The sequence below is a fragment of the Ascaphus truei genome, chromosome 9 (assembly GCF_040206685.1).
Source record: "Ascaphus truei isolate aAscTru1 chromosome 9, aAscTru1.hap1, whole genome shotgun sequence".
Taxonomy (NCBI): Eukaryota; Metazoa; Chordata; class Amphibia; order Anura; family Ascaphidae; genus Ascaphus; species Ascaphus truei.
The window spans coordinates 11,413,748-11,485,836 of NC_134491.1; the positions used below are offsets into that span (position 1 = coordinate 11,413,748).

The window sequence follows — 72,089 nt, forward strand, 5'->3', positions numbered from 1 at the left end:
TGCACTGTTGTGTTGTATGTGTGTGTAGCAGCAGCAGACTGGATGTAGCTACAGAGTGTGAGTAGCAGCAGTTTGTGTGTTGTGTGTAGAACTGCAGTGTTTTGATCTTGTGTGTGTACACAGAGGGGGTGGCAGTGTGTGGATATAGATAGCTGCAGTGTAAGTGTATGTAGTGGTGCTTTAATATATTTACCATTTTATTTTAATAAAAAAGTCTATATAACTATACAAAGTGTCTATCATTTATGAAAAAAAGCCTACATTTACCCTATAATAGTAATAATCCCCTGGGCCTTCAAGTCTTCCAGCCAGGGCATTATTGGCCAGTAATGCCCTGTTCTTCAGGGATTATTACTTAAGTAACCAGTGATCATGACATCTAGTGTCGGCCAACAATATTTTTTCTAACTTGTTCCTCTGGGGTATACAGTATATATCAACGCAGAGAAAGGGTTTTTTGCTGCACATACAGATGCAGCGGCCATAATTCTAACATTTACCTGGTATATTCCGTGTTACGCCGTGTGGTGGACCCGATATGGTCAGTTGCAGACATAATGGCCCGCCGGAGTAACACAGCAGGGAGTTCCTGCTGTGTGAGTCCTACCGGGGTCTGCCTTTCTGTAATAGACACGCAGTAAGAGGCTGAATCAGTCACTCTAATTGCACGCCTCTCACAGGCGATCACGGGGTTTATTTAAAATTCTAACTTTACAGTAATGTTGTATGTCGTCTTCCAGGTAAGGGGAGCGCCGTAAAATTAAAGGGTGTAGAGCATCTATTTTTTTATACTTCACTTTATAACACTTTTTTTCACTTATTGTGGTGATGGTTTATTTATGCACTGAATGATTTGAGGTACTATTGTTATATATAGCACACTGCTTTTTGGGTGATATGTCACGGGAGCTTGTGCAGGGTTATAATATACTGTACACCAAAATAACTGGGTTGAATTGAATGCGACCGTAATATGATAAAGAAAGTTTATTCCTTCAGGGAAGGTGAACACACAATATGGTACAAATAACACACAGGATATATACACTTACTTAGGGAATGGGCAATGACGTAATCTGGATCTGGATTAGCAATTCATCAAGGCATCAGGTATCAGTTAGAAGTAGTCACGAACAACATGAACAACATTGGGCATAGAGCTGACACTCAGTTATAAAGGATCTGGGCTCTATCCCCAACATTGGGTCTCAGATATGGGTTGACAATTATCTGCACCCAATTACTCTTTGCCAGCTAACGTGGGAAGCACTTTGGTACCTTCCTCCCAGGTAGCTGGCACATGCGCACATCCCTATGGCCAGAGACCCATTTTCAGCACCCCACACTAATCAGATGGCGACTTAAAGTCTACCTTCTGGGGGTCTGGGCCGGGAAACACTGTCCAGAGGTGTGAAGTATGGCACTTAGTACAAGTACCCATGTCCTGCTCTTCTCCGCCCTTGCATACTTAATCAGGGTGGGGGAGCCTTTGATCAGGGGACTTGGTGTAGACATACGGTCGCCCCTTGATCATTAACATACTGCAGGGGCTTGTATCTTTCACTGGCTTTTTGCTAGGCACCAAATACAGTACATTTTCATAATCATATATATATTAAAATAATCCGTTCTGTGTGTCTGAGCGGGCTGAAATTTGCTAGGCCCTCATGCCGCAGGACACTAACCTTAGTGGCCAAATTTCAGACTTCCACGAACCCCAGAACCGGAGATAACAAAACCAAGTTAAAATCACCTATTAACTTTAATGGAGGATTCTCCGCCACAGGCTAAAAGAAATCACTGGCTTTCACACTTTCCATTGGATTCAATGTGCTCCGTCGCCATAGGCTTTTAATGGAGCAACTCCGCCATTAGAATCAATGGAGACTCCGCCGCTAAAGGCTATGAGAATTCTCAGTGGCTCACTCCTCCTTTGGAATCAATAGGGCCGGCGCCGCCATAGGAAATGCATTGGCCGGCGGTGCCATAGGATTCAATGGAACCTCCGCTACCATTGGAGTCAATGGGCAAACCCCACTCTTCACAGTTAACCCTACTCAGTTCCATTGAGGGGAGAGGGCTGGAAATTGCCATGCAATCATGCCAGAGCAGTGACTACCTGGTGGCCAAATCCCAGCCCTCTGGTCCCTACGGAACCGGAGTTATGGGTTTTCAGTTTACACAGTTTTACACTTAGTATTTAAAAGCCACGCGGCTTTTCTCCGCCATTGCGGTCAATGGTGGGACCCTCATGGCTGGAGCGACCCTTTCCCGCTGCCATTGACTGTCGGACTCTGTTGGGGTCGAGTACGGGGTTCCCCCTGAGCTATGGGCAAAAGGAATTTTATTGCTGGCGGCCCTAGAACAAAAGTTACACACGTTAATTGGTGGTGAACTTGGCCATAGCCTAGTTCCCACGCTAATTGAGAGATCAAGCTCTTGTCAGTGAAACGGTAGCCATTTTCGGATGCTGCGGTTTGGCAGGCTTCCAACTCATTCTTGGAAAGCGGTCTTCGAGGAATCCCCATTGAAAGACATTACACCATTCACTTTCAATGGAGAAGCTCCGCTCCTCTTCTCGGGCGCCACCTGCTGGTCTTCTCAGGTATCGGGCCCAAATCAGTGAAATCTCTATAGGGTTGCATGGAGCTCCAATGGCGGCCTATGGACAGGCTGCAAATGGAGACTGAAAAGGCGGGAAGGGGAACAAAGGGCCATAAACCTGTAAATACAATTAATCCTTTCCCTCCCGACCTGATTCCAGTGTATGTGGTGTGTGCATACACTGTATGGGTACAAACACCAATAATTGGAACAATACATTTAACCAGCAAAGAGAACACATTTTGCCCTGAGGCAGGGGAATAAAAATACATGTAATCACTCTACTTGTGGGAACATTATAACCAAAAGGACATACATTTTGGTTGTGAAGCAGGGGACCATGTGTATTACTAGTACATTTCTGGTTAACCCCTCACTTCCCAGACGGTTGAAGGGGGTGCCTAATGGGGGGGACCAATTATTACTCGCTTGGCACCCCTCTGCCGTCACATGATATACATTTGTTGTATTGGATTCACCGCACATATCTAATTCCACCTATACAGAAGCGCCCGGTCCAATCTCTCTTCTCTTTTACAGTAATGTATCACGGGGTCTCCGGAGCTGAACCGCATTGTTTTCAGGTCCAGGGACCCCCTACTTTCCGAGATACAGGGCCCGTTATGGGGTATCCCCATGTTAAAATCCTGTGGGGCACGTGCAGGTTTAGCAGATGAGGCAAAATTAGAGAACTACAGTACTTTAGTATTTACTATAAGTGCAGAAATTGTCTTGATACTTGGACTGCTCTATTGGGATTATGGGGAATGAAGAAAAAGTTAAATTAGAAATAGTAAAAAAAACTTAGTCCAGATGGAAAGGGTGGAGGTTAGTAGAGTGCATAGACCTAGCACTGCTAGTTGGAGCAAAGGCTCAAATTCTCTTTCATCTTCTCTCTACTAGTGTGCCCCCACTTGACTCTTGAAAGGATTTATGGGAATATTTATAACTCTGCACAGGGAGACACCATCCTTACCAACCGTTCACCGGAACAGGCTGTAAAGTGTCCTTCAGCACGGGAAGGTATCCTATGGCGTAGCACAGCTTAGTGAATATGGTCCTTAAACTCTTGGGATTAGTTTAGATGCCAAGGACGCCAAGCCAAAGACAGTGTACATGATTAGACCTGGTGCTGTCTGAGCCCTTTTTAGTATAGGCATTAAGGCACTTTATTCAGTCATGCAAATTGACCTGAGAAGAAATGGACAAAGTAAGGTGTGGTCCCAACCATAGGAGGCATCTATAAACTATTCCTTTCAATAGTCCCAAATCTGAAAGTATACTGTGTATTGTGTGTGAGGGTACCCATATGCTATGTGTGTGTACTGTCACTGTGGTAGTACCAGTGTGCAGATGTGTGTGTGTGTATGTGTACTCTCATTGTAGAGGTATAAGTGTTCTAATGTACATAATGTGTGTGTGCTGTCACTATGGGGGAGTCAGTGTGCTAATATGTGTGTGTGTACTGTCACTATAGAGATACCTGTCTGCTAATGTTTGTGTGTATTTCCACTGTGGGGATACCGGTGTGCTAAAGCAGGGGTGCGCAAACAGGGGGCCGTGTCCCGCAGGGGGAGCACAAGATTTTCCTGGGGGGGTGCGGCGGTTGCAGAGGCCCTGCGCTCTTCCACAAGGCATTTAAATTAAATGCCGGGGGATCATGTGAGGCCATGGCAACATCATGTCATGTGACCCTGCGGCATCATTCGACGCCAAAAACAAGGTAAGGATGGTGGCGCGAGCAGGGGGGAAGAGTAGGCAGGGGGAAAATTGTGCGCACCCCTGTGCTAATGTATATATGTGTACATTCACGGTGGGTGTTTTAGTGTGCTAATATATGCATGTGTGTATACTGTCACTATGGGGATACCAGTGTGCTAATGTACAGTGTGTGTGTAACTGTGGGGTCCATTGTGCTAATTTGTGTGGGTGTGTGTACTGTCGCTATGGTGATACCAGTGTTCTAATGTGTGTGTACTGTCACTATGGGGTTACAGGTGTGCAGATGTGGGTGTGTACTGTCACTGTGGGAGGAACCAATTTGGTTGTGTATGTGCACCCACGTGTTTGTTTGTATGCGTATGTCTGTGTATTGTGATTGTAGCGAACCAGTGTGCTATTGTGTGTATATCTATCCTTACTGTGGGGGGTACCAGTGTGCTAATTTTTGTGTTTATGTGTGTATTGTTACTATGCAGATGTCAATGATCTAATTCTGTGCATATTTTTCCTTTGGGGGATTTAAGGGGCGAATGTGTACAGTATGTTTGTGTACTGGTGCTCTGGAGATACCAGTGTGCTAATGTGTGTATGTGTGCTGTCACTGTTTGTTACCAGTGTGCTAGTTGTGTACTATTACTTTAAAGGTACCTATGTGCTAATTTGTGTGTGTACCATCATTGTAGGGGTTACTACTATAGTGTCAAAGCCACGGGTACCACCAGTTTATTGTATATACAAACAGAACTATTATATTTTTTCTCTCTCAAGTTCAGTTAAAAAAAAATATGAATTTATTTAAAAAGTTATTTCCCCATTTAGATAAAAGCTCTAAAATACTGTAAAATCTAAATATTCTTGACACCTTGTTTAACAGATGAATAATTTCTCTAAACTAGACACGGTACAGTACTTTGCAAGATAATTAAATCACTGAAAACCCTTTTCTTGATCAAACCTTGTTATGACTGACATATAGCCTCTGTTCATATACCTTACATAACCACGTGTTGTCAACATAACGCTGTGCCCAGGACATAGTTGAAAATGAGAGGTACAGTAACTCCATGTATTATTTCCTGGTAAAATATTTTTATACAAAAAATACTGTATGATTTCTAGATAGGTTTAACACCTATACCAACACACAAACCTCAAATAATGATGGCAGTTTATTGGCAAAATGGCAATATGAACAGATGATGGCTATTGATTTTTGTTTGAATAATATAGCATACAAAAAAAAGACATGTATATTTCATGTCTCAGATTACATTTTTTGAACACGACCTCTCGAGGGCCATGTTATTTCCACCATTAATGGCCCTGCCAGATTTACAACAGAAATATTTTTTCCAGATGTACAAAAATGTAGATCGGAATTTTTCGATGCGGAAAGCGTAGACGATGGGGTTCATTGCAGAATTTCCGTGCGTCAAAAAAATGGCAATATACACAATGATCATTGGTGTTTCGCAGGTCTGACAGAACAAGCTGATGCAGTTCAATGTGTGAAGAGGTAGCCAACTTAGAGCAAACAATAATAAGATTAAAGCTAAGGATTTGGCGATTTTAAGTTCTTTTCCATAGTATTTCTGCGGGTCTTTAGAAGTGGAAGACACTTTTTTGTTGAGCTGTTTTTGAATAAGGTTGAAAACTTCCAAATAAATAATTAACATTAAGAAGAGCGGAGGAAGGACCCAAACAAAGAAATTAAAATAGACCATATATTCCATGACAATGACTGTCTCGAATTGACATGTTATGATGAGCTCACTATAACTGGAGTTAAGTTCTTTTCTTATGTTGCTTATGTTGTTCCATCCAAACATAGGGACCAATCCAACGATGAAAGAAAGGACCCAGCAACCTGTAATTGCGATCACTGCTCTTTTCGATGTTACAACGCTCTTGTAACTAGAAAGCAGAGAAGTTAGATTTCAATGCAGTGAAATATGGCTTTGCATGGACACCATCTTGTGGTGACAAAGATAACTGCGGGCACAGACAAAAGGTTGATTATTAATGCTTCTTTCACCCCATGGTCATGTCATAGTGGTTACATTGCAGAGAAGGACTCTGGCTTGTGACATGCAAATGAGCACACTGGGCGTATCACTCTGAGCTTCCAATATACTTTTTTTATGTGGACTCTTCTTTGCATACAGTACTTCCCCAAACACAGCACATGGACAAAAAGGAGCGCACCTGAGATACCTGATACCTGGGGTATATGCTCATTTGGATATGCAAAGTTGATTTAAATACATTAAATTAGCATATATCCCAGGTATGTCAGCTGTGCTCCTTTTTGTGCACAGGTGTCTCTCTGCATGTTGGTGTAAAGCAGGGGTGGCAACCTCAATCTTCAAGGGCCACCAACAGGCCAATCTTCAAGGGCCACCAACAGGCCAGGTATTAGGGATATCCCTGCTTCAGCACAGGTGGCTCAATCAGTGGCTCAGTCACTGAGTTGCTGATTATGCCACCTGTGCTGAAGCAGGGATTTCCTTAAAATCTGGCCTGCTGGTGGCCCTTGAGGACTGGAGTTAGCCACCCCTGGTGTAAAAAGGTATGTTTGAAGTGGAATATAAGCAACTTCCCACCCCCTCAAAACCTATACTTCAGGGCCTGGTTGGCAGAAACATCACCTGTAAGTACTCTTGTTTTGTTAACCCCTGCATTAACAAAAACAGAGTTCAGTGATAGGGGTTGTCACCTTTTGCATATCATTAGCACTAATGGCCATTATAGTTACAGCAAGGTCCTTTCCGGCTGAGAACAGTATTTAACACTGCTAACACATTATGAAAACATACAGAACACCTACAAGCTCATATTGAACCCCCAAAATAACCACAACATATATATATATAAGCATATAAGTGTCACAGAGGAGTGCTACTGAGCATGGCAATATATATTTAAATCCAGAGACAGACCATGAAACACAGACAGAGCTCAGTGCACATCCAGTGAAACTTATACACGGTACAGTGCCTAAATATATATGTATAGATATCTATTAAATAAAATGGTCTTTTAGTTTAACATTTTGGCCAAAGTGTTGTAAGCCCTTGAGCCACTACACGGCAGACACATCTCAAGGGTCCCTAACACTAATATAAATTCTTAATAACCTGTGCATTACCAGGAAGAATGATTTATAATAAATCTGTCAAAATTAGTTGCATAGTTCTAAGTCTGATTGAAGCTTTTATTAACCTGTACATTACCAGTAAAAGCACTCTGTATTAGATTTGTCACAATCATACTGCAAGCAAGCAAGTTCCCCTGAGTGTGGGAGATGCTATGGAGTGAGCTTTTAACCATTTAAATGTGGGAGGGGATGAGCTTCAATTAGGTAGGAGGTTGACACCCTTCAATCAGCAGATTGAAGCTCATCCCCTCCCACATTTAAATGGTTAAAAGCTCACTCCATAGCATCTCCCACACTCAGGGGAACTTGCTTGCTTGCAGTATGATTGTGATAAATCTAATACAGAGTGCTTTTCCTGGTAATGTACAGGTTAATAAAAGCTTCAATCAGACTTAGAACTATGCAACTAATTTTGACAGATTTATTATAAATCATTCTTCCTGGTAATGCACAGGTTTTTAAGAATTTATATTAGTGTTATTGGTGTTAGGGACCCTTGAGATGTGGTCTGCCGTGTAGTGGCTCAGGGGCTTACAACACTTTGGCCAAAATGTTAAACTAAAAGACCATTTTATTTAATAGATATCTATACATATATATTTAGGCACTGTACCGTGTATAAGTTTCACTGGATGTGCACTGAGCTCTGTCTGTGTTTCATGTTCTGTGTCTGGTTTTTAACACATTATGAAGCATTAACATAGGTTAACGCCTCGTTAAATCAATAACGGACCTCTGTTTTTCTAGGCCAATGTGAGCCATGTATCAAAGTTACCCACTCAAATAATTGATCATATTCTTTTTTCCTATTCCGTTGACAGTGTATACAGCACTGTACATAAAATTTCACGGGCATGAGTCCCCGGCCCAAAGAAATGATAAAATCCAATGTTGGTGCCTGGTCACAGGGAGATAATGCACATGCCCAAAGGCAAAACGAGAGCTGATGTCATTCTAAAGTGATTTACTCACTTCAAAGGGCAATCAATCATAGAAACAAAGTGAACTTTACTGACATGGGGTCTCACTTGATGATGCTTTTTTTATACAATTTTTACATCCTTTAAAAAATCCCATTCTTATATTCTCTAATCATTGTTATTAATATTTTTGGCTCCAAAATACATAACAACAATGCTAACAATCTTACAGGAGATGTTACAGAGCATTAGAATCTAGTGTGGGGCCAGGGTACATAAAATGCAGGATTGAAGGCATGTGTACACACATACAGTATATACATACATTACATACAAAGATAGAAGCCAGCACTCTGGGTCATGTGAAGCAAATGGTGGTTTATTTAGAAACTGGTGCTTTTGGCCCTCACTGGGACCTGTACCCATGCACCTGCTGTGACCCTTACTCAGTGGGCTGTACTGCCCAGATTTTATATATATATAAAAATATCTATATCTATATATATCTGACATGAGGAAGGAGTGTGGAGAATACACAGCCGAGCTGGGGATTGATTGAGTATTGCACTCACAAATTCGATTGATTATCCGACGTTTTGGTTTTAGTATGTCCTAGTGTTTCTTTACTACTATTATAGTTTTTCCAGTTTTCTTTGTTTTATTAATTGTCATTTATATATAGTCTGTTTTATATATGGTGTGTGTGTGTGTGTATATATATATATATATATATATATATATATATATATATATATATATAAAAATAAAGAGAAGAAAAAGACTGCGCCTAAATGCAAGGATATAACCAGAAATGTTAAATTGAAAATTATTTTATAATAAATCAATGTGAATACCACTAATGTAGCTAATAAGGTAATAATGAACAAAAATCATGTGCCCTTACAATGATCAATAATGTAATTACAATGCTGACTTAATGCAAATATAATTGAACAAAAATAATATATAATTAAAAAAATATAAAGATTAAAAATACAAAAATAGAAAAAAGAAAAATCATGAGTGAAAAAAATATTTATATATGTGAAAAATATATATGTGTATATTATTGTCCAAATATATGTATGTATACTATGTGAGTGAATCTAATAAAAAAAATGTATAGGACCTGTGTTGATCTCAAATAAAACCCTATCCTTATACCCTATCCCCTAGTATTCGTGTCATTATTGTCCCCCACCCCCTATTATTCACGCTTTGGCAATACTGAAATGTTCTTTCGTCATGCCAATAAAGCTGATTTGATTTGATTTGATTTAAAACAAAGATGCTGGCAGCTTTCTTCTTGGGTGCAACAAACTCCCTTGACGAACCTAAGAAAAAAGAGAAGAAAAAAGCGCCCGATCTTCGTGTGATAACGTATAAAAAATTTAATAAAACATGTGTGAAGACAAAATCACAAGAGTACGACATAAAACAGCATTGTATAAGTTTATACTCATATACAGGCGTAGCCTCGAGGTGCCGCCGCGTCTCCGCTCTTCCGCTGGGAATTGATGTCGTCACTAAATTAGTGGTATTCACATTGATTTATTATAACATCATTTTCAATTTAACATTTCTGGTTATATCCTTGCATTTAGGCGCAGTCTTTTTTTCTCCATATATATATATAAAATATATATAATATATATATAATAAAATGAATAGACCATACCGTTCTGTGGCTAACGAAATGCTTTTATTTGTGCGAGCTTTCGAGATACGCTGACCTCTTCTTCCGGCCGTGTTACAATGTATAAACCAATAAAGGTTTAATTTAAAAACAGTGTATCTTGGGATGTTATCTGTGACTGAAACCTATCCCTTCCCCATGTGCAGTATGCGATTTATGACTTGAGGTGTTAAATAGTCCCTGAATGTTAGTGATGTAAGAGTGTGTGTATGTGTGTTTGTATGTATGTATGTAAATATAAATGTATAAAGCGCCCAGAGTATATACAGCACTTTACAAAAGGTGTGTGTGGAGTGGGAGTGTATACCAATGGTGTGGGTAGGTGTGGAAATGTAAGAGGGTGTAGAATTACTAAAAGTGTGTGTAGATACTATGTGGTCCCTATTGGTATATAGGGATGGAATTATATAGAGTATTAGTATGTGTAAGAGGCCGCTGTGTGTGCAATCATATAGCGCAGTATGTACAGACATGGCCTTTAGCACTCATGGGAACAGAGTTCTCTTGTCAGTAGTGACTCATGAAACTGCGGTCTTGGTTTAGGCCACCGCTAAGTGTCCCGAACAGTTGTATACATTTGTATTCATGCAACCGTCTATCGTTCGGTGTTCTAAGATAACCTTTGAGTATGGCCACCTTCAGATTGTTCACCTTATGGCCAGAGTCAGAGAAATGTTCGCCGACAGGACTGTCTATTGTTCCGCGTGTGATGCTGTGGCGATGCAGATTCATTCTCTTGTTTAGCCCCTGTCCTGTCTCATCTAAGGATTCGCCATCCCGGCAGTTCTGGCCCCTTAACCCTCACCTCTCTTGCAGGTTCCACAGGCGGTCCTGCCAGGCATTCCAGCGCGGGTTCTCGTGCGCAGCACGCGGTCGGTGCGCGTTTCCGGTCTGTCCCCGCAGTTCCCAAATCTAGGCTGCGCGGTCCCTCCAGCAGCGGTGACGCATTATGCATGTGCAGTGATCGTTCCTCCTGGTCTTCCGTGGCCTCCGTTCCCCGACTCAACCCCAGCTCTGATGACAGCAGTAGGCGGCGCAGCAGCCACACACGCTCCTTCCCCCTCGTATCTGGCTACGCCTCCGGTCTCCGCCCCGTACTGACGTGGGTGTTGTGACGCGTGCGACTGGCGCGCAACCGGGTCGCCAAGGTGATGTGCGGTTACGCGCGCGTCTTCCAGAGGTCCAACCCCCATGTCTAATCGGCTGCACAATAAGACGCACCTGCGCGATCCAGCAGCCTATCGGTAAGGCCTCCCTTACTTCCTGGTTGCCTCCCATTGGTTGGAGGTCCTATTTATACCCTCTCTATGCTCTCCTGCTTTGCCGAGCATAACTCCTGTTTGTGTGACGCTGTTCTCATCACCTTGTGCCTGTCTGCCTGAACACTGCTGAACCTTGCCTGGATACTACTCTGTGATACTCTCCTGCACTGACCCTGGCTTTAGAACCTGGCTTGGCTCTATGACTACTCTACGCTCTCCAATCCTGGCTATGTACCCCAATGATCCGCTTATCCAAGAACCGGTAAGTACCTCATTACGCTGTCTTCCATTAAACTGATCCGGCTTGCAACACTATCCTGCACTCTAGACGTTCCCTCGCGGTTGTGGTTGGCGTTCCATACAATTCCCTACCTCTGCCCCACGGTCGTGCCTCGTTTGTGGTGAGCTACGCGTTACAGTATGCTCGGCCAAACAAACTTCGACCCTGCTGAGGTAGGAAGAGTCCTGAGCACGCACACCAACGCCTTGTCCAGTCTTGAAAATAGATGGGAGTCTAATGACCAGAATTTGAGAACCCTCCAGGAGAACTTTAGAACCTTATCCCTCCATCTACAAGGGCGAAGCACGGACCCTGTGCAATCAGTCACTAGTACCCCTCTCTTGCCTGTTCATCTGTCTGAACCCTGACTTCCCACGCCCAATCGGTATGGGGGAAATCCTCACGAGTGCCAGGGTTTCCTTAATCAATGTTTTATTCAGTTCGAGATGAATCCTTCCCGCTTCTCTTCTTCCCGTTCCAAGGTCGCCTACATAATTTCTCTTCTCACAGATGACGCTCTTGTCTGGGCTTCCCCCGTCTGGGAGCGAAGATCTGACCTCACCCAAAGCATTGGAGCCTTTACCAAGGAATTCCGCAGGGTATTCGATACACCAGGTCGAAAGGTATCTGTTGCTTCTGCACTATTCTTTATTTCTCAGGGTGCTCGCTCTGTCGCCCGTTATGCAGTCGAGTTTAGGACTATTGCCGCAGAGACCGATTGGAACGGAAAATCTTTGTCCGCTACATTCTGGCAGGGATTTTCTGAGACTGTGAAAGATGATCGGCCTACCGACCTGGAGGATCTCATTGCGGTCTGCATCAAGGTGGATCATCACCTCCAGGAGAGAAGGAATGAGAGACGTCTTCATCTCACGACTTCTTCCAGGATAAACCCCAACCAGGTGGGTCAGTTTGAACTTCCTGTCCCAGATTCTTCTGAACCTATGCAATTGGGAGTTACTACTATTTCGCGCACTGAGACGCCGCATAGATGCTAGACTTTGTTGGTATTGTGGGGGTCCTGGACATTTCGCCTTTTCTTGCCCCAACAAGGCGGGAAACGCAAGGTTCCCATGAGACCTAGGGGAGTCTCATTGGGAACGATCTCTCTTTCCCCTATACTGTAGCTACTTCTAATCCCACAAAGATCCTTTACCTATCTCCTTGTCTGGTGAAAGATTCTCTGTCTCCACTTTGGCCTTTCTTGATTCGGATGCTGGGGGCAACTTTATTGATCAGAGTTTTGCAGAGCATCACTAGATCCCTTTAGTGTGCAAAAAGAACCCCATCGCACCGGAGGGCATTGATGGTAGACCAATTCAGCCTGCCTTCATCTCATTGGAGACCCCCAACCATTCAGCTAAGGTCGGTGAATAATCATGTAGAAGACATTTCATTAAATGCCATTCAAACTCCCTCTATTGCAGTAAAATTGGGACTACCCTGGTTACAAATTCATGATCCACAGATTGATTGAGACAGCAAGGAACCTATTCGGTGGAGTTCATACTGCGAACATAATTGTCTTAAGGGTTCAAGTACCGTTTGTGCCACTACGGTATCAGAAGATAAAGAAAGGGTACAATTGCCTGAGGAGTACATCGACTTCAAGGATGTCTTCGACAAAGTCAAGTCAGAGTTATTTCCTCCACATTGTCCTTACGATTGTCCCATCGAATTACTTCCAGGTACTACACCGCCCAGAGGAGCTTCATATCCTCTGTCTATGCCTGAAACCAAAGCCATGAAGGAATATATTACTGAGAACCTTCTGATGGGCTTCATCTGCAAATCCACATCTCCCGCTGGGGCCGGGTTTTTCATCGTGAAGAAAAAAGATGGGACCCTGCGGCCTTGTATTGACTATCGTGGACTTAACAGAATTACTATTAAAAATTGCTATCCTCTTCCTCTTATATCCGAACTCTTTGACCGTCTTCAAGGGGCTAAAATCTTCTCCAAATTGGATCTACAGGGTACGTATAACCTCATCAGAATCCGTCAGGGTGATGAATGGAAAACTGCATTCAATACCCGGGATGGACATTACGAGTACTTGGTCATGCCTTTTGGTCTTTGCAATGCTCTGGCTGTGTTCCAAGATTTCGTCAATAAGATATTCAGAGATCTTCTCAATTCTTTTGTAATTGTATACTTGGACGATATTCTTATTTTTTCTAAATCTCTAGAGGAACATATTGGACATGTCAAACAAGTATTACTTATATTACGAGATAATCATTTATTCGCTAAACTTGAAAAGTGTCACTTTCACCAATCTTCTACTGTTTTCTTAGGATACATTATTTCGGACTCTGGTCTCACAATGGATCCTGCCAAGGTCAAAGTGGTTTTGGACAGGCCACAACCCACCACGCTCAAGGCTGTACAGCGCTTCTTAGGGTTTTCCAATTATTACTGCAGATTTATTCAGAATTTCTCTTCTTTAGTAGCTCCCCTGACGGCTCTTACCAAGAAAGGAGCAGATCCTTCGACTTGGTCTTCTGCTGCTGTTAAGACTTTTGATCTTTTAAAGAAAGTGTTCGTATCCGCCCAGGTTCTGGCTCATTCGGATCCTAAGCTCCCCTTTACCCTCGAGGTGGATGCATCTGACGTTGGGGTGGGCGCTGTTCTATCCCAGAGGAAAAAGCCTCAGGCCAGATTACATCTTGTGCTTTTTTTATCCAAAAAAATTTCTGCGGCCGAACGTAACTATGATATTGGTAATCGGGAACTCTTGGCCATGAAACTTGCGTTGGAAGAATGGAGACATCTGCTAGAAGGTAATGAGATTCCTACTACTATTCTTACGGATCACAAGAATTTGTTGTATATCGAGGGAGCTCGTCACCTAGAAGCCCGCCAAGCCAGATGGTCATTCTTCTTTTCAAGGTTCAACTTTGTTATCTCCTATCTTCCTGGCACAAAAAACGTTAAAGCAGATGCTTTGTCTCGTAAATTTTCTCTTGAGGATAATTCTGAGGACCAACTCAAATTTATCCTTCCATCCAAACTTATTCTTTCATCCACTAACTTTGAGGCGTTAATGGATATCGTTATTCAGCAAAACCAGGTTCTGGATAACCTTGTGGTTCCTGAAGGTCGGCTGTTTACTTCTCCTTCTTTGCGCAAACAGGTCTAGAATGGGGACACGCTTCCAAATCGGCTGGTCAACCTGGGGCTAAATGGACTTTGGACCTCATCTCCCAGTCTTTCTGGTAGCCTCGGATGCAGAAGGATGTTAAGGACTTTGTACTTGCGTGCCCAACATGTGCCAGGACTAAGACGCCTAAAAATCTTCCTGCCGGGTTACTTCAGCCATTGCCTATTCCGGTTCGGCCATGGACACATTTATTCATGGATTTCGTGGTGTCTCCAACTAATTCTAAAGGTATGAACACTATTCTTGTAGTAGTAGATTGGTTCTCCAAGCAATCACACTTCGTACCACTCAAAGGCTTGCCTAGCTCTCCCAAACTTGCTGAGATATTCATCAAGGAGATCTTTCATCTTCACAGAGTTCCTACAGTGATTGTATCTGATAGAGGATTGCAGTTCGTATCTACATTTTGGCGCTCTTTTTGTCTTCAGTTGGACATATCTCTCCACTTTTCTTCCGGGTATCACCCGCAGACTAATGGACAGACGGAGAGGACTAATCAGTCGTTAGAGCAATTCATTCGGTGCTTCGTGTTTGATTCCCAGGACGATTGGTCGGATCTCCTTCCTTGGCCGGAATTCGCACACAATAATCTTCGCAATGAATCAACCACGGAATCTCCTTTTTTCATCAATTACGGATTCCATTCAACTACTCTTCCTCTTACAGTCTCTACCTCTGGGGTCTCAGCCGCTGACGACAGTATCAGGGAACTTCAAGTTCTATGGAAAAGTACGCAAAGACACATCAAATCTGCTGTTGAGCGACAGAAACATCAGGCTGATCGCCATCGTAGACCCGCTCCTAAATTCAAGCCCGGTGACAAAGTCTGGCTGTCTTCTAAAAACATTAGGTTAAAAGTCCCGTCAATGAAGTTTGCTCCCAGATTTCTCGGTCCGTTCTCCATTTCTGAAAAAATCAATCCTTGTAGCGTATCGTTTGTCCTGCCTCCTTCCATGAGAATTCCCTCTGTGTTTCATGTGTCCTTGCTCAAACCGGTGATCCAGAACGCTCATTCCATTCCCGTTCTTCCCACCACTTCCGTCTTGGTACAGGGTCAGCCAGAATACGAAATCCAATCCATCCTAGATTCCAAATTCTCTTGTGGCTCCTTATACTATCTCGTTCATTGGAAAGGATTCGGTCCAGAAGAGAGGTCTTGGATACCTAATCATCGGATTCATGCAGCAAGGATGATTAGAAGATTCCATTTGAACTTCCCAGAAAAGCCTTCATGGAGTCACCCGGAGGTCGCTCCTAGAGGGGGGTGGGGAGTACTGTGAGGATTCACCATCATCCTGCCCCCTTAACCCTCACCTCTCCTACAGGGTCCAGAGGCGGTCCTGCCAGGCATTCCAGCGCTGGTTCTTGTGCGCGGCACGTGGTCGGTGTGCGGTTCCTCTGTCCCCGCGGTTCCCAAGTCTAGGCTGCGCAGTCCCACCAGCAGCAGTGACGCGTTACGCATGCGTGGTGAGCGTTCCTCCTGGTCTTCCGTGGCCTCCATTCCCCGACTCCGCTCCCGCTCTGACGACAAGGGTAGGCGGCGCAGCAGCCGCACACGCTCCTTCCCCCTCATATCTGGCCCCGCCTAAAGTCTCCTCCACCGTACTGCCACGGGTGTTGTGACGCGTGCAACTGGCGCGCGACCGGGTCGCCGTGATACACAGGTTACGCGTTGCACGCGTCCTCCAGAGGTCCCACGCCCATGCCTAATCGGCTGCACAATAGTATGCACCTGTGCGATCCAGCAGCCTATCAGTGAGCCCTCCCTTTCTTCCTGGTTGCCTCCCATTGGTGAGAGGTCCTATTTATACCCTCTCTATGCTCTCCTGCTTTACCGAGCATAACTCCTGTTTGTGTTACGCTTTTCTCATCACCTTGTGCCCGTCTGCCTGACCCTACCTGGATACTACTCTGTGATACTCTCCTATACGAGTACTCTACTTTCTCATGCACTGACCTTGGCTTTGGAACCACGATGACGCTGCTCTCTCCTGCACTGACCCTGGCTTTGCTCTACGACTACTCTATGCTCTCCAATCCTGACTCTGGCTACGTACCCCAACGATCCGCTAATCTATACTCCAAGACCCGGCAAGTACCTCATTACGCTGTCTTCTATTACCCTGATCCGGCTTGCAAGACTATCCTATACTCTAGAAGTGCCCTCGCGTTTGTGGTTGGCATTCTACACAATTCCCTACCTCAACCCCGCGGTCACGCCTCGTTTGTGGTGAGCTATGCGTTACACATATGTAGTAGGAGCCCCGATGGCATTTCATGCACATGATGAGGTACACGACATTGCTGGAGGAACAGGTGAACCATCCTCTGATTTTGTACTCCAGATTCCTGTGTGATATTTGTATTGTGCCCGCTGTGTAGAGCATTGCGCAGGTTTTGCATCTTGTGTCCTGGCATGGTCTTGTACCGCATTTAGTTGTACTATTACTTTACTCCTCACATCATTTACTTGATATTATGAGGTTGTCTGTATGATAATAAGGGTGTTTCAGGGAAGACCTGTTGCAGTCTTGTATTTTCCTGGAGAATGGGTTGTAGTTCCCTGGCGATCTTGTGTAGGGCTTCTAGGTGTGGGTTATATGTGACCACCAAAGGTACCCTGTTGCTTGTTTCTTTCTGTCTGTATTCAAGGAGATCACTTCTTGGTATTCTGGTGGATTTGCTGGTCTACAATTCTGTGGTTATATCCATGGTTTATGAAATCCGATCTCAAGGCTGTAATCTGCTGGCCTCTGTCTGCTGTGTCGAAGCATATCCGGTTGTATCGTATGGCTTGACTGTAGATAGTTGCATGCTTAGTGTGTGTCGGGTGTAAGCTGTTGTCCCTCAAATAGCTGGCTCTGTCTGTAGGTTTGCGTTATACAGAAGTCTGCAATTGGTTGTTCTTTGTAGTAATGTATGGACCGCCCGCTCGCAGCCCTTACCTCCCATGGCTCTCCTCTCCAGCAGGGACTCACGCGCACCCGCTCCTCCAGTCAGAGGCACGCGCAAACTCAGGGCGTATGCCGCCACTGCGCCTAGACCGGCGGGGGCGCGCATGCGCTGCGGCGACCGACCTCCGTGAGTGCCAGCAAGTCAGCTGGACAGTGCAGGCGCCGCTGCGTGTCCCCGTCGAGTTCTCGCATCGCGGGCGCGCGCATCAACACACCAGACCCCTGCAATTACAATGATGCCTGCACCCTGCATCCTCCTACCGGTGCTCGACTTACCTCTGACCTCACTGCTGGGCAAGGTCTCCCATTGGCTCCCTCTAGTATATAGCTTCAATCAGCCCTGGGCTGATTTCTGAGCACATTCTGTGTTTGCCGTGCTTGCTACACGCTGCCTTGCTTTGTACTCTTGTTCTTGTATCCTGACATCCAGCCTTGTACCGGACTCCTGATCTCTGGCACCCTTGGACCTCGGCTTCGGAATCCGACTACCCTCCTTTCTCCAATCCTACTATGGCAAGTACCTCTACGATCCTACAATCTCCTGCCCTGACCCGGCTAACCCATGACTACGAGCTGCGCAACCCGGACCCGGCTTGGCGGCCTAGGTCGATGTTTTCAGATCCCCACCTCAGCCCTGTGGTCTGGCCCTGGTTTGTGGTGAGCACCCGTGACAAGTAATGGTGGTGTCTAGGAAATATACTTAGTCCGGGGAATGGGTGAGTTTGAGGTTAATGGTCGGGTGGAACATATTGAAGTTCTCATGGAACTGTAGGAGGTCCTGTTCACCAGAGGTCCAAATCAGGAGGATGTCATCGATGTACTGAAGGGGTTTCAAGAACAGGTGGAAAGAAAGTCACTTTCCAGTTTTGCGCAGAACAGATTGGCACACTGTGGCACCATCCGAGTGCCCATAGCGGTCCCAGTTGTCTGGATGTGCCATTTCCAAATGTGAAGTAGTTATGGGTCAGAATAAATTCGATGCATTTAGTCACTGTCTCTGTGAGTGGCTCCTGCGGTCCCAGAAAGTATCTGCAGGCTGAAATCCCATCTATGTGGGGGATGTTTGTGTAAAGTTATTCTACATCCATGGTTGCTAGTAGTGTTCCTGTTAGGAGGGGGTCAATGGAATTAAGTTTGTTTAGCAGGTTGGTGGTGTCCTGGATATAGCTGGGTGTGTTCCTGACAAGTGGTTTTAGAATGGCTTCCACTCAGCCAGAAATATTCTCAGTCAATGTGCCAGATCCAGAGATAATAGGATGCCCAGGGTGACCCTCTTTGGGAAATTTAGGGAGCATATAGAATGTGCCAGGTTTTGGTTTAGCTGGTATCAGATCCAGAATTTGTTCTCTTGTGTGGATCGGGAGTGTTTTGATGATCCTGTTGAGTTTTCTCATGTATTTTTTTGTTGGATCCTCCTGCAGTTTGCTGTAAATATATATATATATATATATATATGTATCTGAAGAAGAGATCAGTGTATCTTGAAAGTTTGCACAAATAAAAGCATTTAGTTAGCCACAGAACGGTATCGTCTATTCATTTTTGATTATATAACGAAAAAATACCTGCTACTCACTTAATATGTCAAAGGTACCTTTATCAGACAGAATATGCTACAGAGTAAATAGCTGCTGATGGTGCTGGGGATAATATGAATATGCAAACAGAAGAAAAAAGTATCCCTCACTAAGCACTCAGGTATGCAAAGGTATATACATTTATTAATAATTACATCACAAAAACAAAGGTAGTTAAAACAATCTCTAGTACCTCTACAATATATAATAATAATTCTGGCACCCCTAGATAGAAGAAAGCAACTCTATAATACAAATAAGGCACCAATATAATTGATGAATCTAAGATCAGGGTGATGAGGCATGCAGTCAGCCTCCCACCTACATGACCGGCTGGTCTAAATAGAGTACTGGTGGAACAAAAAAACCCTCAACCTAGATTTTTGCTAATATGGTGACTAAGGAGTTCTCATCACTGCCAAGAACATGTGGACCCAGTAACCTGACTAGCGTTGAATGTATTGCCATTGAAAAACATGCAAACATGACTGGGATAGAGATCAAGCCATCAGGTAAGGGTGGGAAAGTGGTGCTATGGCCTAAGGCCATGTATGAAAAACAGGCTTATCGTCAGCTATGTGACTCTGGCTGTTACGAGGAGCTTCCAAATGATCCCACCACTAAATACAAACTCACGCACGATGGCTTGATTAAAGATGCAGTATCAAAGGGTAAATTATTCTTAGAGTGAGGGACTTATATCTAAGCACCCGGTAGACCCCACTTTTTATATGCTGCCAAAAGTCCACAAGGACATTGCCCATACCCCAGAGAGACCCATACTGTCTGGCATAGGGGGGCTGTCTGAGCCCCTGTGCGACAGGGGGTATCGTGCTGGCCATCTGTGAAGTGGAATCTTTATACACCTGTATACATCACAGAGATGGCCTACGTTGCAGCAAGGTACTTCCTGTCCAAGGGCAACCTGGCCGAAGATCTGGTAGAATTACGTCAATTTATTTTGGCACATAATTATTTCGTTTTTAAGTGTCAATTCTATTTACAGGTCAGGGGAACGGCAATGGGTGCTACGAGCGGGCCCTCCTATGCCAATCTTTTTTTTGGACACTGGGAGAGGGAGATAGTGTTCCAGGATGACAGTAATCCTGGTATGCAGCATGTTCTTTTATGGTTGAGGTTCATTGACGACATCTTTATACTCTGGGACGGGCCTTTACTGGCTCTCCAGATGTTCGTTGAGAACCTCAACCATGGCACCCTAAATCATCAAACTGACAAGTACAGCTAGTCAAGAGTGGGTTCATTTTTTAGATCAGAGGATATATATTGATCATGATGGGAGTATTGTGATGGACATTCATCGCAAAGATACTGTGACTAACGCAATAACAGTGAATGTCCTGGAAATTCAATACGAATTGGGAGAAATGTCCAAAGAGAAGTCCCTTCAATTCCTTGACCAGATACAGATTCCTCTGTGTGTTGCGTGATATGAAAGAAAACAAAGAAAGAAATATAGTGAAACAATGCCAGCAATTAATTTACGGCTACCACTGTCTAGGAACATACAACATTGACTGACACACCTATACAATAACACACAACAAACAAAACAAACATAAGACAAACAGTGACAAGGCTGAAAATATAAAAAAGCGAATTTAATATGTGATATAAAACAATAAAAATTGGTGATATGCGATTGACAAAAAGATCGCTGGTCCGGTAGGTTAAAACCGGAACCCTACTCACAGACTAGGTGATGTAATCAGGCAATGGATAATGGCCGCCAAAGAATACACAGTCCTCCTCCGGTCACACTGGAGCTTTCATAAACGTGCTCCTGCGCTTCTCCGCGTTCCTCGGGCAGATGTTCCTTCAGGGGATTAACCCCTGAAGAAGTGTGTGCAAGCGCACGAAATGCGTAGGGTAATTTTCAGAGCTTGTTTTGACGATATTAACGAGATCAGCGCGTCAGAAGTGGATCGGAAGCAGGAAGTACCTTCCTCCCCAAGGCCCACCACACAGTGACGGAACATCCGCCCGAGGAACGAGGAGAAGTGCAGGAGCACGTTTATGAAAGCTCCAGTGGGACCGGAGGAGGACTGTGTATTCTTTGGCGGCCATTATCCATTGCCTGATTTTAACCTACCGGACCAATGATATTTTTGTCAATCGCATATCATCAATTTTTATTGTTTTATATCACATATTAAATTAGCTTTTTATTTTTTCAGCCTTGTCACTGTTTGTCTTATGTTTGTTGTGTGTTATTGTATAGGTGTGTCAGTCAATGTTGTATGTTCCTAGACAGTGGTAGTCGTAATTAATTGCTGGCATTGTTGCACTATATTTCTTTCTTTGTTTTCAATCATATCACGCAACACACGGAGGAATCTGTATCTGGTCAAGGAATTGAAGGGACTTCTCTTTGGACATTTCTCCCAATTCGTATTGAATTTCCAGGACATTCACTGTTATTGGCGTCGGTTTTTTTCTTTTATTGTTATCACTTGTCATTTTTGATTTGTACGAATCATTATTCACCAGGCAGCCTAGCCCACCAATAGGGGGCCTACTCCTATAGAGGGGTCATTACACACTTATTCCCTATAGCGCTATTTATACACGACTAACGCAATACTTCATGCATCAAGTGCACATCCTCTTCACCAGATCAAAGGAGTACCCATGGAGGAGTTTTTAAGGCTCAAAAGAAATAGCTGCACACAACATACATTTAAAATCAGGACTAATGAGATGTCTCGATTTCAGGATCGTGAATATAGCAAGACGGTAATCAAAAAAGACAGGTACATCAGTAAGGCGAGATCCCGTACTTCATTAATGGCAACTGGCATTAAGGACAAAAACAAATTGGATAAAACCATCTGGTTCATCAGAACATTTGTTAGGAATTGGCCAAAATACAGACAAGTCATACAAAAACATTCACACATACCAACTACAGATCAGACTTAAAGGTCTTGGGCGATGCAGTCAATATGGTGATTCACAGAGCACCAAACTTGGCAGACAAACTTCTGCAGTCACTATAACATCAGCAGACCCCCTAACTTTTTGTCAAGAGAGATACGTAAAGGCTTTTCCCTATGTAGGTCCTGTTCAGCTTGTCAATAAATGTGTAAAGGTCCGCGGGTCACGACCGGCCCGTCACGCGGCACCCTTACCTGCTCTGACGGCCGCCACCGCTGCAGCCCCAGATCCCTGCCATGTCCCCACGGGCATCTCCCGCACAGCTCCCCCTCCTCTTCCGGGTCCAGCATGCAAGCCCTACAGGGTGCTTGCGGACCCGTGCAGCTTGTACACGGCACTCGGGGGATAGCTCCGCCCCCGCTCATCGCGTTACCACGCGTCACGCTTCCCAGCCAAAGGGATGCTCCAGCCTGCCCCTCGTTCCCTGGCTCCTATCCTGGCTCTTCCTCGGGCCACGCCTCCGCTCCACCTCCCTTCTGATTGACACCTGTCAGGTATTTAGCCCCAGCTCTCCATTCAGTCAGTGCTCAGCATAGCTTCTGGTGCCTTGGTGCTGTCTGCTCCTGTGCTTGGTTCTTCTCTTGTTTTTCAGTCTCTGCTTTCTTGACCTTGGTTAGTCTGCGAACCTCCTCTGGATTGTGACCCTGGCTAAAGGAATTCGATTACGCTGTCTTCTTTACTCCTTGGACTTGGCAAACGGAGATTCGACTACGCAGCTATCTCTACTCCCAGACCTTTGGCTTACGGACACGACCACTCTACCCTGGATCCGGCAAGTACCCGACTAACCCTCTTCTTTGGCCCAGATCCGGCTTCGCTCAAATACCCCACTCCGGGCACGCCTCCGCTGCTGTGGGTGCGTGGTGTCCTTCCGTCCCACCTCAGTACCGGGGTCTTGTCAGGTTTGTGGGCAGCACGAGCGTTACAATATGCAACATACCTTTGAATTTTTTTACTCTAAGCATGTGATAAGGAATGAGATCCGCGCTGCACTTAACTGTAAATCGAAGGCAGTGGTTTATTAGCTAACATGTCCATGTTCAATGATCTACATAGGTATGACAACACGAGTTATGTTTCCGTGTATTAGAACATGTGAGAAATATAACAAATACTGAACGATATCTACAAGTAGGGAGACAACTTACCACAGTTGCGACACAGTTCCGATTCTAGTCTCCTTAGGGTTATTGCAATTGACCATGTCGTTTTAGGCATTCGGAGTGGAGGTCTGGAGAGGGCTTTGCTACAACAAGAATGTCGTTGGATAATAAAGTTAGGCACCTTACTGCCACAGGGTATGAATGAATAAATGGGCTATGCCATGTTTTTGTGATTCCATCCCTTAGGTGTTATATTGTAGTAATTTTGCAATGTGCTTACACCAATTTATGATTATGAGTATTCATGTTCTGTTGTTTTATAACATATTACGAGCCTTCGATTCAGCGCGGAATGTTTATTGGTTCTCCGTCATGGTGGAAGCGACATAAATACATTGAGTGCCTGCCTCCTCGTTAAGCCCCTGGACGAAACGGTTAGTGAAACATACATCGGGGCTTTCTCATTGTGTGTACTCTCTTAGTACCTCCGTGGCTTCCACACTTACCTTGGATTCCTGGCGTCTAGCAGTGATTTGGTGGCGATTTGTGTCAGCACAACTCCAATCAGCTTTTCCAGTTGTTCCGGACTTCGGTTCTCAGTTGTGGCTAAATATTGGCCCAGCTTTGCTCCAGTATATTCACTCTTTATAGAGCGTTTGGAATTCTATGTTTTTCAGACAGTGGAACTGTTTTTGAGAACTTATATTCATTGATTGCCTTTTTGGGGGGGTTCATCTTAATGTGCTGATTTCACTTTTCAATGTTTGATACACTTGTTATACTCTGTGGTCTTCACTGCTTTTACTTTATTTGAGCCAGGTTTCCCTGTACCCCAGGTATATGTTTTCTGCAGGTTGGTTTTTTTTTTTGTTCCACCAGCACTCAATGTGTGCTCTATGTGACCGGACAGTCATTTAGGTGGGAGGCTGACTGCAGGCTGACTGCATGCTTCATCACCCCCAACTTAAATTCATCAATTATATTGGTGCCTTATTTGTATTATAGAGTGTCTTTCTTCTATCCAGGGGTGCCAGCATTATTAGTTCTAGAGATTGTTTTAACCACCTTTATTTTTGTGATGTCATTATTAATAACCTGCCTGGGTACACTTACAGGAAAATGAAAAAGGAAAAAGTTTATTACAGCATCTATGTTTCGGTTCTATGCCAGGACGTCATCTTGAGAAAGGTCCAAAATAGGACTCAAAGATGGATGCTTTAAGAAACTTTTTTCATCTTGAACAGTATAAGTCCCTGTGAGTGCCTAATTTCATTTTATATACTCACACGAGAGAGATAGAAGATACACATAAACTTTGAAAGTGAGTGACCTTTATTGAATAAAGGAAGAAGGCACGGGCTTGTGTTAATGTCACTGCTGGAACACAAATAAATACCTGCAGTTCAGATCCCAGTGTCCTAAAAGTAGGTTATGAAAAAAACCCCCACTATTGGGTTATCAAAATCAAAGCAGTCGTGATCTTGTAGTAATTTGACCCGGTTGAAATCCCAGTGACATCCCAACACTAAACTGAATGGGGAGGAATTGACACAAACTAAAAAAATAATATCATCATAATATTAATTGGTAATTTAAATCTTTCCATCCACTTACCTCATTGGTATCCTAACTCTGAGATACCTGTCCACGGCTATGGCTAGCAGTGCTAATATGGAGCTCTGGGTCAGAATAAGCACAATGCAGGCCACCATAAGGCAGCTATAAAATCCTGTCTCCAGTCCAATGCTAATTATGATGGCCAATGGGATGACCAGTGCCCCTACTGCAATATCAGCCACGGCCAGTGACACGATGAAAACGAAAGTGGTGTCTCGGAGGGCTTGGTTAACAATCACAGCCCAGATCACCAGTATATTTCCGAGGATAGAAACCAAGGCTATCAGCACCTCGAAAATTATGTAGACAGCTAGCGAGGCTGGATTTCCCATGCTGCTTCAGCGCAGAGAGGCTTTTCTAAGCCTGGACCTGGGAACGAGAGTACCAGGATAAACAATCATTATTAGGGACTGGAGAAGTTGCCAATGATGTACAAGGCATTTTGTAGCAGAGCGTTAACCCCTCCCATGCCAAAGGGCTTAAATATTGATACAAAAATAGGGATAAACATTTCTCAATGTATGTATGTTATATGTATATGTTATATATATATATATATATATATATATATATATATATATATATATATATATATATATATAGTCATTTGAAAAAGAAAGTACACCCTCTTTGAATTCCATGGTTTGACATATCAGGACATAATAACAATCATCTGTTCCTTAGCAGGTCTAAACATTAGGTAAATACAACCTCAGATGAACAACAACACATGACATATTACACTGTGTCATGATTTATTTAACAAAAATAAAGCCAACATGGAGAAGCTATGTGTGAAAAACTAAGTACACCCTTACTGCTTCCATAGGAATGAAGATGCTAAGTAGCAGACAGGTGCTGCTAATCAAATGCCCTTGATTAATTGATCATCAGCAAGTGTGACCACCTGGTCTGGAGCATTCAGGTGTGTGTTAACACAATGCCAAGGAGGAAAGACATCAGCAATGATCTTAGAAAAGCAATTGTTGCTGCCCATCAATCTGGGAAGGGTTATAAGGCCATTTCCAAACAATTTAAAGTCCATCATTTACAGTGAGAAAGATTATTCAAAAGTGGAAAACATTCAAGACAGTTGCCAATCTTCCCAAGAGTGGACATCCCAGCAAATTCACCCCAAGGTCAGACCGTGCAATGCTCAGAGAAATTACAAAATACCCAAGAGTTACATCTCAGACTCTACAGGCCTCAGTTAGCATGTTAAATGTTAAAGTTCATGACAGTACCATTAGAAAAAGACTGAACAAGAATGGTTTATTTGGAAGGGTTGCCAGGAGAAAGCCTCTTCTCTCTAAAAAGAACAAGGCAGCACGACTTAGGTTTGTAAAGTTGCATCTGAACAAACCACAAGACTTCTGGAACAATGTCCTTTGGACAGACGAGACCAAAGTGGAGATGTTTGGCCATAATGCACAGCGCCACGTTTGGCGAAAACCAAACACAGCATATCAGCACAAACCCCTCATACCAACTATCAAGAACGGTGGTGGAGGGGTGATGATTTGGGCTTGTTTTTGCAGCCACGGGACCTGGGAACTTTGCAGTCATTGAGTTGACCATGAACTCCTCTGTATACCAAAGTATTCTAGAGTCAAATGTGAGGCCATCTGTCCGACAGCTAAAGCTTGGCCGAAATTGTGTCATGCAGCAGGACAATGATCCTAAGCACACCAGCAAATCTACAACAGAATGTCTGAAAAAGAAAATAATCAAGGTGTTGCAATGGTCCAGTCAAAGTCCAGACCTCAACCCGATTGAAATGAAATAATCAAGGTGTTGCAATGGTCCAGTCAAAGTCCAGACCTCAACCCGATTGAAATGCTGTGGCTGGACCTTAAGAGCTGTGCATAAACAAATGCCCACAAACCTCAATGAATTGAAGCAACGTTGTAAACAAGAGTGGGCCAAAATTCCTTCACAACGATGTGAGAGAATGATAAAATCATACAGAAAACGATTACTTCAAGTTATTGCTGCTAAAGGTGGTTCTACAAGCTATTGAATCATTAGGTATACTTAGTTTTTCACACATGGCTTCTCTATTTTGGCTTTATGTTTGTTAAATAAATCCTGACACGGTGTAATATGTCATGTGTTGTTTTTCATCTGAGGTTGTATTTACCTAATTTTAAGACCTGCTAAGGAACAGATGATTGTTATTATGCTCTGATATGTAAAACCATGGAATTCAAACAGGATGTACTTTCTTTTTCACAGGCATCAGGGGGTAATCACAGAAAAAAGAAGCAACGTTTCGGACCTTACTCAGGGGGAGCTTGAGAAAGGACCGTAAGGTCCGAAACGTTGCTGCTTTTTTCTGTGATTACCCCCTGATGCCTGTGTTACTTCATTAAATTGTATTTTTTGAATTTGTGAGTGCTCCAGATTCTTTGATATTGGGTATTTATCTAATTGTTGTTGCTGGATGGTGATCCTGGCCGCACTGTGAGCACCACGACTGATCAGATAAGTTTTTTCCCTTTGAGTGCCCTGAACATTCTTGCTATTGTGAGTGTATATATATATATATATATATATTCTGTCAATGGCATGTAGAAAACATAATTCTATACACTGAATGTGCATATCGTTTCAAACTTGGGACTACAAAAAACTATTTATAAATTGTAAAAATCGACAGGTGTTATGTACTGTACTGCCTTACTTGCCTGTGTGGCTTATGCTGCATTGGTATGACCACAAGACAATTAAGACACAGAGTATTGGAATATATGAATGGAGTCCTATGTGCCCCCTACAGATAAAAATAGAGACAAGGCATAGCTCACCATTATCTATTGAAACATAGATCTAATATGCTGGGTAATAAGGTTATGGGCATAGATATGGTGAAAATGGACATGCAAGGTGAACATTTGGAGAAACTGTTATGTAGAGAATAGGTGGTTCTTCACTTATACAGCATTTCTTTAGTTTGTGTGATAGAGTCACTGCCTCTGTATGCTGGAATGTAGTGAGATGTGTGTGCTTTCCAGCATGCAAGCAGTTAACCTCCCCTGGAAAGGCTTGTTGCAGGTGCAGCAAATTAATTAAGCAGCACTCCTGAATGAGCAGGAGGTATAAAAGGAAGGAAGCGGTCTGCAGACTGAGATTGCTTTCCCCAGAGAGAGGGGAGAGAGACTTCTCAGCCAGGAGAAAGCTAGCTGGCACAGTCCCCTAGGCCTGCTGGGACTGCCTGGGTGTGACGGTGAAGGGTTACCCATGCCATTAATAAAAGGTATTTGGCCCGGCTGGGTGCCCGAGCTATATTGGGGAATTGGGAGTGTCAGCTCTTCAACCCAATTGTGGCATGTAACTGCATGTGTAATAAAGATATGTGTTGGTTTCTACTGTTCCAGGAGTGCTGACCAGCGGAGATGTGCAAGGCGTGAGAGTCAGGGGTGGTTTTACAGTAAAATGTTGTCAGGGTGTGTTTCGGTAGAAGGGGGCCAATGTTGCAGGTTACCCCGAAACCTGCCCTCAGGAATCTCCCCAGACTCCTGAGAACATGAGGAACACAGACCTCCAGATAAAATCCTCCCTAGAAAGCAGTTTGCAGTTTACCGCCAAATCTCCTTGATTTAGCACAAACCAGGGCAGTAAGACCGGGCAGGGAACTGGGTTACATTACAGATCCCGGGGTATGCCCAAATCCCAGAGAGGGGTTCCGTACCTCTCTCACCAGATATAAGGTGAAGGGAGTTATAGGGGTTTTTAAGTTAACATGTAGAGAGTGTCAGCTCTGCAGCCCGATATTGGCTGCAGTACTGTAAATGTATTATAATTGTCAGTGTGTGTCCCGCTAGGTATAAGGGGACCACATGAATACTCTGAGTTCCACTGTATAAGTAATGTATCAGTTATGTATCATGTGTGTGCATTGCAACAGTGTTTCGCTGCCAACCGCAGAAAGGAAAAAAGTTTTTAAAACACGTCAGCTTGCTGCATACTGTATAAGAAGCTAACTTTGGCTAGGAATGTCCTAGCGCTTTGATTTTTGCTGTGCGTGGGGCTGGGTGTTCATCATTAAAACAGTTATAGTTTATGTTTTATAAACTTTCATGAAAAGTCATGGATGAAAGTCCCCTTCTTTTAAGTGTCTTAAGTAAATATTATAAGAGCCAAGGAATTTACATTCGGGCGGGTGGAGCAGCGGAAACACTTGATTCACAAGTACAGTGATCAAAGGGTATATGGCAGGGAATTCCGGGGAGTGAGTCATGCATAACTTAATCCGGACTTCCAAGGCATCCTGCGGATATGATCCCAGAATGTCTGCCAGGGTCCGGAATGAACAAAGGACCCGCATGTTAAAGTGTTAAGTGGGGAGGGGAAGATGTAAACAGTGTTCCCCTGGCATATGTCCAGATGTCCAGGGGAAGGGAGACAAGATATCGCCGGGGAAGTGGGCTAGGTTAGGTATGCTAAGCGGGACAGGTGCGAAGTTCGCGCATGCCCTTGGCATACCTTGAACCCTCTTTGCCCGGTTCCATGAAGTCCTGGCAACCTTGCCAGAGGTGGGAAGTTTGGTTCCCATGCAGCGATTGGCAACAGAGTATAGAGATAGGACTTTGGTGCTTTTAAAAGTCCGTGCAGCCAATCTGGAGTTAGATGCATCATGCGGTAGAAAGATTCATGTAAGCTGGATTCAAAACTTTATCCCATCGTAACGCATGTCTATAGTTCGTAAGAACTAAGGAATCCAAGACGAATCCTGCAGCGTGAAAACAAAAAGATTACTTTTGGCGGAGAAATAGTGGTTGTGAGCGGCGCCACTAGCCAAAGACTGTTTCACGGCTCTGTTTTGCGCACAAACCCCGCTCCTGGGAATTTGTGCCTAGAGACTTTATTTCTGTGAAGTTCGTTCCGGGAACATTTTATTTCGTTTTCCCCGTCCCAGTAAGTGTTATTTCGTATTATTTCATAGATTAAGCTGTGTATGATCATGTTGTAAATAAATCACAATTTATTTTATCTCTCGCTTTGCTCAATCAAAGGATCCGGGTAATTAAGGTGTTAAAAGTTCTGGTCTCCAAACACACTGGGTTGCACATCCCGGAAGATATAAGGATGTGAATTTGCTGTGGAAGCAGGGCTGTCCTATCTAGGACATTGGATCCAGAGGGAATCCCTGGACTCTCATGGGACAGAGTCCCAACAATAGATAAGGACTAAATAATATATATTTTGGTGCCTAAGGACTGTTGATATTTTTGCAAACCAGGTGGGTTATTTAAAGCTGGGAACCAGTTTAGTTGGCCAGTGACATACAGAGGCTTATGATGTGAGTCAGTATCTTTATAGGAGTAGGTCTTTATTTTACGATTTGTTTTCTTAAAGGGACACTGGGCCTATTATTGTGTTTATCCTCTGTAAAATAAACCCGTATAACTAAATATAGAGTTTCCTGTCTTGTATATGGGACAAGACCCCGCAACGTGGAGAAATCATAATTGGTGGATGTGGACGGACGTTCACAGAGGTACACAATTAGGAGGCTTTATAATGTGAAATTATAATAGGCTTTATTGTGCCTGTTCCTTTTCATCAGGAAAATTATCCAAACACAGGGGGGGGAACAAAGCTTCCATTCACTTGGAAGTATTTCTAGTGAAACACTATGCAATAATTCACATCTCCCTTAGTCAAGCAGTTCTTGCAGCCCCAAAACATATAACATGAAATAAGCAGATATAAGCAGTCTCTTAAGAAAAAAAGTCTTATCTGTTTCTTGGAGGGAAAATCTCACTTCCTGGTTCAGCTTCAGGTGTAGTAGTTTTCCCTGTGTCTTGAATTCAGCTCTGCTGTGCAGAGCTCAAGACCGGTCAGCTCCAGAGATCTGGGTTTCTTTTGGTCAGTCTCTCCTGGGACTCAAGAACCTCTGATCTGTCTCTCCAAAGGTCAGCTCTCAGTCAGAGCTAGGGAGGAGTTACTTCCTGTCTCAAAGGCAGGCTTTTTCTACTACCTGTAATCAGGCAGGTGGTGCTAGTTAATTTGCTACCAGCAGTTAACCACCACACTGCTGGATTAGAGGCACCTTTGTGAACAGGGATAAGTCCCCTGTTACAGTGGAGTTTAATGCGGGCAGTCCAAAAGGCACTGAGCGGTGGAAACTGGGGTTGAGAATAAATGCGGGGATTTAAAATGGCCACCCAGCCGAAGTGAAATACAGACTCTGAGAATGAAGTCTGTCCCACGGGGTATGACCAGTTTTGCTTACAGCATACACAGGGAAGGTGTGGAGTGTTGATGGAATAGCACCCTCAGAGGACAAGATGAAAAATACAACTGTAAGTTGGAAAATGGGGGAAGCAATGTGTTTTTTGTGGGGTCTGCCTGGCCACACGAAGCAGTATCCTTTAACAAAGGTGCGTCCCTGCGTGGCCCCGCAAAAGGAACTGTACCAGAGGTGTTTATGGTATCAAGAGCCCGGTCACAATAAACAATGTCCCTTCAAGATGTATGATGATGATGGTGAGGAGGAGGACTCCTATGAGGCCCCGTAAAAAAGACAACTGCAGCAGCAAGTGACGTGCTGTGGTCAAAATTAAAACAAATCGCAAGAACTGCACTGAGCCAGCTCTTCACGAATTCCCTAGTGATATCTTCTCAAACGAGGTGCTGAAGGCCATTCTGAGCATCACCAGAGCATAGCTTATTGTATGAGAGGGAACTTGAGAAGGTCCAGAAACTGGAGCAAGAGATGGAGAAGCAGAGAGGCTGCTTCATCCCCAAAAGACATTACGCCCAGAAATAAGAGGCATGGAAAACACAAGCAACAACGCTAGCGAAAAAACCTGCACAGCTCCAAAATAGGATGGAGGCGTGGATGCAAACTAGGAGCAAGCACTGGGAAGAGGTGGAGGCTCTAAGAGGAGAATTGCAGGATGTACATGTAGGAGGACATGTGCAGAGGTACGCAACGGAGACTATTTTAAGGTGAAATTATAACAAGGCTTTATTGTGCCTGTCGCTTTAAACACAGCAAAAAAAACAACATAAGAGAAATAGTGAGCCAAACAAAAACCTGCTCCACTTTGGCATATATGTATCCTTATATTCCAGTCCTTTTTAACTGCGTGGCTACCCAAGCTATTCATCAGCCCAAGTCATATATATATATAGACAACAGTCATTTGAAAATAAAGTCTTATCTGTTTGCTGGGTTGCTGCCTTTTCTCCGGCTAATCAGCATCCAGGTTTAGAAGTCTTATTTGTCAGCTCCAGACATCTGTGTTCTCTCGGTCAGTCTCACCTCGGAGACTCAGGAACCTCTGCTCTGTCTCCTAGTTCAGCTCACATGTGAGCTAATGAGTCTCACTTCCTGTCTCAGAGGCAGGCTTTTTCTAACACTAATCAGCCAGGTGCTGGTCAATTAACCAGCACACTGCTGGATTAGAGGCAAGTTTTCTGAACAGGGTAAGTCCCCTGTTACAGTACACAAGAGACAGACGTTTCTCGCTGAGGAACTAAACTTGCTGCAACAAGAGAAAAGCATTCTGACACTTCAGAAATGCTACAGAGTGTTTATCCATGGAAGGATGGCAAGGGAAAGCTATTTTTTGCAAACGCTCTGCGACTGTCACCATACAGGCTGCCTACAGAGGGAGGAAAGATTGTCTGTTTTTTTGCCAGAGTAAAGCAGCTAGGGTTATTCGGTCATTTTGGAGAATGATACAGCAAAGAAAGAAGTATCAATATATGAAGGAATGTGTGATTCTTCTACAGTCCAATGTTAGGAGCTATCAGCAACAAAGACGCTACAGGGATATGAAGAGAGCTGCTAGTGTGATTCAGTCTGGATATAGATCCTACCTGAAAACCAAGAAAGCTATGCGTTCCTGTAAGCCAATCTACAATGCAGTTGCAGTACTACAGTCTACTTTCCACAAGACACGGAATGGGAGGACCAAGTTGAGATTGGGTAGCGCAGTAAGAATCCAGTTGTGCTACCGTGCCCACAGGGTCCAAAGTAGATTATTTGCTAGGAAAGCAGCCGCTATAAAGTTGCAATCTCTGAGGATGAGACGGAAAGGTGTCCACGATCGTACACAGAGAAAGGTGTCACTGGATGTCCAGCGGTACTCCCATAGGGGTAAGTTAATGTCAAGAAAGAGAGGTGCATGGGGTACACTTGGAGTTGGTGAGAACTCCGCCAGAGTTGAAGACAAGTCTGCTGACTGTAAAAGAGAGGTGCCATGGGGTGCACTTGGGGTTAATGGGAGTCCTGCCCAAGTTGAAGTACTGGAGCTAAATGGTGTGGAACCGGACACAGATCCTTGTGCGAGTGACATAGAAGAGGAGGTGGCGAAATACCGTTCTGCAGGCCCAGAGAGCACGGTAATTGCCCCAAAGGGAAAAATCGTCAACTGAAAGACGAGGAAAAAGAAGAGAGATGGATTCCGGATGTCTCCGACAAAGAGGTTGGTGCATGGGAATGGTGCACAGGCCGCTCCACAAGACACTGTTGGGCTGGGAAGGGGGATATATGTGATAGAGTCACTGCCTCTGTATGCTGGAAAGTAGTGAGATATGTGTGCTTTCCAGCAGGCAAGCAGTAAACCTCCACTGGAGAGGCTTGTTGCAGGTGCAGCAAATAATTTAAGCAGCACTCCTCAATAAACAGGCGGTGTAAAAGGCAGGAAGTGGCCTGCAGACACTGAGATTACTTTCCCCAGAGAGGGTGGAGTGAGAGAGACTACTCCCCGGCCAGGAGGAAGCTGGCTAGTACAGTCCCCTAGGACTGCTGGACAGTGGTCACAGAGCCTGCTGGAACTGCCTGGGTTGCACACCCAGGAAGAAGCAAGGACGTGAGTCTGCTGTGGAAGAAGGGCTGTCCTATCCAAAACATTGGATCCATAGGGATTTCCTAGACTCTTGTGGGACCTAGTCCCAATAACAGATAGGCACCCAAATATACATTATTTAGTCCTTAACTAAGGACTGTTGATATTGTTGCTAACTGGGTGGGTTATTTAAAGCTGGAAACCAGTTTAGTTGGCCATCGACGTAGAGAGGCTTATGATGTGAGTCAGTCTCCTGATAGGAGTAGCTCTTTATTTTATGATTTTGTTTTCTTAAATGGATAGTGGGCCTATTGTTGCGTTTTTTCCCTGTAAAATAAACCGTGTATAATGAAATATAGAATTTCCTGCCTTGTATATGGGACACAAGACTCCGCAACGTGACGGAGGTATCACATTTTATTATACTTTTTTTGAGCTGAAATTATGGCCCCCTTAATCCTTTGAGTGCCCCAAGATGTAGCATTGCGTTATGGGGTCTGGCACTCAGGGGGCACCATGATGTAGTAGCTACATAAACAAAATCCTTGTTTTGCTAGGGGAGCTTGTGATCTACACTGATGGGGAATGGAAGTGGGATGATTCCTCCCCTTTCATGCTGTCATCACTGGTGAGAAGTGGGTACTTGATCGTGGGTGCCGGAGGGGCATTGGGCATTATGACTGGGAAACCAAGAGCTGGTAGCAAGTGGTGTCTCCACATAACAACAAATACCATAAAATTGATAAATTATGAAGAAACTAACCTTTGGAGGAACAAGACTTCCGTGCCATGTACAGGCATTTGCACTTTAATAATTTTGTAAAGCTTGGAGAGCTCAAGAATGTGTCTTTTCCTGTGTTTAGACCATAAACAATTAGTCCTTTATGAAATATTACCTTTATTGCATTTAAAGAACATTCTTCCAGTCCTCAGTAATCTGTTTTTCTCAACTACTCTACTGATAGTACAAATCATGCTACTGTAGTATGAAGATAAATAATATTGATGCTTGCTTTTAATTCACTTAGAGTGGAAAAAACTGAATATCAAAAATATCATTAATACTAATGTGTATATAGAGAAGTGTGAGGATTCGCTGTCCTGCTGGCCGGAACTCACATCCTCATCCTGTCACATCTGGTGCTCAGGAGTTGCGATCCCACGGCGGTTCCACTGTGCGCACAGTCAACGTGCGATCAACCCGCCTCTCCGGATCAGCCCCCGCTCCAAAGACGGACATGCGCGGTGCGCGAGTGGCGCGCGATCGGGTTGCCACCTCCTGAAGTCAGTGACGTGCGCGGGACAGGCTCCTCCTGGACCTGCCTCCAGGCTCCGTTCCCATTCACGTAACGGGCATGCACGAATGGCGCTCGATCGGGTCGCCACCCCCTGACGTCTGTGACGGGCGCGGGACAAAGCTCCACCCCCAGACCTGATAGGGCTGCACAATAGGGCGCGAACTAGCAGCCTATCCCTTCTTGTTCCGCCCCACTTCCCATTGGGAAGCTCCTTTATATACCTGCTCAGCCCAGACACACATCGCTGAACATAACCTTATGTGACGCTGTGCCTTGCTGCAATCCTGCCTTGTTGCTTCCTGCCTTGTTCCTGCTGCTTCGTATCTGGACTCCGCATCTCTCCTGACCCGGCTTACGTACGACCATTCTGAACTCTCTACTCCTGACCTTGGCTATCCTCAACGAATACTCTCCACTCTCCAATCCTGACCTTGGAAAAGTACCACAACGACCCGCTACTCAACAATCCAGGCCAGAAAGTATAACGACGACTCTATCTTCTATACTCCTGACCCGGCTTGCAAGACCATTCTACACTCTAGGCTCGCGGTTGTGGGTTGGCGTTTATACAATTCCCTACCTCAGCCTCGCGGTCGCGTCTGGTTTGTGGTGAGCTACGTGTTACAGTATGCTCAGCCACAGACACTTCGACCCCGCTGAGGTAGGAAGAGCCCTGAGCACGTACGCCAACGTCTTGTCTAGCATTAAGGAAAAATGAGTGACTAATGACCAACATATGCGCACCCTCCAGGAGAACTTCAGGTCCCTCGCTCTTCTATACATGAGTCTCGGCCTGTTCCTAATCCTGTCACTCCTGGTGTAGTGTCTCCTGTCATGTCTGCCTCCCATTCGCTTCACGAACCCCGGCTACCTACACCCAATCACTATGGAGGGGATCCCCACGAATGCCGGGGGTTCCTGAATCAATGCTTTATACAATTTGAGATAAATTCCTCCCACTTCACGTGTCAAGGTGGCGAACATTATCCCTCTTCTTACAGATAACGCACTTGCCTGGGCTTCTCCCATCTGGGAACGGAGGTCTGATCTCACTCAAGACATCGGAGCCTTTACCAGGGAGTTCCGTAGGGTGTTTGACACGCCCGGCTGTAAGGTATCTGCTGCTTCTACTCTATTCTATATTTCCCAAGGTAACCGTCCAGTTGCAAAATATGCACTCGAATTCAGGACCATTGCCACACAGACTGATTGGAATAATGAATCCTTGTTGGCTGCTTTCTGGCGGGGGCTCTCTGAAACCCTAAAAGATGAATTGGCTACTTACAACCATCCCACCGATCTGGAGGACCTTATCGCCATCTGCATCAAAGTGGACCACCGTCTTCAGGAGAGGAGGTCCGAGAGAGCGCATCCCCGGGTCCTCACGTCTAGGATCTCCTCAGGTGAGCACAACAAAACAACCATCAATGGACACTTCCGAACCTATGCAACTGGAAGGTACTAGTCTCTAATTCTGAGAAGCAATGTCGCAAGAAACGCGAAGTTCCCATGAGAACCAGGGGAGTCTCATTGGGAACACTTTCTCTCTCCCCTATGTCTGTTGATAACCCCCCCTAGGATTCTCCTTTCCATTACTCTTTCAGAGGACGGGTTTCTTGTTTCTACCTATGCCTTCCTCGATTCAGGCTCTGAGGGCAATTTTATAGATCAAGGTTTTGCAGAACGTCACCATATTCCCCTCAGACGTAAGAAGAACCCCATAGGTCTTGAGGCCATTGATGGTAGACCACTTCAACAAGCATTCATCTCACTGGAGACCGAGGTTTTTCACCTTTAGACGGGAAGCGATCACCTGGAGAAGATTCAATTCAATGTGACACACACACCTTCCAGAGGAGTAATTCTCGGCCTTCCCTGGTTACCGATCCATAATCCCCGGGTGGATTGGCTGAACAAGGATCCCATCCTATGGAGTTCCTTCTGTACCAAGAACTATATCATGGAATCCAGTTGCATTTGTGGAACCACCACGTCCAAAGTGAAGGAAAGGGTACTATTGCCGGAGGAGTATGCCGAGTTCAGCGACATCTTTGATAATGTCAAGTCTGAAGTATTACCTTCACATTGTCCTTTTGACTGTCCCACTGAATTACTCCCAGGTACGTCTCCGCCCTGAGTGGCCCCTTACCCATTATCCTTGCCAGAGACCAAGGCCATGAGGGAATACATTTCCTAGAATCTACAGAGAGGATTCATTCGTAACTCTACCTCCTCTGCTGGTGTCGGATTCTTCTATGTGAAGAAGGACGTGTCGTTACGACCATGTATTGACTATCGAGGTCTCAATAAGATCACAATTAAAAATCGTTATCCACTTCCTCTCATATCAGAACTCTTCGATCGCCTAGAAGGCTCTAACATTTTCTCCAAATTAGACTTACATGGGGCCTATAATCTCATCAGAATTCGTCAAGGCGACGAATGGAAAACTGCATTCAATACCAGAGATGGACAGTATGAGTACTTGGTCATGCCGTTTGGTCTGTGTAATGTGCCAGCTGTGTTTCAAGATTTTGTCAACTAAATCTTTCGGGATCCTCTCAATTCCTCAGTGATTATCTATTTGGATGACATTCTGATTTTTTTTAAAAATCCAAACAGGAACATGTATCCCACGTTAAACAAGTACTACTTCGCCTACGGGAAAATCGACTCTTTGCCAAACTCGAAAAGTTCCAATTCCATCAAGCATCTACCGTTTTTCTAGGAAACATCATCTCCAATACTGGTCTTACCATGGATCCTGCTAAAGTCAAAGCGGTACTGGATTGGCCTCAATCCACCACTTTGAAAGCCATTCAACGGTTTCTAGGATTTTCCAACTACTATCTCAGATTTATTCAGAACTTTTCTTCCTTAGTAGCCCCTCTTACAGCATTAACTAAGAAAGGAGCAGATCCCACATCTTGGTCTCCCACGGCCATTCAGTCTTTTTCTCGCCTTAAAAAGGCACTCGTGTCCGCACCTATTCTTATCCATCCCGATCCCAAGCTTCCATTTACCCTCGAGGTCGACACATCTGATGTCAGTGTGAGTGCTGTTCTTTCTCAGAGGAAGACTCCTCAGTCCAGGTTGCACACTGCGTTTTTTCTAAAAAAAAAACAAATTCCGCTGAATGCAATTATAATATCGGGAATCGTGAACTCCTGGCCATAAAACTAGCACTAGAAGAATGGAGACACCTTCTGGAAGGTACTGAGGATCCCATAACAATCTTGACGGACCACAAATATCTGTTATACATCGAAGGAGCCCGTCGCCTAGGAGCCCGACAAGCCAGATGGTCACTTTTTTTCTCAAGATTCAACTTCATAATCTCCTAAATTCCTGGAACCAAGAATGTCAAGGCTGGCACCCTTTCTCGTCAATTTTCTCTGGATGACAAATCTGAAGACCAACAAAAAAACACCCTTCCATCCAAATGTATCCTTTCTGCAACCACATTCAACGTCCTTAAAAATATCGTGCAGCAAAAGGATCACATCCCTACCGATCTTACCGTTCCTGAGGGTCACCTTTACACTTCTCCATTGTACCGCAAAAAAGTTCTCCAATTGAGTCACTCCTCCAGATCTGCAGGTCACCCGGGGACCAGGAGAACTTTAGATCTCATCTCCAGAACATTCTGGTGGCCCGAGATACACAAAGATGTCATGGACTTCGTAGCCGCGTGCCCAACTTGTGCCAGGAATAAAACTCATAGAAATCTCCCTTCGGGACTTCTTCAGCCCTTACCTGTTCCCGACCGGCAATGGAAACACTTAGCCATGGATTTCATTGTTAATCTACCCGTATCCAGGGGCATGAACATGATCCTAATGGTGGTGGATCGATTCTTAAAAATCCCACTTTATACCTCTCAATGGTCTTCCCAACTCTTCCAAATTGGCTGATATATTCATCAGAGAAATCTTCCGTCTTCACGGAGTACCACTGGTCATTGTATCGGATATAGGTTCTCAGTTTGTGTCTCGCTTCTGACGCTCTTTTTGCCTACAAATGGGCATTTCTCTTATTTTTTCCTCTGGATATCACCCACAAACGAATGGACAGACTGAGAGGACCAATCAGTCCCTAGAACAATATATACGATGTTTTGTGTCCGATTCCCAGAACAACTGGTCCGAGCTCTTGCCCTGGGCAGTTTGCCCATAATAACGCACAGAGTGGATCAACCCTGGAGTCCCTGTTTTTCGTAAAAATAAGGGTTCCATCCGTCATCCCTTCCTCTCTCTTCTTCCTCATCGGGGGTCTCAGCGGCAGACAACAGGATTAAAGAACTGCAAAATCTCTGGAAAAAGGTCCAGGTAAACATCAGGGCAGCCACCAATAGGCAGAAGACCCAGGCAGACCGCCACCGCAGACCTGTTTAGGAATTCAAGATCGGCGACAAGGTCTGGTTGTCATCCAGAAACACCAGGCTGAAAGTTCCTTCCATGAAATTCGCACCCATATTTCTCGGTCCGTTTCCTATAACAGAAAGGATTCATCCGGTCGCATACCGACTCTCGCTGCCTTCTTCAATGAGGATTCCATCCGTATTTCATGTTTCCTTGCTTAAACCAGGTTCCAGAATGTACATTCGGTTCCAGTTTCTCCTACTCCTTCTCATATGGTGCAAGGCCAACCCGAGTACGAGATACAATCCATTCTGGACTCCAAGTTCTCTAGAGGCTCCCTACTTTATCTGGTACACTGGAAGGGTTTTGGTCCAGAAGAAAGATCATGGATCCCGAGCCACCGGGTTCACACTAACAGGCTGGTTCGCCTCTTCCATCTCAAATTTCCGAATAAACCGACTTGGAGTCGCCCGGAGGTCGCTCCTAGAGGGGGGGGGGGCTGTGAGGATTCGCCATCCTGATGGCCGGAACTCACCTCCTCATCCTGTCACATCTGGTGTTCGGGAGTTGCGATCCCATGGCGGTTCCACTGCGCGCGGTCGACGCACGATCAACCTGCCTCTCCGGATCCGCCCCCAATCTCCACCCCCGCTCCAATGACGGACATGCACTGTGCGTGAGTGGTGCGCGATCAGGTAACCACCTCCTGACATCAGTGACGCGCGCGGGACAGGCTCCTCCTGGACCCGTCTCCAGGCTCCGTTCCCATTCACGTGACGGGCATGAGCGGTGCGTGAGTGGCACGTGATTGGGTCGCTACCCGCTGACGTCGGTGACGCGTGCGGGACGAAGCTCCACCCCCAGACCTGATCGGGCTGCACAATAGGGCACACCTGCGTGACCAAGAAGCCTATCCCTTCGGCCCTTCTTGTTCCGCCCCACTTCCCATTGGAGGGAAGCTCCTTTATATAGCTGCTCAGCCCAGACACACATTGCTGAGCATAACCTTATGTGACGTTGTACCTTGCTGCAATCCTGCCTTGTGCCTTTCTGCGATCCTGCCTTGTACCTTGCTGCTTCCTACCTTGTTCCTGCTGCTGCCTGACCCCTTCTTCATATCTGGACTCCACATCTCTCCTCTCCTGACCCGGTTTCCATACGACCATTCTGAACTCTCTACTCCTGACCTTAGCTATCCTCAACGACTACTCTCCAATCCTGACTTTGGCAAAGTACCCCAACGATCCGCTACTCTCCAATCCAGACCCGGCAAGTATAACGACTACTCTACCTTCTATACTCCTGACCCGGCTTGCAAGATCATTCTACACTCTAGGCGCGCCCTCCCGGTTGTGGGTTGGCATTTATACAATTCCCTACCTCAGCCTCGTGGTCGCGTCTGGTTTGTGGTGAGCTATGCGTTACAAGAAGATAATAATTTGATAGCATGGACTTTGATCACCAAGGTTGCATAGTAGAGGATGTTGAAAAGAGACATTTGTTCAACCTACATTTAGACGACAGATACTTACAGTATATTGATTCAGAGAAAGGCAAACAAAACCTCAGGGAAATATCCTCCAATGATATCTCAAAAGGGGAAACATAAATTCCTCCCTGACTCCAAATTACTGTATGGCAATCAGATTACTCCCAAGAGCTACATCCTTCCAATGTTTACTTATTCGGTATATCTCTGTATACCTTTCATTTCTAAAAAGATGTCCAACTTTTTTTTTTAAACAAATTTATTGTATCTGCCATCACAGTCTCCATGGGTAATTAATTCCATATGTTAACTGCCCTTATGGTAAAGAACCCTTTAATTTGTTCCTTGTGAAATCTCCTTTCCTCCAACATTAAGGGATGACCCAGTATCCTTTGTACTGCCCTTGAGATGAATAGTTATTTTGAAAGCTCCTTGTATTGTCTCCAAATATATTTGTATATAGTTATCATATACCCTCTTATATGCCTCTTTTCTAATGTAAATTGATCTAATTTAGCTAGCCTCTACTAATAAATCAGATTATCCAGCTCCTTTATTAATCTGGTTGCTCTTCTTTGCACTTTTTCTATTTCCATAATGTCTTTTCTATGGAGTGCTGCCGAAAACTGTACTCCATATTCAAGGTGTGGCTTCCATCTATTCCCTGTTTAATGCAAAATAAGATAATGTTTGCCTTTGCAGCTACAACATGACTTTGGGCACTATTGCTAAGCCTGCTGTCTACAAACACTCCTAAATCCATCTCTATCAAGGATTCTCCTAAATTATCCCCATTTAATTTGTAAGTTGCCTGTTTATTCTTGTTTGCCAATACATTTATCTGTATTAAACCTCAACTGGCATTTACCAGCCCAAGTTTCCACTACATCCAAGTCCTTCTGGAGAGAAATTACATTCTGCTCTGATTCTACTACAGTACCTTACACAATTTAGGGGCCTATGCAGTAAGCACCGATAAGCCATTATATCGCCAGCTTTTCGCCAAAAAAGCCTACTGCTATTCAGTAAGCCTCGATAAGTCGGCGATAAGCCACTTTTCGGCACTTTTTCAAACTCGCTCAATTCTAGTAGCCCCGATCAGCTAATCGAGGCTAATCGCCGCTCTAGAATTTAGATTTCCTCTCCAAAACGCCTCAACAGAAAAAATTGGCAAGAAGGTGGTGAGAAGCTGCCGATTAACGGCGAGACGGCACTTAGAAAAAAAAATGCATTTTTCCTGCATCAGATTGATACCGAGAGACTGCGGAAAGAATACCCATTAATATCACCACCGGAGACCCCGGGAACGAATCAGATGCATGAAAAATGCATTTACAGGCGACGTCATTAACTTTGTGGCTAACCGCTAAGGCAATGAAGGGGTTAACCACCAGTGCCTTGCTTATTGGAGGTAGCGGAGGTGGGTGAAGGTGGTATTTGGCCTTGCGGGAGGGTTGTGGGTGGACTTAACCCCTTCATTACCTTAGCGGTTAATACCGCTAAGGTAATGAAGGGGTTAACACCTCCCGCTAACCACCCGGTAGGCCTAAACACCCAACCTTGGGGCTACTACCCCTTTGACCCACCCTCTTGACCTACAATAAAAAAAATACACACAATAGCCCTACTATCCACCTCCTAGGCCACCAATAACCATTACAATATGTAATAAACACCAAGACACAACCACCGACCCACTCCCTGTGCCCCCACATAAAACCATAATTATTTTATTTTACACAGGATTAATGCCATAGGCCCACGGGTGTCCGGGGGCCCCATTGGGGTCCCGTGTGTTGTCCGCGGCTCCCTGTCGGTACCCGCTGGCCTGCGGTACCATTCGTGTTGTAAAAAATATAAAGATGGCCTACATTTCAATAAATTCACCTCCCCCCCCAAACACATACAGTACAGTAATGGATAATAGTTCATTTGCCCATTATTAAACAAAACATTAGCCAGCCAGCATAAATAAAGTAAATAAAACCGTTCTACTTACCCCTGCCATTATGAAGGGCGTCCTCGTCAGCATACTGCAGGGCCATGTTGTCCATTGCCAGAAAGAATACATTAAAAATACAATCTAATGGTCCCTAACCCCTTAATCACCTTAGCGGTTAATAACCGCTATAGTAATTAAGGGGTTATCCCTCCCCCGCTACCCACCCTGGAGTCCTAACCACCCACCCCAGACCCACTATACCCACCCTGTACCCATTGATTGGCATAGTAGTACATCATACCCATATAATATGGGCATGATAAGCTACTATAGCAGTCAATGGTCACCCTAATACAAAGGGATGAATGTCCAAAATACACAATAATCAAACATATACAACAAACACCTAAACACCTAAAATAAAAAATTAAAAGCACTAGCCAACAAATCAATTACCTAAATAAAACCACTAGCCAATCAATTAAATAAATAAATAAAACCACTAGCCAATCAATTAAAGAAGTAAAACCACTAGTTATTCATATTCTGGACCCAGGGTCATGTCTAGGGTATGAATGAACCCAGACAGCTTCAACTCAGCCCTCTTTCCAAAGCACAACAAGTCCTGTATATTTTCTTCACTTTATTTAGGAAAGCAGCAATAAAAACAGGCACTTGTGGATAAGATGTTTGTGTTGGAAAGGTGTATCTCTGTGGATGCTATGTAGTTAAGGGCAGGTGAAAAGAATTGGCCTTGCCATAGGGGTGTAACATAAATGTACTCACTCTGCCAATGTCAGGAAGTAAAAGACAGTGGGTACTGCTTGTGACACAGGGATAGGGGTCAGGCCAAACTAACTGTCAGCAGGGACAGGGGGGAATGGGAAAGCCCACTAACTTGGAGGACTGGAGATGTTGCCAGGGCAACCAGGGGTGTGATTAACTGGAAGGAAAAAGGGCAACATAATGTATCCATTCCATCTGCACTGGGAGTGAAACTGCAAGGAAAGTAACATCCAAATACAGCTAGCAGGCAGAACTGCCAAGGAAAGGGGAAGGGGGGAGGAGGGATGAAACAGAGAAGGCAGAAATGGGTATTTCTGTTCCATGACAATTCAATTAAATAAATCCCTCCACTAGCCAAACAATACATTTAATAAATGAAAGCAGTAACCAACACAACAATTAATTAATACAACCACTAGGCAACACATCAATTAAAACCAGTAGACAAACAAAATACATCATTAAATAAAACGCTAAACAATCTGATTTTTTTTTTAAACTATCACAATTCAAAACAATTTAATCTAAACAATAAATAGAAATAGAGACTATAAGTCAATAGAAGAAATGTATTTGGCAAAAAATGCATTCGCTACCACTGTATTGATCTGTGCCCTAAACAGGCACAGATTAATACATTAGCAGTCAATGGTCAATGAAAAACATCAAAAAAGAGAAATCCAATCAAAAAACCTGTAAAAAATAAAATTACATACATTCAATATTTATCTTACCTTTAGAAGTGTTGGCCCTCTGAATCCTCTGGAATCAGGAAGCTCTCGTACCGTGATGTCATGAAACTCAATTCAACGCCATCCACCTTGAACAACCAGGACAGGTTACAAAATTATTCTTTCATCTTCTTCTTCCTTCATCTGTGATTATTTATTTGTTTTCTTTATCTTCTGTTTTCATCTGTTAATCCAATAACCACATGTTAAATCAACGATGTTGACCCGTCGGCTTCTTGAGACGTTCTGGCCTTAAATCTGCCTGTGACGTCACATTTGAGCGGCAAATAGTTCACACCACGCCAATCTGATTGGCTGTAAAAACCATGTGCCTTTTTTTCTCCCACCACCTCTCTTGCTCCCTTTAAGAGTCTGCATTTCCCTCTCTTCCTTGCTTGTGCAAGGTTCTGATTCCCTGGACTCCTGCTGTTGCCGTATCCTGCCTGCCTTGTTCCTTCCTATTGCCAATCCCTGCCTGTGACGACGACCAACCTGCTTTATCCAGCTCTTACCTTGTAACAGTGACCCATGCTATTCTCCAGCCCTGACCCCGGAACATCCTACCTTCTTCTGCCCTGACCTCAGAACCGGAATTCACAATTCTACTCTTCGGGATTCGGATACCAGGTACGGGTTGGTCTCGGCTCTCCACCTCTGCCTAGCGGGTCTGTCTCCTGGACAGTACACAGCGACATACGCAATTATAACAGCCTCTTAGAGCTCTCCTTTTTCTACCTTTATATATTGCATCCCTGTATACTCTTTAACGCTTTAAACTGTACATTTGTAACTTTTAATGCTCTACCTCCTCCCTCTCATGGGATCTATGTCTCATCCTTTTCGAGTAGCTTATTATTTATTGATCGTTTTCAGTGAGAGGTTCCCTGTCCTGTGTCTCAGAAGTTTCCATTCTCCTAAATGACTTAACTTATATTAACCATTTTCAGAGATTTTCGTAACCTTGTCAGATAAGATTATACTTGCTGTTGGTTGCGTACAAATCTGTTTAGACAACATGTTGTGTGTTCAAATAGTTTTTCTATATCTGATTTCACCTTGATCTATAGAGTTGACAAACCATCCCCATTCATGAAATACATTTTCTGTCTTTGATTCTTTGTGAAAGCTTATTTATGCTCATCAGCCAAAACAGATACATGTATGCTATCTCTATTGTTAGAGGAGTGGGTTAGATCCACTGTAACATTGTTGCTTTCTAGGCTGCTAATAAAGTAATGTATCTTCCTTAATTGCTTTTGTTTTATTTTTGGCTGTCGTTAGCTCTGATTCTATATTTGCAAACATTAAAATCAAAAGAATTTTTTTTTTTTTATAAATTTGGTTGTTTTTGTTATATATTCTATAACCTTGTGCCAAAATGCAAAAACGTTTACGCTCTGCTCTTGGTTCTTGGCATTTGGGGCATTGCTTGGAAACAGAATTGCTGTGGGGAAATTTGTTATTGAAAGCTATATTTGATCTGCATAATTTTAAATTGCACCTCCCTCCATGTCTCTGAAGGTGTTAATTTGTAAATATGTAGTACTCCCATAACTCATTTGTAGTGATGTACCGGGAACCCGGAAATTACCTGGCACTCGGCATACCCGGCACTATTGTTAGTACCCGGAAATTACCCGGACCCGGCACCAGGGGGCTGGAACCCAGGGCCGGGTAATTTTCGTTCTGCTCTGCTCCCTCGGTCCTCCTTTTGGAGAACAGCAGGAGCAGAGCAGCAGAAGACTTACCTGCAGCCAGATGCGAAAGGTGAGGGGGACCACGGCAACATCCTGGTGGCGGTGGGAGCAGCAGAAGACATCCTGGTCCCGAGGGAAGCATAGGATATCATTGTTTAGCTGGTAGGAGCAGAGAAAGACATCCTTCACAGCCGGTGTCGGTGGGAGCCGAGGAACATGTGACCAGACCAGGAGCGCTACTATTGGACAGCGCAGCTCCTCCCCGGCTTTCCAATAGTAACACTCCTGCTCCGGTCGCTGTCGTGCATTCTATGGCCGTCCTCACTGAGGAATTGCCTTTTGTTCTCGGTGTGCGCGATGTTGCGTTAAGTATGAACGCGGCATTAGAGTTGCTAGATTCTGAACTATACATCATTTCTGACTTAGATATACTCACCTTAAAACCTGCAGACAACCCAAATTGATGAATAAGTTCCAGTATTTTTCTTAAACTCTTATATGAGTATAATATGAATATTAAAATATCGGCAAACATAGCCAGCTTTACAGTAGCTCTACAAATACTTTCTTAATTCCCTCAAATTCTGTAATTTGTCTCAGGAATTGTGCCAACAGTTCTATTTCCAAATTCAACAAGTGAGGCGACAGCAGGCATCCCGGGAGGGTATCTCTGAATAACTGGAATTCGTCAGATAGATAGCCCCCGCCATTATTTTGGCCTTTGGTTTGGAGTACATCGCCGTCAACGTTTCCATTAATCTTCCAGATGCTTTATAGTTTTTCAAATGTTTTATTACCTCTGTTATCTCTTTTTTAGTAATTGGGAAGTTAATAAGTTCCATATACGCCTGTGTTATTCTAGGTAAACAAAATGTTTTTGAAAAATTCCTGACTTCATTTTTTTTTATCCAGCGCGCTTTTACCATATAGACGCGAGTAAAAGTTTCTACATGCTTATTTCAATTTTTGCGAGTCAATTGTCAAGGTTAAATTGTCATCCAATAATTTTGTAATTGGAGCGAAACCTTTAACATATTAGTTAATTGCTCAATAGTCTGCTTGTTTTGTTTCCAACTCTGAAATATTGGGCTTCTTTTATTGTATATTTCTTGCTTTTTAAAAAAAAAAAAAACTGTAACCATATCTCACAAGCTGTTTTTTATTGTAAATATGTTTCCTTATTGTCTTGTGTGGGAATCAGTTTAAGGTCACTATATGATTAAGCTAATTCCACTGCTTTTTGAATCTAATTACATATGAAATTATGTGTCCTCTCATCACCGCTTTTGAGGTTACCCAATATAATATAGGGTTTATGCTATGTGCATAGTCTTCCCATTTATTTAAAAGGTAATGTCAAAATGTTTAATTATTTGCTAATAATTAGAGAATCTCCATAAGTTTGCTCCATTTTTCTTCAATTCCTACCATTATTTATAGCCTTACTACGACATGTTATGAGATCACAATGAGATCACATATACAGTATGTGTGTCAGATTCTTTCCCCAGCAGGTGGGAGTTTACCAAAATGCAGTAAATCCTAGATAAATTATTGTTGAAATTAGAATAGCTTGTATAATCCCGCTCAATAGGGTTCGTGTTTCTTCGGCCAGCTATTAACCCCGATGTTTCTTTTAAAAATGTAATGTTTTTTGTTTGTGTATTCACTGTTACAGTATGATTCGACCCGTCTAGCATCATATCTTGCATTGAGTTCATGTCTCCTTCTACGATCAGGTTTCTGATTTTACTGTCCAGCATTATTGACATTACCTCCTGAAAAAGTGTCACGTTATAACCATTAGGTCCACATGTTACATAGTGTATATTCTTTTCCCAAAATTCTTATTTCTATTTGAATGTATCTCCCCTCTGCATCCCCTAAGGATGAAAGTATTTCTACAGGTAAGTTTTTGTTTATTAGTATCGCCACCCCTGCTTTTTTCCCATGTGCCGGAGAGAAGATACTGTGCCTGACCCAATCTCTCTGCAATGTGGCACTTTGCCTGGAATCTAAATGCGTCTCCTGTAGGTATGCAATATATGTTTTTAATCTTTTCAAGTAGTTTAGGACCTTTTTTCTTTTACTGTGATTATTTAATCCTTTGACATTCCAGGAAATTACTCTCACTTGTTAACCAGATTGTGATTCATTTTATAGCTAGGATACTGCATGATTAGTTTTCTTTTTTGTCCCCCTTTCAGCATTTTTTACTATGTTAACTTTTATATAACTACATAATTAATATTTAATCTAGTGGACTTCTCTTTTTTTCTGAATGGGAAATCTATTATTAATCTGGTGTTATTTAGATCAATATGAATAGATAATGTGACTAGATTTGTCCACACCCCTTAACCCTCAGAACCCCCCTCTCCCCATCTCTGCCCGCACCCCACAGTTGTAAGATCTTTATGGGTGTCTCTTTCTTCCTCCCAATCTCTTTGCGTGCCTCTTCCCATATATACTGGTGAGTCAGAATGGAATGTATGGCCACGACCAAATTGCCACTGGTGCTTCCCCGCCTGGAAACTCACCACAGGTTGCTTTCGTCGCTGGTCACCTCACCACCTTCGTCATTGTATCTCCCCAGCCGCAGGGCACTTCGCTCTGCCACCACACCGACTCCCCTTATATGCGTACCAGCAGGACCCTCAGTGAGGCTGTCGGCAGCTGGGACATATTTAATACTTTCCCTTGGGAAATGAAAAAGGGTCCTGGCTGCTGACAGCCGCGCTGAGTGTCCTGCTGATGCACACACATTGGGAGTAGAAATGAATCAAGAAGGTATAAGTTCGAACTGTATGAAAAATTGATTCAGAAAATCCCTGCACCCATGGGGGTCACCACCATTTCGGTTGGGTGTGTGAATTCGGGGTTCAGATGAGGGAGACATAGGCCCCGAAGGGACAGGACAAGGAGTAGGGGTTTGTACACGGTCAGAAAGGGACATGAGATTCTGGTGCAATAATTCCATGCGATGGTCATTTTGTTCAAAGTATTTTTCAATTTTGGAAAACATGCTGGCGTACATGCTCAAGACTCACCCCACCTCAGCGGGGTCCATGTTTGTTGGGCTGAGCATACTGTAACGGAGTGCTCCCCACAAACAAGGCGTGACCGCGAGATCGAGATGGGGATTTGATATTACACCATTACCTTGGTCGAGGTAGCCGGGTCGGGGTAGGAGAGGCCCGGATGGTCAGTAATACTTGCCGAGGTCGGTGTTGGAGAATAGCGGATCGTAGGAGGTACTTAGCCGTGGTCTGGATTGGAGAGAGGCGGATCGATCGTCGTGGTACTTTGCCGAGGTCAGTATTGGAGAGGAGCGGATCGTCGAGGAGATAGCCGGGGTCGGGATGGAGAGGTGTGGCTGGTCGTACATAACCGAGGTCAGGAGAACAGAAGAGCGGAGTCCGGAGGAAAATCTAAAGTCAGGAGCAAGGATCTGTGGAGGCAAGACAGCAGTGAACACTTCGCTAGTAGGAAGGTTTATGCTCAGCCGATGAACCAGAGGAACGGCTGAGCATATAAGGCATACTGGGACCAATAAGGACAAGGCGAGAGAGGGCGCATTAGGAGCGCCTGCTGAGGTTGGTTGACGAGGTGCAGGAGACAAGTGTGGGAGGGCTTACAGATGGAGGCTGGTAACGTGGTACCTGCGCGCGTACGTGACGATGATGCCCCTGCGCAGACACAACCCGGAGGCAGGGCCAGAGGAGTCCGTATTAATAACCGTAGGCCGGCGGCTGGTAGATGGCCCAGGTGACGCGCCACAGGAGGCAGGGGGAAGCAGAGCACCCAATAGCGGGCTGAGGTAAGCAAGAAACACGGAGAGGGTAGCAGGACTCACGGATCCGTACAGCCGGGATCGCAAGCTGAGGCCGGGTTCAGCCTGCAGTCTGCTTTGGGCACTTGGCCACAGCAAAGACCAAACTGTGCCAGGTTCATGCTGACTGAAATAGGAACGATCTGGGGGGGGGGGGGAGGGGGCCATTGCTCCCCTGCCCCACTGGCCAGCACACTCCTGGACTCAGTCGAGAGATTCCAAGCAATCTGGGATATGTGGCTGAATGAATATAGCTGGTTAACACACTAGCCTCTTCACGATCTAAGTCAAGGTGCTTTTGGGATACTATACAGGTTTTAAAGGTGTATCCTCTGCATGTATAAGATTGTCCCCATGTTACTGAGCTGCGAGTACTTTGAGATCAGACTGAGTCACTATAACCATTAAAGGTCAATAGGATCTGTTATTGTAAACCATATTCCAGCCCCTTTCCCTTATTCTTTTCTGTACCCTTTCCCTCCTCGTTTTTATTTTCTGTACCACCTTACACAATAAAATAAAACTTATGTTTAAAAAAAAAAAGGAAGACCAAACCAATCAACTTCAATAACGTCAAGAACAGCAGCACAGAATTTCAACAATAACTGAACAATTGCTTCAGCTTGCTCGGAATTCATGAGTACACGTTAACAAAACAATTATGAAGATTGTAGTTGAAAGCGCAGAAATAACTGGAGGAATCGCCAACACAGGATCAGAAAATATCTGAAGAGACAACGCAATTATTGAGGAGACGACAATAAATTAAGCAATTTCAAGACGTGAGAACAAGAATTGAATATGCAGAGTTGTGTTAGACAATCCGCAAACTAAAATGTGACTGTGTTATGATGAGGACTATAGAAGATAACATATGTTTAAAGAAGACGAAGCTGGGACATGATCGGGAAGAAAATTATTGGATTCAAACAAGGCGATGGATGGATCAACAATAAAAGATAAAATATCATAACTTGAGTTGAGGACTTCTACATGAAACTATATGAGAACAAGGCATAATTCATCAGAGCACAAGCAAGAAGAAACCACCAATGATGAACCATGCTTCATTCCAGAAGAAGTGGCAAAAGCAAACAAATTCATGAAGAATTGGAAGGCTCCCTGGGTAGATGGAATTACAACTGAAATTTTCAAAGAAGCTGGGAAAGAAGTATAGAAAATACTTGCAAAATTCATTACATGCTGCTTGAAGAACAGGAAAATTCCACAACAACGGAGCAATGCCATAGTTATTATCTTTCACCAGAAAGGAGACAAAGATGACCTGAAGAACTACAGACTACACTTCTAATTGCTTAAAATATTTTTATGAAGGTACTCCGTCATCTAATGTAACAGACCCTGGACTTCGTCCAGCCTACAGAACAAGTGTGATTTTGCAGTGGATACAACCCAACGGACCACATCCAAGACAAGTAGTGATTTCCTGAAGTAATGAATACGATCTACCACTCATTTTTGGATTGCTATATTATGTAAAAGTATTTGATTTTGTGTAAACCTCAGCAGTTCTAAATGCATTTAGAATATAAATTGTTGAACAAGCATACATTGATATTACAGGAATTCCACAAAAACCATTATATCACATGAAGATACAAGCAATATAAGGATCAGCAATGGAGTGCAGCATGGACACACCATGTCATCAAAACTTTTCAGAGAAACACTTCAAGAACTGTTGGATTGGGAAAACAAAGGAATGAAAATCAACGGTTAATACTTGAGTCACCTACGATTTGCAGATGACATTATTTTTTTCCAGAAACCCTCCAGCTGAACTTACTGAAGCAAATAAGAAAGTGGGCTTCCATATGACTCTCATATAAAAATATTACTTGTGAACACATTCACATGCCTTAGGCCTTGGCCATGTTTGGCGCTTGCTGGCAGAAGCATGCTGACATGCGCTCCCGCTCAGCACTGAGCCCCTACAGCCGCAATTAGAGCGGTTTTAGTAGAGGCTCACCTGCGCTTCCGCGTGTTTGCGGAAGCGCAGGTCTTAGGGGAATTTAAAATTCCTCCGCTTGCCGGCGCGACAGGCCGGTCACGTGAGCGGTTCGCCCAATGAGGGCGAACCAGCTCCGTGACGTCACTGGCCCGCCCCCGGCCAGTGATGCGCCCACCCCTGGCCCGCCCCCTGACGGCCCGCTGACAGCGCATGCGGTAAGCAACCGCAAGGCCAGGGAAAGCACCCGCTTTCCCTGCGCCTCAGCGCGCCTCAGCACGCCAGCAGGGAGCATGGCCGAGGCCTTAGACGGGTGTGCAACCATGCCCTTCACCATTATCACCTAGCATACCGCGCTTCCACTGCAGCAAGGGATTTTGGGAAATGACATGCAAATGAGCACACAGTGCCACCTTTTGTCTCAAGACCACATTACATGGTTAAATCCTTAAGCCAATGCATGCTACTTTAAACACAGCTTTTAAACATAGCCTGGGATGAGATGAAAAGCCAATAAACCCACTCACAGACAGACTGTTTTGACCTTGTGGGTCTCGTCAGTGTGAGGTTGGTTGTACTGGCTTTGTAACTTGAGACATGAGTAGGTCTTCACCACACATTATTTAAGTTATGAAAAGGTGACTATGAATATATGAATCTCAAAAAGACCGAAGTGATGTTCAACAAATGTGTAAAGTCTGCAAAGATGAAAGTAAATGGAATAGAACTACTGTACTGTAGAAGTCAACGACTATGTCTACCTTGCCCGGCAAGTAACAATGGATGGGAACCTTTTGAATGAAATCAACAGGAAAATAAAGATTAGATGGAGTGCATTTGGGTTCAAGGGAACCTTCCACTGTGCCTGAAGAGGAAAGTCTTCAACCAGTGTATTCTGCGAATGCTTACGTATGTATGGATGTGAATCCTGAACCCTAAATGCAAAGATAATTCAAAAGCTTCAGACAACAAAGAAATATGGAGTGATGTATACTGGGTATTACCTGAAGAGACTGGAAAAAGAATGAATGGGTTCAAAACCCCCAAAAGTTTGTGACATCACATATTGCAAGAAATTACCATATTTGGACAAATTTGGTACTCAACTGGATTCCAAGGGAAATTAAAAGACTAAGATGACGACCAAATGTAAGATGGGAGGATGATATCAGAAATTTGATGGAGCAAGGTGGAGAAGAGGCTTGCAACCACAGTACCTGTAAGATCATTGGGGAGGCATCCATGCAGCAGTGTCTAGACAAGGACCGAAGATTGTGATAGATAGATAGATAGATAGATAGATAGATAGATAGATAGATAGATAGATAGATAGTCTATCTATACATACATACATTATATCAAAACTATAGATACAAAATCTAGATATGATACAAACTCTAGATCTGTGCTGTTATAAAGAACATCACCTGCTTCACACATCTATTCTGCCAGAAATCTGTGTCAGTGCAGAGAAGTGTATAGTCAGCAGGGGTCATGCTTTCTCTGCAGTACACACATCACAGAGAAGCAGAAAGAAAAAATAGGATCATTTTAATACTACCATATCTATTTTCATATACACTAGTTGCCTTCGTTGATCTCTTACCAGCAGTGAAAAGGTTAAAAATATGCATGCTGTTCTGCCCAATACAAGCACACATTTAAATGGCAATAGAATTGGTGAAATCATACAATTTAACTTGGCATAATACATACCTTATGAACAATGCTATTGTTATGCATATGATTGCTATAGGACTCAGATGCCTTTGTTATACAAGCATGGCATCTTTGTCCTTTAAAAGGCCCAAATTAATTTCAATCATAAAATGTAAAGTCTGTAATGATTGAAATCCCATAATTGGTATGCGTGTCTGTCATAGAACATAGAGGTGTCTTTGTTATATAGGCTATTGAGGGATTGCAATCAAGAGTGTAAGGGTTTCCATTCAATTATTGCAATCAAACTATGGCCTGTACTTTCCAACCATTTTTTGTTAAGGAACCCTATGTGAAATTCCAGGTAACCCCAGCGTTCTCTAACAGCGTGTCTGACATCAGATGCCTTGTAAATTCTTCTGTATTTGATACCATTTTAAAATTACAGGGAACCTTTTAGGGATGCCTGTGGAACCCAAGGATTCCTAGGAACCCTGGTTGAAAAACACTGAACTATGCCATTATTATAAAGGGCACATGCACTACAGTGTAAGGTCTTTCGTTGCCATTGCTTTAAGGCAACCATACTCGAAATACACATACCTTTGTTATATACTGTAGGGTGCAACTGCATTGCTTATAGTGAAAATATAATGTACTGTAGTTACAGGGCTCAGATATATTGCATAAAGCAAAGTAAGGTATTTAGTTACCATTCCTTTATGACAATCAAACTCTTATTATCCATATCCCCCCGTTAACAGATGCCTCTATAACAGTACATAGAACAGATGCCTTCCTCATATCGGGCACTAGTGCCTTTGTGAAAAAGACCAGATGCCTTGCCATCCTAAAGCAGTACAGGACATATCAATTATTATTTACTTCTCTACCCCTTTATGGCAATGGCTTTTATTCAGAGAACATACACAATACATTTGCTTTATAGGGCAGAGATGCATTACTTAGAAACACTGCAATAACAAAGTATAAAATCTCTACTTACCATCCCTCAATGGCAATCAAACTCTTGCATCTTCAATGCCCTGCATGCTCTGCATCATCCACAATGCAAAGCATCACCCCTTTGCCCTTGAAAGGGTCCTGCAGCCGCTCCCTAGGCTGTCCCAATGTAATTCACACTGCAGTGCAGGATATCACCCAAAATGCACGATACACCTCTGTTTATTCTGCGTTTGCAGCTTTTACCAGCTCCCAACAGTGTTGCCATCAATCAGCAATCACATGATCCTCGGTACTAGTCTCCGGAGATTTGCTTAAAGGGATATTATCCTGTTAGGTTTTCATTTTTAACCTGCCGATAAACAGCATTAGATTATGTTTGGTCTCGCAGTACTCTCTCACACTAAACTCACTGCATTGATTTTGTTGGGCTAGAAATGTTAATGATTGGGACTATGTTTAATATGTGTGTATATCAATAGCAGTGCCTCAGTGTATGCAGTTTAAAGTTTATACTTCAGTATCAGTGTGCCTGTGTTTAACAATATCTGTGTGTGTATCAGTTTGTTAATGTCTATACTGTGTGTATCAGTGATACACACACACACACACACACACACACAACATTAAAACCAACATATTTTAATATACTGTAGTATTAATGCAGCTACAATAATTACATATTTTATATATTATTTTACATATGTGAATAGTTAACTTTTGTGTTTCACAGTATATTATATTGAATTTCTTCAATAATGTTAAAATCTGTATTAGTGTTGCTTTATTGTGTAGTAAAGTGTGTGTATGAGTCTTGGGTAATAATGTGTGTGTGTCAGTTAATGTGTGTATATTGTACTATATGTAAGATCCACAGCCATGCTGATACACACAGACATATACAGTGTGTATCAGTGTGTAACTATGTCAGCATGTCTGTGTGTGCATACTGGTCCATGTACCTGTGCTCTGTATGTTACTTTGCTCTGCAGCGCATTTCCGTATTATCACACAGCAGAGGGGTTTAAATATTCAACTGTGTTATATTTGGGGGGGGGGAGGAGGGGCGGGGCAGCTATTGTGTTGGTAGTGTGGAGGGGGGCGGTGTATTGTGTGGGCATTGTGGAGGGGGGAGGAATTGTGTGTGGGTATTGTGGAGGGGAGGGGGGAATTGTGTGTGGGTATTGTGGAGGGGAGGGGGGAATTGTGTGTGGGTATTGTGGGTAGGGTTGCCAGGTGTCCGGTATTGAACTCGACTGTCCTGTGTTTGGATACTCTGTACAGTAAAAAATGAGAGGTGCTGTAATACTGGTACTGTAACACTGTATGTGTCCGGTATTACCTCCCTGGACATAGTGACCTGACGCACCTTTCACCATTGAGTCCAGTATTTTTGGAGAAGCCACCTGGCAACCCTAATTGTGTGTGTGTGTGGGGGGGGGGAATTGTGTGTGGGGCTTGGGGGGTATTGAGAGCTTGGAAATTGTGTGGATATGGAAGCGGGGAGTTGTGTGTGGGTATTATGTGGATTCTGGGGGGGGGGATTGTGTGTTGGGATTGGAACGACTTGTGTGTGGGGATTGTGAAAGGGGGAATTGTGTACGGTTATTGGGGTGGGGAATTGTGTGTGGGTATTGGGTGTGGAGTTGTCTGTGCGTATTGTGGGGGGATTGTGTGTGGGGTTTGTGGTGGGAAATTGGGTGGCTATTGGGGGGGTGAATGTGGGGGGGGGAATTGTGTGTCGGTATTGTGGGAGGGGTATTGTGGGGGTGAATTGTGTGGATATTGTGGGGGGATAGTGTGTGGGGATTTGGGGGGGGGTGCATTGTGTCGGTATTGTAGGGGGGCATTGTGTATCGGGGAATGGTATTGAGTTGGAGGTAGTGAGAGTGTATTGAGTGTTGGCAGGGGGGTATTGGGTGGGAGAAGATGAGGGGGGATTTGAAAGGGAGTGAGATTCGAGAGGGGGATTGAGTGAGAGGAGGGGGGAGTGAGTGAGCAGGAGGGAGGGAGGAAGAAGAGATAAACATGTAACAGAGGGAGGGGGATGAGGGAAAGGGTGGGAGTGGGAGAGGGAGGGGAGCGTTGGGGGTGTAAATGGAGGGGGAGAGGTGCAGGTGTAAGGGGGAGGGGGAGGGGGAGAAGTGGGGGTGTAAGAGGGAGAGGGGAAGTGAAAGACAGGTGGGGAGAAACACAGCGGGGGGGAAATGATTAGAGAGGGGAATGTGAGAAGGGACATAGAAATAGAGGGGGTGAGAGAGCAAGGAGGTGTGAGAGAGTGGAGTTTAAGAGAAAGAGGGGAGGCCTCACAAGGCCACTGACACTGGGATCCCGGTGGAAACTCTAGTCCTGAGTGCTGTGAAAGCTGTCGGTTGCCCTGTATATACTCACAGAATATTTGCATTATCTGGCATAAAATATATATAGTGCTCAAGGAGAAGAGAGGGGGGGGGGGGGGGGGGGGTTGAAATAGACTTTGAAACATCTCAAAGGCCACTGTAACGTTTTGGGAAAATATATCTTCCCAAGTGATAGAAATGAGGCTTTGAAGTTGGTGGGTTCAGATTCAGGGAAAATGGGAAAGAAGTTCTTCTTTTTACGAAAAAGTACTACAGTGCATGCATGATATGGCTTCCCAAAAGCCGTGGACACCGGCAATTAGTTTATGAATGAAAAAATATTTGGAACTTATAAAAAGGAGCCTATAGAGATGGGCCGATTTGGGAAAAAAGTTATGTATAGTCTGGAAGAGTAGAAATAGCCTAGTGGGCAGATAGGGAGAATTAAGGGCAAATCAAAACAAATTTCCCCAGTTTTGAGACATGGAAGAGGAGAAACCAGAGCGCCCCCTCAATAGCCCCTCTCCTATGGTCCTATGGACCATCGACCCCTAGTGGGCTCCCAAGTAGCACAGGGACCAGGGAATATACACGTGGTCTGCAGATTACTTCGTGTTGTGCTGGCTGTGGATACTTGAGAGCAAGGTAGGACAATCACCCCACTGCCACCCTTGTCCCACCCGTCAACCCTAACTGCTCCCACCCCCCGTTGTCCCCCACTTCCCCATCTCCCTATGTCACTCTCTCTTTCCCCTCCCCATGTGTCACTCTCTCCCTCCTCATGTGTCACACCCTCTTCTTCCCTCCTCATATGTCACCCCCTCTTCCCTCCCCATGTGTCACCCTCTCCCCCATCCCCATTTGTCACACCCTCTTTCCCCCTCCCTATGTCTTTCCATCTTCCCTCCAATGTGTCACCCTCTCTCCCTCCCCATGTGTCACCCCCTCTTCACCACCTCCCATGTGTCACCCCCTCTTCGCCACCTCCCATGTGTCACCTCTTCTTCCCCCCCTCCCCATGTGTCATCCCCTCCCCCTCGTACTCTTTGCCCGGTTATATCCTGTGTCAGCGTGTAGTGCCGCTGTCTACATAATCTGTTGGTGTATAGTGCCGTCAAGTTATACTCCACACTATACACTGACACAGAGTATAATCTTCCGCACTACACACAAGGTTATGCTTAATTGTAAACAGGTATTAATTTGATTTTTTTTTCTTAATGTGCTTCTTTGACAATGAGAAAGGTAAATTCTGGCTTCAAATCCCAGTCATGTTGGCCACTCCTGAGCTAGAAGGAAGCAGTATGATGTATACTACAGTATAGAAGGTTGTTTCATTTTTCGGAGGGATCAAGCAAATAGAAGGTGGTGAAGTATGTTTATATGCTATTATAAGGGGGAAATGTTTATGAAGGAATTGATAAAAATGTAGAGACTTGGGGGATAGAAATTTACAGTAGATGTAAAAGTACAAAAAAAAAAATGTTTGTAGGGATATGCTATGAACCACCACATATCTGTGAGATTGAGGAAACTAAACTTATTTTGCGAATGGAGAAGGCAGCAAAACATGTTTTCCTAACGGGTGATTTTAATTATCTGGAAATAGAGATTAGCATAACAATGAAAGGAAACAGGATTTTGAGGGTGCAGAAAGATCATCACAGGACCCAAACTGGCTGAGGTGGAATCCTGATAAGACAGAAGTGCTTGTAGTGGATGCTCACCGTTGGAAGACAGCGAGACTGCAACTAGGTCAACACACTGAAAGAACTCAGCTAAAATAGCACTCAGTAACATACAGTAGGTATGTGAAATGAAATAAGTTAAAATTAATCTTTAATAAGTCAGATATTAAAATAATCAAAATAGAAAGGGTATCACAACGCTCACCAAATGAATATGATATTGAGTATATGAATTTGCCTACAGTATGTTGCCAAGATTGGCAGCTGGTGCTACCAGTGTGCTTAAGATAATGACAATTTATCAACAAGGACAGCAGTTAAAGAGATGACTGTTGCCCCAAAGGGAAGCACATTTGAGTGGTGCACTCTCAGGCATTTAAACCTTAACTTTTCATTCAACAATTGTAATATATATGTATACACACAACAATACATTTAACAAAAGTGTATGTTTCAAATAAACAAAATAAAATGACAGGTTGTGAAGTGTAATTATTTCTGCTGTTGTAGTGTTTGATATATAATGAAACAGAACCGTATATTGGCTCTCACTCTATGGAACAGTCTGCTGGTGTATAGCTAAGTGTATTAAGAAGTGTGCTGTCACTGTTTGTTGTTTTCAGTTAGGAAACATGCCATATAAGTAAGCACCACTAGTAATGATCCAAGATGGTTCTCCTTCCGATTTCCTGAAACCTTTTGCTCATACTCTTATCCCTACACTTACATATATTTTCAACTCCTCCCTCTACTCTGGTACCTTTCCCTTCTCCTTCAAACACACAACAATTATACCCTTACTCAAAAACAGCAATTTTGACCTTACCTGTCTCTTTAATTATCGTCCTGTTTTCCTTCTTGCCTTTTGCCTCTAAACTCCTTGAACGCTTTTCATTCTCTCGCTTGCTTCATTTTCTCACCCCCTATTCTCTGCTAGATCCTCTACAATCTGGCTTCCGTGGAGCTCACTCCACCGAAACAGCCATCTCCATGTGCCAGGAGCCTCTCCACGTGCCAGGAACATCTCCACGTGATGAGGCGTTAGCAGGAGCAGCCATTAACTCAAACAGATCATCATGTGAACCCGAATCAGACGATTGTACTCCTGTAACAAGTAAATATATGCATACATTCTTCACAGACTTTAAACTTACTCTGCAAGCAGAACTCCAGAAGGTAGTTGCTGAACTTAAACAGGATGTAATGCAATTGGAGTCTAGACAAAGGCCATGGAAAACAAAATGGAGGCCATAGTATCGGCACACAATGAACAGGACTTAAAAGTCTTAGCTCTGGAAGATTCCATAAGCAATATCCAAGACAAAGTAGAGGACCTCGAGAATTGATTGGCCAGAGACAACTTGGTGTGAATGCACTACTACAACGAGAGATATTATTAAAACTCTCTGGCTTAACCCAGAGCTCCCTGATTGCTATTGCCACATGCAAGTTTTCCCAGAACTATCCCAAGTAACTGTTGCCAAATGTAGGGGCTTTCAAAATATAACTACCATTCTTAGAAAAAACAAAATCATATATAAATGGGGATTTCCCTTCCGATGGGTAATTATATAAAATAGAGACCAGACCAATATCAAGACCGGTAAAGACGGTTGCCGTCTCATTACCCAGTAAGAACTCCTGCTTGGTTGTGTAGAACATCCAGCTCAGCATCCTAAGCCCCAGTCAATCCATCCAGAAATAGAGAACACCTCGCCCTAGGATGAAGAAAGCAACATCAAAACGGTGTGCTTGCTTTACTATCTTTCAGCCCAGACCAGATCACCGCTGAGCCTGATATGAGTGCTGTGTTTTTCTTTTCTTTCCTTTTTGTTTATGTCATTCTACATTTATATGTCCCTGAAGTGCTGATGAGGACCCGCTTGCCCTACTAAACCATGTGTTCAGAGCCTGGTTCTTCCAGCTGTTGGAGGACATTGCAGCTATCTGAATCTGGAGCCAGGACTACAACTGTATCCATAAGTAATAGAGTCTGAGATGCTCTGGAATTACTTTTAGCCCAATCATTGTATACGTCCTCCCTATCCATTATATTACATTTTAATTGAGGGACTTGCCTGGCCGGGGTTAACTTCCCATTACTGTATGTGTACTGTGTATCTGTACTATGCTCTCTAGAGACTAACCCCTTTAAATTACAACCCCTTCCAGCCCCCTAAAATCTATTTTCAACGAATCTCTTGAATTTGATTATCTTCTACATAACATAACTGAGCAGAGGTAAAAAATTGTAGATGCCACATAACCTTTTGATCTGCATACCTTCCTACTCTGACTTATGTTTATTGTATGATCATTTTACATGAGTTAGTAGAGTGCTTGGTGCAGTTTAATTCATTGTAGCTATCTGAATCTGGAGCCAGAACTACAACTGTAAACATAAGTAGCAGGTTTTGTGATGCTCTGCAACAACTTTGATCCCAATTATTTTATTTGTCTTCCTTATCCATTATATTTAATTTGTATTGTCTCTAGAACATATGGAAACATTAACTCCATTAAGTTTGCAGCCCTTTCAATCCCATTAGCTTTATTTTTTACTACATCTCCTGAACAAGATCTTCATATTTATTACATGGGACACCTGAGGGGAGATGGAAATTATGGGTGGCCAAATCTTGTGCAAAATGTTTCTACTCTTCTTTACCATTTACTGTATGACCCTCTCAAATGCATTAATAGAAGGTTTTGTGCAAATTAACTATTAGGTCCGTTCATTGGTTGGGGAGGGGGTGAAGAAAGGTGGACATCAGAATAAAGAAAAGAAAACCGAAGAGTGAAGCACAGTTGGATGAGGACAAAGGTGGGAATAAGGTTAAAAACAGCTGAGAGATATGTTTTAAAAAAAAAAAAAAAAATCTAGAGAATACAGCCAGTCTCATAATTAATAGAAACTGAGATGCTATGTAAGGACTTTCAGCCCCATTATTTTATCTGTCCTCCCTACCCATTACATTCAATTTGTATCATCTTGAGGACATACAGTACTGTACAGTACTTTAGCTCTTAATGCTTAAAGCAGAAAATCTGCTTTGTTCCCCTTTGTGTAAAATTTTTGTTTGTTCCATCAATGGGATTTCTCTATTTTGTCCATCGAACAAGAGTTCAGTTTGGCCCTCACCTGTGCAATCTTTTTAGATTTAAGCATAGTAGGAGAACATTTATTTTCTGATTCAATTTTAGCAAGATCTTCCTGGAGGGAAGTGACTTCTTTTTCTATTTCTTGTTTTAGATAAGATGAAGCACTGATAAGCTATGCCCTCATCATAGCCTTATGGGTCTCCCAGAACGTTGATATACTCACATCCTCTGTTTTATTTATATAGACATAGCTTTCTAGACATTTGGTAAAATGAGAAACATTTGTTTGGAGATTGAGTCATTAAGTGTCCAAGGTGATCTGGAGTTTGTTAATAGAGCATCAAGCAACGTAATTGTAATAGGGGCACTGTCACACCATGTAATTAGGCCTACTGTATGTTGGCAGGGTGGAAGGTTCAGGCCAACTTCAGCTCTATAAACATATCATCAATCTCTGATTAGGAGGAATGGGAGGGGGCAAAAAAAAGGTATAATCCCTGCTTATGCCTTGAACACTTTGTCAGTTTTTCAAGTTTTAGATAGACCGTTGTCAGTTTTGCTTTTAATTTGGTCGGGGATTGCTAGATATGTCTAGGATGGGGTTGATAACTAGATTCAAATCTCCATAGATTACGGCTATATCTTTTTTAACAGTAAGCAAATGGTCGTAGCATTTTTGTACGAATTCCATTGGTTTTTTGTCGGGAGCGTAAATATTTGCTATTGTGTAGACGGTATCTCTAATAAAGAAAGCTGTACCTTCCTTGGAGTAGAAATTAAATTATATTAACTGAAATAGCTACCCCTCATTTCTTAACTTTAGCTGAGAAAACAAAGCCATGGGAAAATTCTTATCCTGAAATGTAGGATATTTATCTTTCTGAAAATAAGTTTCCCGCGCGCATGTTATATCTCCTCTATCCTTAACAAAATATTTAAGTGCACCCTTCTCACAGAGGGCAAAATGAACTCCTGAACACTGTGAGAAATTATTTTAAATATATTCTTCGGTGCGTTCGGTCATGATATAATGTAGGGTAAATTGCCCAATGAGGCGATACCTGAAGCAAAAAAAACCTAGGAAAATTAGGCCAGGTGAATGCACTCTGAACTGTATATTTCAACACAGTAATCAACGGTGGTAATTGGGTTAGCAAAATATTACAACAGTGTTGTATAACAATGAAACCAGGACAGCAAGTCCCAAAAGGAAAAATTTATTAAATTAATTATTATTATTAAAACAGTGTATAACAATATGAACAGAGAAGGCATTGAACACATTAAACAGTGCCCAGTAACCAAGTACACACACTCATTTTATACTTGTACTGTACAAAAGTGCAATTAAGGTTGTATGTAATAAAGTCATATGTGTCTGTCAGTAAAAATAAAGCTGAAGTCAGTGACTAGGAGTGGAATAAACACAAAGTTGGAACAGATTGTTCCAACTTTAATCCGCACAGATTTAAAATCCGTCCATGAGGCTCGGTTTCATGGATTTTAAATAATCCATCGTTGGGTTTAACGAAAATCCATCCCGCGGAACATGTTTATTTCTAATCCGTCATCGTATTGTAAGAAAAAAGTACAAAGCACTTGTGTGTCCATATGAATATAAGAAACTTTTATCCCATGTGGTAAACAACAAGAAATGTAATGTATCCAGTCTACAGTATGTATAGGGGTTAAGGAAAGTCCTTTTTGTAATATTTGAAGTTCAGCCATGGATAGGACCGTTTGAAGATGTTAATTACTAGGTTGTCTAATTCTTGAATCTGGTTTTCATTTATGTCCCTGATATCTTCCATTGTTTCCTGTGTTTCCATTGCCCTCTCCTCGATTTATTCCCTGCCTGATGCTGTGGCCTCCTTGTGAACTAAAAAGAGGCACCACTTGATAAGTGGCGGACTTACCTTTTTGCTGCCCATAGGCTCGGGTGCAACCCTCTTCTGTAGTGTAGCAGTGTCATGACATCACAGCGGCATGTGATGTCACGGCATCATTTCACGTTGGGTCGCCATGACAACACAAGGCTGCAGGTGGGGGGATGCTCCGGAGAAGGTAAGACCCCATCTCAACACACACACACAAAAATTGCCTCCCCAAAAATTGCCGCTCAGGGCTATAGCCTAGTCAGCATTCTGGGAAATCCGCCTCTGTACTTGATGTGTTGTTCCCTGACGTTGGCTCCCATTCTGGATCCCAATTCCTTCTGACAGCTCTGTGTACAGTTCTTTGTCCTTGTGGCTTCTGGTCTCTAGATGGCCATTGATAGTCCCTTCCTAGTGCGGAATTCTGAACACCTCAGAGCTATGTATTCCTCTTTCTGCTCTCTGTTTCTTTATGATGGGCCTCCGTATTTTTGGTGAGACTTTGTTGTAATGCAGCTAACTCTTCCAATTGCATGTCTTCATGTAAAGTGTCCCCCCAGTGCTGCAATCTTTTCCTGAGATTTTTTATAACTCAGCTTGTATGTGTTCAATTGTTAAAATGATGTAAAATTAACATTTTTCAACATACAGTGTATTCTCCAATCTAGAACAAAAATTATTATTGTCTGAAAAAATGGTCAGTCTTAAGCGTACCCTCAAACCTCTTGGAATTAGTTTAAGTCAGTAATATTTGGCGGGGGTTACAGTACACTGTGTAGTTCATGATTAATCCTCTGTCGAAGTTCTTTCTCCAATTGACTTGCCTCGTCCTCTGTTCCAGTCGTTACAAGAATTTCTTGTGCGCCTCTGGTTAGAGTGGCAATGCGTGCTGCCTCAGTTTCACTATATGAAAACGTTTGAAGTTGGTACTCCCCATTTATAATTGTTGTAACAAATAGCATGAAAATTTGAAAAAAGAAAAACACGTCTTTTATCAGAAAAAATAAAGCTAATGGAGATAAAACAATCCTGTTTACATGCTCAAAAGAAAATGTTTTTCAATCAGTTACACTATGAGCTATATCGATAGTGGCCGTTAGAGCTCGAGAAAGGGTCGTAGTAACCTGAAATCTTGTTTATTTTTGCTGCATTTCTTGCTGTTTACCTCATGGAATAAATGTACGTTTCTTATATTCATACGGACATACTAGTGCTGTGGACATTTTCTTTGCTCTTAGTTTACTTGGAAGATTAGTGGCACTTCCTGGTCACATGTGCACCTACTGTAGAAGCTTTTTTCTCCTGTATTTTCTCTTTTTTCTTTTTTGTGTCTATGCTTTATAAATAGAAAGTTATCCATTATTTTTAAAGATCCTACGGAAGCTGTTTCAACTAGTTTTTGTGCGTAAAAAAAAAAAGTACGATGGATTAATCCACCGTAGAAATTTTTTAAAAACCCGCCTGTGGATTTATCCGTCGATAAAAATCATAACCGCCTATCCCACAACCCATGCTAGAATCAAAAACAATTCTGGTTTGTAAAGAAGTTAAGGACCACACACAGTAAAAGCTACAGACCAATCTCACTTATTAATAATGATAGTACATTAAAATAATAATAATAATAAAAAATATATATATATTAGCTACCAGACTGAATGTATATCTACCCCAATTGATAGATGCAGATTAGGTGGGGTTCATACTAGGGTGGCAATCAGCAGATAACACATGGAGGGCAATAAACTTAATCCAAATAGCTAACAAAAATTGTATACCATCAATGCTGCTAGACCTAGATGCACAAAAGGCCATCGATCATACAGTATTAATTGGAGCTTTATGTTTGAAGCACTAAGGACATTTGAATTTAGAGGCAAATTTATGACAGCTATATCTTCTTTGTTTGAGAATCCCACAGCTATGGTATGTTACCTCAACATGCAGATGGATACAATACCAATCAAGAATGGCAAGAGATAGGGATGCCCCCTCTTGCCCCTCCTGTTGGCCTTAGCGATTGAACCATTGCGGCCCAAATCAGACTGAATAAGGATATCAGAGGGATAAAGGTGAAACAAAAGACATACAAACTATTGTTATTCGCGCACAATATCTTGTTGACGAACCTCTTGACAACCCTGCCAAATTTATTTAGCAACCTGTCAGAGTTCCATGTCAGGATTTAAAATTTATAATAACAAGTCAGAGGCCCTAAATATAAACACCCCACATGAACATGTAAAATTCCTAATATTCAACTTTGATTTTTTTTTTTTTTTTGCAATCTTTGAACGTTTAATTGGACCAATGTAATAATTATATAAAGGTATTTTATAGGCAATTTCAAGCCCATGTTTTACATTTTATCTCAGAAAATTATCATTATTTGAACTGGCTGTTCTATATACAGTATATGCTGCTTCTATTTACACAATGAGTACGTTTCTACAGCACTACTGTACAGTATGTTAAAGCAGCAGTCTCCCTTGTTTGTATTTTTTTTGTATGTACCTGACCCGGGATGGCCCCAGAGCTGATCCCTTAACCTCCAGGGATCCCCCTGTTCCTTACATATTTGTATTTTTTTTATTTAATTTTTTTTAAACTTAATTTTTATTAAAATTTTTTAGGGAGAGGGGAGGAATGAAGAAAATAAAAATTGGGGGGGGGGGAGGGAGGGAAGGGTACAGAAAATAGAGATGGGAGAAAGTTCACATTCATTTACAATTTTACCTAACAAGATTTCATAAAATATTCTATCAACTTTATATTTTCAACTTTGATTTTAAGTGGAAACCTCAATCCACAAGATACCTTGGAATTTTTTTTTTTTTTTTTTAAACAATTTTACCTAACGAAACTTCTTAAAATATTGTATCGCACATTTAATATAAATATCAAATTTTTAATTTTTTTTATTTATTATTATAACAAAATTAAGTGGGTATTAATTTCTGGTTGATTTTCACTCAGAATCCAAGGTAACCACACCTTCTGAAAATCTGTGTAGGTGTCGTTATTAAGACTAACCAGTTTTTCCATGCAGCAAATCTGCCAGATTTTATTTTTAACTTTGAGAATTGAGGGAATAATTGTTTGTTTCCATACTGCCGCTAATTCGCGTCTTGCGGCTGAAGATATGTGGCACAGTAATTTATTTTCATGTCTCATGAGGAGGTAATATGGTTTGTTTAAAAGAAATAACCAGGGATCCATTGGTAGGTCCAAACCGAAAAACCTTTGTGATCACATTTTGATTTCCAGCCAATAAGCTGCTATGAGTGGGCATTCCCACCACATATGTATAAATGTGACTTTTGCTCCACATCCTTTCGGACATATAGTTGGGTACTCTGGGATGAATTTAGCTAGTCTCATGGGGGTTAAATACCACCTCATCATAACTTTATAGGCATTTTCTCTGATTGTGATACACATTGATGATGTGGCAACCTTTTGAAAAATATCATTCCAGTCTTCCATGTCTAATACTTCCCCCAGGTCATCCTCCCATTGTAGCACATATTTCAGTTTTTGATTCATTTGTGGAGGATGGCTAACAAAGATACCTTGGAATTTTTCTGACCAATGCACAAGAAACCATATATGAGACCAATTATCCCACAGTGATTAGAATCTTGAAAAAAAGAACTAGAGGAATGGTCCAGATATCATCATACATCTTGGATAAGCAGAATGTATTCAGTAAAGATTAATTTGTTGCCAAAAATCCTATACCTGTTCCATACTTTTCCAGTACAGGTCACGGTCGGAGACATACTACAAGATTTACTATAAAAGATTGCCAAATTAAAAAAAAATAAACGAGACTAAAGCGATACGTTCTCTACTTATGTAAGCTAAGTGGAGACCTAGCCTTCCCACACTTAATGCAATCTTATAAAGCAGCTCAACTTAGTCAATTGATCCATTGGCAACCCCCCCAAAAACACAGAGAAATGGGTGAAAATAGAATCTGCTATCATATCACGCTCAAGAATAGAAATGCTATTATGGCTGCCCAAGCAAGATAGATCCAAGGTCCTGGTGTCCCTAGTGCCCATCACCCAATTTCTGAAAAAAAATTGGGATTCTTTGAAATATAAGTATGGTTTGACCAACTCAAATTCCCAGATGCTACCCCTATTTGATACTCCTGTTTTCCCTAGTCATGGAGCTTGCAGATTTCATTGACTGGAGAAAGGGAGGGCAAGCAAGAGCTAAGGACCTATGGAAAAACAAAGAGATTTAATGCTTTGATACAGTAGCAAAAGAAATCGGGTTACATCATTTGGCTTTCTTTAGATACCTCCACATAAGAGACCTCATACGTACCACGGCACTGTATACAGATTATACAATATTCGAAGATATGTGTCTCATTAATATGTCTCATTAAAGAGACCCAAAAAGGTTTGATCTCAACAATGTATATACTGATATCAGATATAGAATACGCAATGAAATCCAAATGTATGTGGAGATGGGAAAAATATATAGGAGAAGAGTTAGACCAATAGGGATGGGAGGACATATGCAAGAGGTCGCAAAGAGCTCCACCTGTGTATTGATTAAAGATAATGCATATAAAATGCTCCATCAGTGGTATTTTACCCACTTAAGACTGTCTACCCTTTTTAAAAACAGCTCACCATTATGCTCAACAGGATGTGACCAGCAGGGCTCCTTTATCTATATATGGTTTAAATGCCGAAGGTCACACAAATATGGAAAGCCACTCGTAAAACGATACAAGTGATCCATGAGATTACCATCGCCATGGACCCATAGACAGCACTACTATGCAGACAAGTAGAAAATCTAGGTCAATACGAAAATAAACTAGTGACTCATACTGTACATATTCAGCTACCAGGTTTGAAATAGCAGGGGGAAAAAAGAACACCAGCCATCCCTAGATCAGGTAAAAGCAAAACTATGGAGGGTATGCCTCATGGAAAAACTGACAGGTATACAAAATGACACAGTTCAAAAATTCCTGCTGGTCTGGGAACCGGAGAGAAACTATATGGGGGACCTGAACCTACCCAAAGTGATCCTCTAAATTTAGGTTGATACAGTAAAGATTACAGGGAGCCTAGTTTGTCAGTTTGAAATAAAAAAAAAAAAGTATAGAAACTACAATACTGTATGTAGTCAGACTATGGAAATAAGTCTGCAATAATGCAAAGATCACAACTGGGACTGTTCTTTGTCTTTTATATTATGTATGTATACAATGTAATAATGGGTATAATTACATATAAGCTGTCTCAAAAATGCATCACATGTATGTATGTAAACTCACACGTTTATTTTTCTTTGGCCCACCCTGTTTTGATTTCGGTACCCCTCCCCTTACCCCGTCAAATGATTACTGAAAATACAATAAAAAAACAGTAGATAAAAAAAAAAAATCACATCTGGACCTATATAATGCCACACTCGCTTATCTGCACACCAATGAATAATTATTCTTAGGATTATTTCACAGTAATTTCAATAACTGCTGCTATAAAATACAATTAATATACAGTACTACAAACAGAATTATGTCCAAGAGGAAGGTCAGACGCCACTGAACTGAAACTCCAGTCAATCACAGGTTAAGGCCTGGTTAATGGTTTAGAGACAAGTTTTAATAAGTAAATCATTTATAATTTTTTAAGCTATAATACTACAGCATGTGGTCGGTAATGAAAAGGATGGGGGAGGGGGAGGGGGGCGGGGTGGGACAGGGGATAAAAGCTCTGGCATCAGACTTTATTAGTGTGGTGGTACGGTACAAGGAGGGATAAGTGGATAAATATACAGTAAAGAGCAAGATCCCAAATTAGTTGCACTCATGTAGAGTGCAACTAAGTTGGGATCTTGCTCTTTCCTGTATAATGCTACAGCAGCAACAGCCTAACCAACCCTCAGCTAAACCCTGCAACACAGAGCGTAATCTTAAGGAAGTAGTCACTATGTCATGAAGTCTGGCACTTTGTGGGCCCCATTATCTAGTGACTATGTAATGCTCAAAGGGCTTGTTTTTTCTGGGTTTTATTGCATCAGGCATTTACATGGAGCACAAGAATAATCTAGTGGGGAAACGGAGGAGAAGGATCCCTCCTATTCCGTTTCCTCCAAAATGGCCACAGTGGTCATGTGACCGCTATTAAAAGCAGGCACGTGACTGCACTATGCCGAAGGGGCTGTGACACTCAGGCACCATGACACCTCCGGCACACAAAGAGTTAAAAGAATGGTTATAAGATACTCTTCAGCTAGTACCTGGTTCCAGTGAGGGGCATTTAATCTTTCTATTGAAGCATATTACCCTGATAAGTTGTTGACAATATAGGGTTTAAGCATATATATTTGCAAAAAAGGCCAGACTCTTTATACCAGCAATATATAATAACACTATATATTAAGCATGTGGGTCACTGTGTATCAGTTATTCAGTATATCACTGTGTCAATTTACAGTATGTGTACCAGTGTGTATTGATGTGTACTGTATGTATCTGTGTTAATGTATATGTATCAATGTGTTAATGTATATGTATCAATGTGTTAATGTATATCCACTTTATGTGTAGCCATCCGTGTGTTAGTGAATTTGTGTAGTGGTTAAAAATCTACAGGTGCTGCATTTCTACTCAGCAGTCATAAATAGCATATGGCATTATCTGCCAGAGCAATGCATTGTTGACCTCTCTGGCACCAAAGGTTTTAAAATGTACAATCTACTTTTTTCCTATCGGAATCCCACAGTTCTAAAGCTACAAGTGAACATCTGTATCTTTGTTGCTAAAAATCTGAAATATAAAGCTTTGCAGGTAGAAATTTGTGCTGAAAGCAGGAATACTATGGATCTACAATAGTAATTATAGAGGTTATCTGTAAAACACAACACTGAGGCAAGTTGTATTTCTGGCTCATTTTGACTCTCTGTCGGAGACCGGAGTTGTGATAATAGAAGTGCAGCTGAAGGACCAGGTTCACATTTTGTATGATGGGCTGTGATACGATCCGACCCAATGCGTTAATCCCTATCTACAGATGAATGAAGACTTACGTTTTTTGGAACCGCGGCTGAAAATGTTTATTTATTTATTTATTTATAAAATATTTTACCAGGAAGTAATACACTGAGAGTTACCTCTCATTTTCAAGTATGTCCTGGGCACAGAGTAAAACAAATAATACATGGTTACAAATACAGTTACATAAATGAACAGGGTATACATTATATACAAGACATTGCGTGCACAGTTAAAGAATATATATATTATGAGCGTATGAAACAGTTACAGACCAGATTAAAATGTGAGACAGCCTTAGATTTGAAAGAACTTAAACTGGTGGTGGATGTGAGAGTCTCTGGTAGGTTGTTCCAGTTTTGGGGTGCACGGTAAGAGGAGGAACGGCCGGATACTTTGCTGAGCCTTGGGACCATGAACAGTCTTTTGGAGTCTGATCTCAGGTGATAAGTGCTGCAAGTGGTAGGGGTGAGGAGCTTGTTCAGGTAGCTGGGTAGCTTGCCTATGAAGAATTTAAAGGCAAGACAGGAAAGGTGAACTTTGCGCCTAGACTCTAGTGATGACCAATCTAGTTCTTTGAGCATATCGCAGTGATGTGTGTTGTAGTTGCATTGGAGAACAAAACGACAAATTGAATTGTAGAGGGTGTCAAGTTTGCTAAGGTGGGTTTGAGGTGCCGAGCCATATACTATGTCTCCATAGTCAATAATTGGCATTAGCATCTGCTGTGCGATATGCTTTCTGACCAGGAGACTTAGGGAGGATTTGTTCCTGTAAAGTACCCCTAGTTTGGCATAGGTCTTGGTTGTCAGGGTATCAATGTGCATCCCGAATGTTAAGTGGGAGTCAAACCATAAGCCCAGGTATTTAAAACTAGTGACAGGGGTTAGGGTGGTGTTAGCGTTGGTTCTAATCAGGAGCTCAGTCACTGGAAGCTTTAAAAATTTAGTCTTGGTCCCAAATACCATTGTTACAGTCTTGTCAGTGTTTAAAAACAGTTTGTTTTGGGAAATCCATTTTTCGAGTCTCAAAAAGTGAGACTGAAGTATGTGTTGAAGGTCAGAGAGGCTATGGCTGTGTGCATATAGGATTGTGTCGTCTGCATACATGTGTATTGAGGCTTCCTTACAAGCTGTGGGAAGATCATTAATGAACACTGAGAAGAGTAGGGGCCCCAGAACAGAGCCTTGCGGGACACCACAGGTGATATCCAAGGGGTTGGAGTTAGAGCCTGAGATGGACACATGTTGGGATCTTCCTGATAGGTAGGACTGAAACCAGTTTAAAGCATGCTTCCCTATTCCAGAGCTCTGGAGTTTGTTAAGCAGGACAGCATGATCAACTGTGTCAAAAGCCTTTGCAAAATCTAGGAATACTGCACCAGTGAGTTGTCCCCGTTCCATTCCACACTGGATTTCATTGCAAACTTTTAGCAGGGTAGTTACGGTGGAGTGTTTGGGACGAAATCCAGATTGGAATTGGCTAGGGAAATTTGTCTTGGTATAGAAA

General features: G+C 43.0%; 1 protein-coding gene across 1 annotated transcript; it reads right to left on the minus strand.

Moving 5' to 3' along the window:
• Positions 1 to 5,477: 5,477 nt before the first annotated feature.
• Positions 5,478 to 55,062, minus strand: ADORA1 (adenosine A1 receptor). Its single transcript, XM_075613339.1, has 3 exons — positions 54,588 to 55,062; positions 25,011 to 25,382; positions 5,478 to 6,240 (listed from the first exon to the last, which is right to left on the minus strand). The coding sequence occupies exons 2-3, from the start codon at positions 25,343 to 25,345 to the stop codon at positions 5,589 to 5,591; spliced, it is 987 nt and encodes a 328-aa protein (XP_075469454.1). The 5' UTR covers positions 25,346 to 25,382; positions 54,588 to 55,062; the 3' UTR covers positions 5,478 to 5,588.
• Between the last annotated feature and the right edge of the window lie 17,027 nt (positions 55,063 to 72,089).

What these genes read in the sequence shown, in the direction of transcription:
- ADORA1 (XM_075613339.1), bottom strand. Translation starts at nt 25,345, where the DNA reads ATGGGAAATCCAGCCTCGCTAGCTGTCTACATAATTTTCGAGGTGCTG. An exon ending in AGAGTTAGGATACCAATGAG is followed by an intron (nt 6,241 to 25,010) that starts GTAAGTGGATGG and finishes TCTGCTTTCTAG; the next exon opens with TTACAAGAGCGTTGTAACAT.